Consider the following 72089-nt stretch of genomic DNA (forward strand, 5'->3'; position numbering starts at 1 on the left):
TCGGGCTTTTCTTTTCCGCACTTCTGTTTTTCTTTGATTTGAACTCTTTAAATAGAGGTTTTATGTTAAATAACCTTGAAATTTTCTTTGAAATGAAAATATCGGTTTGTTTTGAAAATGAGTCGGCTTGCCTAGTTCCACGATAGGTGTCATCACGACAGAGGTTTGTTTGGGTCGTGGCAGATTGGTATCAGAGCCTAGGTTACATAGGTCTCACGAGTCATGAGTGGGTTTAGTAGAGTCTTGCGGATCGGTATGGAGACGTCTGTACTTATCTTCAGGAGGCTGCAGAACCTTTAGGAAACTTCACTTTCTTGTATTCTATCGTGCGAAAATGATTCAGCTTGAGACATAACTCTTTGAATTCCTTCCACGCATCTCGTATGCTCACATGAGCACTCGGTATCTGTTGTGCATCGTCGGTTTGTGATTCTATGAACGAGGTTCGAGATGTGTATTATCCGTTTTGGTGATGGGCTAGTCTGGAGGACTTGAGGCCATGGTTAGACCGCAGCTTAGGCTCGGTAGCTTCAGTTGTAACCTATACATTTGGACTCATATGTCCGATAATGTCCCTACGAGTTGAATTGTGGCTCGATGAGCAGTGGAATGGCTTTGTGGTAAGTATGACATAACTGCGGGAAGTGTTAAGACTATGTGAATGTGACAAGAAGTGTTTTCTTGAAATGTAAAGGAAGGCCATTGGGTGCTTGATTTTCGTTTTGATGCGACATACCGTCTCAAGTGTGAATGTTTTGAAGAATCTTTCATGTTGTTACATTTTAGGGCAAATTAAATTCTCATGTCTGTCAATGAGTTTGAACTCAAGAAGAGTAAGTGGTTGTGTAGTAATGGTGGTTGCGAATGGGTATTTTGATGTTGATAGCTCGGGAAAGATAATCTTTGAAGAGACTTAGAGTCGGTAACATTTTATTGGTTCAGGTGGGATAGAAATACATTTCGATTTGATGCAGCAGTTGGGTAGCAAAGTATGAGGGAAGACATGGCGGGAAGTGTTCGCGGTGGTTGAAGTACTAGCAGGTCAAGTAGGAGAAGTAGAGGTTGAGAATTTTCTTAAAGGAGATGGTTTAACCGAAGTAAGAATGGCAGATTAGCATATGAATTCACTAGTAGGGTAGTCGTGCGCCTTGAAAAAGTGTAGAATGGTTTGGAATCGTGTTAATATGTGAATCAGCCTGCATACTCTACATACTCTAAATTGAATATGGCAGAAAGGAGTATGTTTGAAATGAATAGAGGCGTGAAGATCTGATTATTGTGTCAGGTGCAATATGACTTGAGTTCGGAAGGTATTGTTGACGTACAGTTGATGTCAATAGGGAAAGTGCAAATTTATATAAATGGTGGGCGAGCATGAACTCAGGGGAATTTACGAATTTCGTGGTTGTTGCACTCAGTGCAGTGTCATTGGGAGATGTCGGTAAGGAATTCCACATGTGGGTTATCTCCTGTGTGCAGCTAGCGGTGACGTGATGTTGATGAAGCTTTTGTGAGGAATATTACTAGCTACCCGGTAGGAGGTCGCGTGTGTAATTTTGGCTGGAGATTCAGAATGTTCATGAAAGGCTTAATAAAAGACTTCGAGAAGTCTGGCAGATTAACGGTGCAAGACCTTGGTAATTGAGAAGGAGAAATCCTTACGGGTTCTAATTTTATATAATTGAAGCTTAAGGCTAAGTGGGGGAGTCTGCTATGCACGAGTTGATTGCACGGTTATGGGTCGTATTAGTTTCGGTTCGGGGTATACCGGTGAATCAGTTATGACTTGCAGAGGTCGAGATCGAGGATGACTCGGGTAAAGGAATTTCTGGACACAAGTTGTATTACACTCTATGGTTATAGGAGGACCATTAAATAATTGAGTGGTTATTCACAGAGAATGTAGTGTACATGGAGCGGGAATTGGCTCGGTTGCGTAGGAGTGTGGGTTACTCTTTATTCCCTTGGGTGTTGGTGTGCTAATGGGGCACAGGTCGTTTCGGTCTGTTTGGTCGGTTAATTCGAGAATGGTTACAATGGATTCAAGATTTATAAATATGGCTTTAAAACTGGAGTTGCATTGAACGGTGTTGAGACTCGTGGTATCTTATATCATTGTGAATTATGCATTTCAGTATCAAGAAGGTGAAGGAAACAATTTTAGATTTACCTAAAGTCTCTTTGGAGTAAGCATTTTTGGTTGTGAAACCTTTGGATTAAAAAGAAAAAAGAAATTTGGTGGCTTATAAGCCTTAGGGCGGTGTGATTCTATGCTAGAGTTCGCGGGGCAAGTTTTAGTTAACGATAGTAGTGTTCTAATAAGAAAATAAAATAGCAATTTGAAGGCAATTTGGAAAAGACTTGGGGAAATAGGACAGTTTGGAAGTAGGTTGGGGTAGCACAGTAATGGGTATGATCGGTTATTTGTGTACTTATGACATGGCTAGTATCTACAGGTGTTTCGTGGCAATGCTCCCGGATTTGGAAACCTGTGTGGCTTGGTGAAGTTAGAGGAATTCGGTTCAGATAGCTTGATTATGTACAAATGGATTTCAAAGTGTTCATGATGGGTTCTACCATGGTTTAAACCGGATAATTTCTACCGATGTACGGAGCGTGTTGTGTGTTATGATTTTCTCCTAGAAAGAAGCAAGAAAGAGGTTTCTGACTAATAAGGTATGTAATTGCTAGTGACTCAGAGTTGATAATGGAATTCTTATGCTTGTCACATGATGGCATAATAGATGTGGTGTGTTGTGCGGGAATAGGATTTACATGTACCAGGTCACAGTTCAGTTTTGAAGGGAAGGACATAAATTCTTAGCCAGCATGAACGATTTTCGATGACTAGGTAAATGGTATTACTATCTGGTATAGCTTGATGAGAGTGTACATTTCAGAAGGGGTAGTGTGTTTTGATTTATGGGTACTTCGCTGGTATTGCGGCACTCTCCTGGTTGATCGACTGTCAATATTCAAATTTTGCCAGGTGGCACGGAAGAAGCTTCAAAGTATTTCTCGTGGGAGGATTGTGTATGAGAGAGGTATTAGGCATTTGAGCGGTGGAGGTGGAATCAAATAGGGTGATTCATGTGTTCTATGGAATTGAAGATTGGGAGTTCTCATGAGCAGATTGTTTCATGGTGGTGGACTGTGAAGTTGTGGCCGGAGCTAGCCAGATGATAGAAGGTATTTCATATGGACCAGTATTTGGATAGGGTCGCGTACTGTAACAGAGTTATGTGGAAATATGATCCCTGGTGTAAGATTCGTATGTTATGGTTCTGCGGTGTGTGATGGGTTCTTAGCATTGCGTCGGGGTGGTACTCGTCGAGCTTGCGAAACGGTTCTCCTGTTTGAGTCATTGTTACGATTGGGTACATTTGGAATGTTGCTATCTGGTGCACGGATTGCACGGGTTGTGGCTTTAAATTGTATTGATGTGTCATGTCACTAGAGTTGTCGTGTTGGAGGAGACGAGGTCATTGGGCTTAGAATGGATGCTATCAGATTTGATTGTGGTATAATTAGGAGGATAATATCGGAAGTCGGCTTTGAAATTGGCTATAGTTCTTGTAGAAGGAACGAGAGCTCCATGACTTGTTGGTCTAATGAATGGCTATGAATTTGGTATGTTTCTTTCATCATCGGTAGTGTACGAAGGTTTTGAAAACGAGGTTTTGTCTGATATGAGTTTATTACTGGCACTGGATTGATTTGAGTCGATATTGTGATTTGAAATCATTGCTTCGAGCATTCGAGCTATGCGGTATTTGAATTTGAGTATTTGAGTTATGGTTACAGCTTTTGGTACAGATTGTTCAGACTTATATGGTATGTAGATGCAAACTTCTCATCTTATAGGAAATTTCGGATATTGGAAATTTGATTCGAAGGCTTGTGGGCTAGGTTGAATTGAGAAATTTCAGTCCTGCTCTGCTATCGGACCTATATGGAATAGGGTGATGTGGGACCACCCCCGGGTATGTGCATGTGAAAGCTACACATCGATTTGATGGCTTTTGGAACAACTCTGGGAACGTTCGAGGACGAACGTATATTTAAGAGGGGGAGGATGTAACGACCCGACCGGTCATTTTGAGAGTTATAACCCCGTTTTCCCCATTCCTACTTCTTTTTGTGTTATTCAGCTATATTATGTTATATCAGGTTAGTTGGTTCGAGTCCGGAAGGAACTCGGAGTGAAATGAAACACTTAATCTCATAATTGAAAAATTGAGTTAGAAAAGTGGACCGGATATGGACCTATGTGTAAGCGACCTCGGATTTGAAATTTGATGATTCCAATAGCTCCGTATGGTGATTTTGGGCTTAGGAGCGTGTCCGGAATATTATTTGGAAGTCCGTAGAGGAATTAGGCTTGAAATGCCGAAAGTTCTATTTTTGAGAAATTTGACCGAGGGGTTGACTTTTTTATATCGGGGTCAGAATCCGATTCTGAAAATTCAAATACCTCTGTTATATCATTTAGGACTTGTGTGCAAAATTTTAGGTCAATCGGACGTGATTTGATAGGTTCCGGAGTTGTTTGTAGAAATTAGAAATTTCAAAGTTCATTAGGCTTGAATTGGGGTGTAATTCATGGTTTTAGCGTTGTTTGAAGTGATTTGAGGATTCGACTAAATTCGTATGATATTTTAGGACTTTTTGGTATATTTGGTTGAGGTCCCGAGGGCCTCGGGTGTGTTTCGGATGGTTAACGAATCAAAAATTGAACTAGAATAGCTGCTGCAATTTCCTTTTGTTGGAAATTGCTTCTACCCAGAAATCGAGCTCAGGGTCGAGGGCCACGATCGAAGGCATGATCGATCCTAGATTCGAGGGCCACGATCGAAGGCATGATCGAGCTCAGGGTCGAGGGCCATGATCGAAGGCATGATCGAGCCCAGAGTCGAGGGCCACGATCGAAGGCATGACCAAGCCCAAGGTCGAGGGTCACGGTCGAAGGCCGGGTCGAAGATATAATCGAGGGTCAGGATCGAGAACCAGGATCGAGGACCTCAATTGAAGGCCAAGATCGAGGCAGAACCGAGAATGTCTGGGCAGAATTATAAAAACAGGGACTTCGTCCCATTTGCCATTTTTGACAAATTGGAGCTTGAGGAGAGGCGATTTTTGATATATTTTCAAGAAAAACTTGAGGTAAGTCCCTTGTGATCATTTCTACTCCATAATATTGAATTATCATCGAATAATCCGACTAGATTACATGATTTTGAGGTGTAAATCGGAGATTGGAACTTAGAAATTTGAAAATAAGATTTGTAAATTTGAGGGTCGAGTTGAGGTCGAATTTTGGTAAATTTGGTATGGGTAGACTCGTGGCTGAATGGGCTTTCGGATTTTTGTAACTTTTGTCTGGTTCCGAGACGTGGGCCCCACAGGCGGTTTTTGAGCCAATTTCAGATTTTGGTCTAATTTTGTAGTTTTTCTTGTGGAATTCATTTCATTAGCGTGTATTGATGGTATTGTATTGATTGTGAATAGATTCGGAGAATTTGGAGGCCGAGTCCATAGGCAAGATCATTTCGGGATAGAGATTTGACCGGTTTGAGGTAAGTAACGATTGTAAATCTAGTCTTGAGGGTATGAAACCCCGGATTTCGTATCATTCTACTATTTTGAAGTGACGCACATGCTAGGTGACGGGCGTGTAAGCGTGCACTGTTGGGGATTTGTGACTTGGTCCGTCCCGTAGCAACTGTAAAGTTGCATACTTTGTTGAAACCATTTGATACTTATATGTTTTAGAAAGAATTTCTATAAATTTGGGCTGAACGCCATGTTTGGGCCTTGCGCCAATGCTGTTTGGACCCTTAGGGGCTATTTCTTACCATCCTCTCATTGTTTTCGATTGAAAATCTATACTCAGTCATGTTTATACTTGTTTACCGCATAACTCAGTTTTTATGACTCTATTTTGATGCATATAAATGTTTTGGGCCGAATGCCCTGTTTTACTGAAATGCCCGAGTGGCTTGAGATATTTATGACTGAGTGAGGCCGAGGGCCTGATTGGTGAGGATGAGTGTGGATCGGGGCTTTTCGCCTGCAGCATACTTTATGACTGAGTGAGGCCGAGGGCCTGATTTGTGAGGATGAGTGTGGATCGGGGCTGCCCGCCTGCAGCATACTTTATTATTATCACACGTGAGTTGTCCGTGCAGATTATAGCGCTTGGGCTGAAGGAGCCCCTCCGAAGTCTCTACACACCCCCAATGAGCACAGGTACCTACTGAGTGCGAGTGCTGAGTGCTGTGTGACTGGGAGGCAAGAGTGATTGTGAGGTATGACCGAGTGGCAAGAGTGATTGTGAGGTATACCCGAGTGGCAAGAATGATTGTAAGGTATGCCCGATTAGCACGAGTGACTGTGAGGCTTGCCTGAGGGGCTGTATATGAGTGATGTTTTGCCCGAGGGTCTATTTATGATTTCATCATTTTTTCTCACCTTTGCATTGAGCCTTCGTTTGAAAAACTGTTGGAAAAATATCTTTAAATGATTTTTATTGGAACTGGGTTTAAACGAGATGTTTGATTCAAATCCTGATTTTAAAAGCATGTGGTATTTTATTGAGATTTCCTGATATGAACGTTATATGCTTTATTGCTTGTCACTACTGCTCAGTTTTTATTTATTGTTGTTACTTACTGAGTTGGCGTACTCACGTTACTCCCTGCACCTTGTGTGCAAATTCAGGTATAGCTGGACACGGTAGCGGTTACTGAGTGTTCTGGTTGCAGATTTTCTTGGAGATAGCAAGGTAGCTGTTTGGTGATCGCAGCCCCTGCTCTTCTCCCTCTTATCTTTCTCTAGTTGTATTTAGCTATTTTTCGGGCTGAGTTAGCCTTGATATTATTAGACAGATTGTAGTATATGCTCATGACTAGTGACACCCCGATGTCGGGCTTTTCTTTTCCGCACTTTTGTTTTTCTTTGATTTGAACTCTTTAAATGAAAATTTTATGTTAAATAACCTTGAAATTTTCTTTGAAATGAAAATATCGGTTTGTTTTGAAAATGAGTCGGCTTGCCTAGTTCCACGATAGGCGCCATCACGACAGAGGTTTGTTTGGGTCGTGACATAAAAAAAATAATTACACGATTCTTTGATAGTTTATTGCAGCTTGTGAAGCTAACTGATAAATTGGAAATCTCTGAAATTTAAAGAATTATGTTCTCTGCTTGTTAAGGAATTATTGTTATTCCTATAAATGAGGCTAATTGATAAATTGGAAATTTTATTGGAATTGGAGGAATTTAATTAATATATTGAGAATTGTTGCATTTGAGGGAATTTAATTATTTCTGCTAATTAAATAAAATTATTGTTGACTTTGTGAATCATGCTGAGTTAAATAAATTTTGTTTTATTCTATTTAATATTGTTGACCCTTAGTGAGTGTCAAAGTCGACCATCTCGTCTCTACCACTTCGAGATTAGGCTTGATACTTACTGGGTACACGTTGTTTACGTACTCATACTACACTTGCTGCACTTTTTGTGCAGGACTTGAGGCAAGTACTAGTGGGGGACCTATCGTCTTACACCCACGTTATCCAGGGGCATAGTGGTAAGCTGCCTTTCTGAGTCGTTCTGCAGCTACCAGTGTCTGTTCTTATATTTACATTCTGTCTATTTTATTTCAGACAGTATTTGGAGTTTTGTAAAATCTAATAGATGCCCATACGCTTGTGACACCAGGTCTTGGCACACACACTAGTAAAATGTTTGGATTTAAATTTGCTTCTTGGTTGTTTTAATTTACTAATTTCCTGCTAGTAAGAAGAGTTTAATTACTTGGTTAATTTTTAAAAAATTGAATATGGGTTTAATTTATATGTTGCCTTGCCTAGCAGTAGTGTTGGGCGTCATCATGACCTATAGGTGAAATTGGGTCGTGACAGCATGTAGTACAAGTTGTAAATAAGAGATAAGACAAGTAGACATGTGAAATTAGGCTAAACAGACTATACATGCTAAAGTAACTCAGTTAAGGCATAAAAAGGAAACTACTTAGATAAAACCGGAATTTTAACATTTAGCCCGTGTACGCACTCGTCACCTCGCGCACACAGCCCTCACATATTATAATTGTCACAACAATACCAAATCCTAAGTGGGAATTTCTCCCACACAAGGGTAGACAAGTCACTTACCTCAAACCTCGCTCAATCAATCAATAAGAAGGCCTTTCCCTCGATTTTCCAACTCCGATCGGCTCGAATCTAGCAAAAATAATTTTATACTATAAATATAACTATAGGAAAGTACTTTAAATAATGAAATTACGACTTAGCAAAGAATTGAAAAATCGATCCAAAAAGTCAAACCGGGCCCATGTCTCGGAACCCAACCAAAGTCATAAAATCCGAACACACATTCGATATTGAGTCCAACGACACAAGAATTACTCAAATCCGACCTCAAATCGCTTTTCAAATCCCCAATTTTTAGCATAAGAGGTTTTCCCAAATTTTTCCCAAATGTTTAACTAAAAACACTAATTAAATGGTGAAAACAACAATAGATTCATGGGAATTAATCAAAAATGAGTCAAGAATCCTTACCCAAATGCTTCCTCTGAAAATCTCTCAAACTTTCGCCTCAATCCGAGCTCTCTAGGTCCAAAAATGGATAATGAAATCAAACTCTCGAACTTAGGCCTTTTCTGCCCGGTTATTTTGCATCTGCGAACCCATCTGCGGCTCCGCACCTGCGAAATTTTCATCACAGGTGCGGACTTCTCTTAAGTCCACAGAGTTCGCTTTTGCGAGCAAACGACCGCACCTGCGACAAAACGTGTCGCACCTGCGACCCCACTCGCTCCTGCGCATTTCCCCACCGCTGAAGCGAAGCCGCTTCTGTGAAACCTTTTCCGCACCTATGAGTCCTGCCTGGACTGCCCATTTCCGCTTCTGCGCTCCATCGCTCGCACATACGAGTCTGCACCTGCGGCCAATCCTACCGCAGGTACGATGACACCAGAAGCTTGGAGCTTCAGCAATTGCATAAGTCCAAAAATGATCCGCTATCGATCCGAATTGCCCCCCGAGGCCCCCGGGACATCCACTAATTATACCAACAAGTCCTAAAATATGATATAAACTTAGTCGATGCCTCAAATCATATCAAACAACATCAAAAACACGAATTGCGCATCGATTCAAGTCTAATGAACTTTTGAACTTTTAACTTCCACATCTGATACCGAAACCTATCAAATCAAGTTCGATTGACCTCAAATTGTGCACACAAGTCATAATTGACATTATGGACCTACTCCAACTTATGGAATTGGAATCCGACCCTGATATCAAAAAGTCCACTCCCAGTCAACCTTCCAAAATCTTCCAATTTTCTAACTTTTGCCAATTAACTCCGAAATGACCTACAGACCTCCAAATCACCATCTGAACTTGATCCTAAGACACAAATCACCATACGGATCTATTGAAACCGTGAAACTCCATTCCGGAGTCGTCTTCATACAATTCAAACTATGGATGACTCATATGACTTTAACTTTTAATTTAAGGACTATGTGTCCTATTCCTCTCCGAAACTCTCCCGAACCCGACACCAAGCACCCCGGCAAGTCAAGTAAACACAAAATGAGATAGAGGTACCAATAAATAGAGGATCGGGGCTAGCACTCTCAAAATGACCAGCCGAGTCGTTATAGACCGATACCTTTCTAGAGAAACACCGGGGGTGTTTGTCCCGTATCTTTTTGAATTCTTTAATTCGCTTGATTGGATATGCCACTTGTCCGCTTGATAGTAGTCCACGTGTCATGCCTTTTTTTCACCAATACAGATAGTCCTCCCACTTTCTGAATATTCTCAACTAAATATTCCGGAAGTGGTAAGTATTTATGGCGGGAATTCCTTGCCGCCTTTTCTCGAGTAACGTAATGCCTTTTTTAGAACCGATGCAACATACGTCATGTCTACTTAATGCTTAAGAAACGTGTCTCATTATAATTGGTTCTACGGTTTTCAACGCCTTTTTAGGGATTTTTTGCGGCAGCATCAGTCACGAAGTGACGGTTCCTTGATGACAGTTCATAATTGTTGCACCCCATGTTTTTGAACTTGAAAGTACACCATAAATAAATTGATGGAAGCTCGTAAATGAGATGTTACATCCCGCATTTTCGTATGTTAAAGTTTCGTCGTAAGTTAATTGACGTAAAATTCGAGAATGAGGTTATTTTAAAATTATAAGCATTATGCTATTTCAAACACGTGATGAGTAAATTGTGAAGAAAAAAGGGTAAGCAAATAAAAGAAAAGGAATTTCGTCAAAGTTTGATATTTTGGGAGCTCGAGCTAAAATATCCGGTATTTATGGACTAGTGCCATTCAAGGTACTACATGACCATGATAGTAAGGTGTACAAGATATGTTAAAAGTGAGTAATATTTTAAGTAAGTTGAGATAATTCTTAATTATATGGGTAATTGGTTAATTATTGGGTAATGGGATATTACCTAATTAATTAGAAATATATCGGATAAGGATTAAAATGGATTATGTGGCAGCCCCCCTTCAAATTAAGTGACTCATACTTTTAGTTGAAAGGTGGCAAACTAAAAGGTTAAGTACAAAACACTACATCTTCCTACGTGTAAAGACATAAAAATTTGTCATTTGAACTTTAAATATTTAAGTAAGTGATCTTATAATGTTTTCCCATTTGCAAAGATTACAAAACATACGCTAAGAATATATAAAGAGAATCCATAACATTTCAACAAACTCCTACAAGGATTATTATTACATAAGTTAAGAGAAAATCACATAAGCTTGCAAAAACAAGCTTACGGATGAAGATCTAAATTCCAAGAATCTCTTTACTTCACTATAAGACTCCTAATTCACAAAGAAACGTGAATTAGAATTAAGCAAGGTAACGGATTTTGGGCAAAATTTTCATACAAAGTTACACTGCATAATATCAACGGGATTTGCACTTCTAAGAGAGCACGGTACAATCTTTCTCAAGATCATCATACGAATTTTTCCCTACTTCAATCCGTTGTTACATGTTTTTCGCAAAAGAAGTTGGTTAGAAGGATTGTTAAGAGAATCGGCTCAGGTATATTAAGGCTATCACATCTTTCTTTTGGCATGATCAATACAATACAAACAAAACGAGTAAATGCACAATTTCCATAAATGACTCTATTCATAGAAATACTAGAGATGCTTATGTTCTTGATTCCCCATGTGTCATATTATTCTATCATATGTTCATTGGTCTCAAAAATACGTAAGTTGATAAAGTTTATTTCATGATATTACTCAAAGGCATAATGGTCTTATGACACTCCAAAAGATACGTTATGTTGGTACTCGGTTGTGTAAGGTACCGGGAGCTCATCGTGGCCCATTGGTTTGGGTCGGGACAAAAGTGGTATCAGAGCAATTCTATCCTAGGGAGTCTACAAGCCGTGTCTATTAAGGTCTTATTTATGGGTGTGTCATGCACCACACTCATAAGCAGGAGGCTACAAGGCATTTAGGACTGTCACTCTTTCTTCTTACTCTAGATCATGTGGTAGAGTTCAGTTGTAAGAATTTGAACTCCTAAATTCTATTTTATTAGTAATACGACGATACCTACATCCAGAAAGATAATTGGTAAGAGATATAGTTGTGGAAGAGTTGAGTCAGAGGAACTCAATTTTTGCATCATGCTTATGATGGATAAATATGAGGTATTCAGCAGATCATGTGTGTACTAAGATGTGTAAAATTTTTGATAAGGATACCTAAGGCAAGAATGTCTATCCACTCTTATAGTAAAAAGGAATAAGAGAATAGGAAGGTAGACACAATTTTCAGAAAGTAAAAGAAGCAAGACGAAAAAGGGTACGAACTACCCATCTAATGAAGATTATCGTAGAGAAATATAAGCATTTTGAGTTACCTTCAACAATAATAGAGGTAAGCACAATTGGCCACACCCATCTCATTTATGCCTTATGGGGGCTAACAGGTGTAGTTTAAGAAAAGGGCGGGATATCAGGATCCGGCTGGGGTTAGAGTAACCCAAAATGGTGAATGGATTGTTTGTGTTAGTTGACATTTTCGAAGGATATTATAAAGGAGCTAATAGATCTTCTTGTGAGGCACCTAGATGGTGCACTCTAGAATATTACAATTAGATGTGAATATTAGCATGATCAAAAAAATTCAGAAGATAGGCACTGAAAGCCTTGAAGGGATAAATATTACCTTAGTGTGGCTCGCGTCCCTAGTAGAGCGAGAACGTTAAGTAACCTGAAGAGCCACTGGATGGAGCAAAGGGGAGCTAGAATCAAAAGAATGTCTTGTTCGAGTTTTCAAAATAAAGTGATAGACATAAATGTTAGCGAAAAATAAGAAAAGAGTTAATGAAGCATTATGAGTAAGAAATGATACATGGATGACAATGGTAGATTAAAAGATGACAGTATTACAGAGTCTATAGTCAAGTGAAGGAAAAGACGAGAGGTGACAGGCCTTGAGACAACAAAAGTGTATAGGCCATAAAGTCACATCCTCATTTTGAGAAATATGTTTGTGACTCTAACATGATTACCAAAAGAAAATGTTAGACCCCAAAGTAATAAAAATTAGTATGGGCTAATGAACAAGATAAACTAAACGTGAGTTAAGGACTGAGTGATTGGATAATAGTTAGCATCATGAAAATTTCAGATTACGTTCCGGCGATCGTAGAATGGACAACGGAAGAAGATTCATGAGAAATTCAGAGAATGGTTATTCAGGAAGACACTTCCCTAAAGCAAGTAATATGAGAAAAGTTAAGCTTAAGGGACTGTATGTGCCAGTTATACTAAGTGTCACCATCGCGAGTAAGGAATTTCGTTATCCTTGGTATAGAAGGATTACCGTGAGGCGAGTAAGGATCATCGATGATGTGAAAAGATTCAAAAGATGAGAAGGTAAAACATCTATACGTAGATCATCGTAGCACTAAATCTTAGTGCTCCCCTAAAGGGGGGGAATATGGAGTGATGTGGCATTAAGTAAGAATTAAGTGATCCTAGTAACTGTGGAATGGTAAAGGAAAAATGCGATAAAAATGAGAAAGGGATGAGATTGCACTCATTCAAATCCTATAGATATGATATGATTCCAGAACATTATGTAAGCACGACGGCAAGGAGAGAAAGTAAGGGTTCCTACCCGAGATGTTATTGATAGATAAGGAACCAGTGCGAGATGTAAGTTAAGACAAAGGAAATAACCCAAGGAAGATTACGCAGAATATTGATATGAGAATGGGCCAACGAGTAATTAGTAGTTGATTCAGGAAGAGCCTAGTTATGGTTAAACAAGAGGACACAGACAAATCAACAGATTGTGCAAGACAAACATAGTGAACCCCAACATGGGGAATTCAGTCTCGCAGATATAATATCGCGATCCTTGAGATATATTTAGATAGGAGTTGGGGTAATTAAAGGTAAATGAAATAGAATGCTACTGGGAAGACAGTCAAAATATTAGTTCAGAAGCAACCCTACAACCACAAGGGCGTAGAAATAAGTAACTACGGATAATTATAGGCGGGGAAGAACATCAAAAAAATAATTCCGTCAAGTAAACGATGTGATAAGCTTGTAACTTTACAAGAGCAAGAAGGTCTCCCTAAATACTACAACGAAAGACTAGCTGAGGAAATAAGGAAGAATGCTTCAACCTAAGCATAGTGACAAAAAGAGGAAATGGTCTTGTAACAGTAGTCTCACAACAACATTGAATGCACTCCATAAGGAAGTGGCACCTGGCGTGGCTAATGAGCGGGAAATGAAACCAATAATAATATTCGAGACCATATGAATTGCACAAAATTCCGACATGCATGGGAACTAAGATAAGCTAAGTATGCATGCAACAAGGGGCAGAAAGACCAGGAAAAGTAATTGCTTAAGTTTAAAGAAAGTTGAGATGGAACGAAAGGAATTATTCGATCAATGATCCAGAGTTAGTTACGTTATGAACGCACTCAAGATTTCGTAGCATTATCAATGCAGCATATATGTTGACAATCATATAGTTGTAGAAGACTCTGGTATAAGTTAAAAGAAGGAATTGAGTCCAGGTCAAAGACAAGGGATTGAATTGTTTGATGATGGTATCACGGATATTCCATAGAGTCTATGAAATGCTAAAGTAATAACTCATACCATGAGCCGCAGATCGGGAAATAGCTTAAACCTACGTAAAGGCTGATCAAAAGGAAGAGGAAACTAAAGATTTACATCAACGAAGTAAATCAGGAATCTGATTATTGGACCCAGAAAATTATAGACATCATGATTGAGAACATTGCAGGATTACTCTTAGATATCAGAGGTACAAGAGAGAGAGTACAATAGCCATATCCTATAATGGCTCTCCAATAAAGCCTGTTAGAAAAAGTACTAGCCTCATAAGAAGTCAGTATGAAGCTCCCACCGGGTTGTGTATGTACAAGAGTTGCAAGTATTATAATAGATCTTTAAGTTATGGACGTGAATTATACCTATGTGGAAGGGAGGTCATGAAAGAGATAGAAAATACGATGCAAGGTAAAGTATAGTAAAGCGACAAGGTTTTAGGAAGACAGGAGTAAGGATAAGAAAGGGCGAGTGAGAAGGTGATGAGAATGGATAAGTCCTTAGGATTAAGCCCATGAAAACAAGAGAGATGATGGTTTCTCTAAGTTATAGAAAGCTTAGTATAGCATGAATGAACTCAAAGGAGTCTAAGACTAATAACATTTAAAAGAGATGGAATGTTTCCCTGGTCGTAAAATGAGGGTATACTTGTGATAAATGAAGGATGACGTTTGGACCTTCAATTGAGTGATGATTTGAAGGGATTTCATGAATTGTACAGGATTAAAATACCCACGTAAGTGAGTCATATTGGGATGCTATAAAGTACGGTTATTGAAATACAGTATCGCCGCTAAGTGGATCAGGAAAATCACTTCGAATATTCCTCGATGCAAAGTAAGCCCTAGTGGCAATGTTTTTCGTAAGAAGTTTCAAGATATCAGTGGTAGATTGTAGATCAACATTGAGGTAAATCAACAATGGATGGATAGAATTTACAAAGTACAAAATGAGATATGGCAATATTCGTAAGTTCGACAAAGTACAGACCGAAGAACTTCAATACACTTATAGATTCCCAAAGGGACATCTTATCAAGTTCTGTATATGTTCCCAAAGTAAGGCCTAAAGATTGGCTAAAAGCTGAAGGAAAGAGTCGCATAGGAGCACATGCAAGGAAAAGGTCATATAGGCTGCATGGTAGAAGGTAGCAAGAGTTACGAGATTGGAAGCATTTCGACCACAGACCGTGGTGTGAGAAAGAGGCCTAAATAGGGGAATTCTCTAGCCTTTGGATTTATTCAAAGAACAGTTGCCTAAATGGCAAGGAGAATATTAAAGTATTCGGAAGACATAAGTTAAAAATAATAAGTGCATCGGTCAACATTCGAGGACGAATGTTCCAAAGGGGGGAATGATGTTACACCCCATGTTTTCATACGTGAAAGTACGCCATAAATAAATTGATGGAAGCTTGTAAATGAGATGTTACATCCCGCATTTTCGTATGTTAAAGTTTCATCGAAAGTTAATCGACGTATAATTCGGGAATGAGGTTATTTTGAAATTGTAAGCATTATGCTATTTCAAACACGTGATGAGTAAATTGTGAAGGAAAAAGGTTAAGCAAATCGAAGAAAAGGAATTTCGTCAAAGTTTGACATTTTGGGATAAAATATGGCCCGAGCTAAAATACCTGATATTTATGGACTAGTGCCATACAAAGTACTACATGACCATGATAGTAAGGTGTACAAGGTATGTTAAAAGTGAGTAATATTTTAAGTAAGTTAAGATAAGTCTTAATTATGTGGGTAATTGGTTAATTATTGGGTAATGGGATATTATCTAATTAATTAGGAATATATCGGATAAGGATTAAAATGTATTATGTGGCAGCCCCCCTTCAAACACCCCCTCCAAATTAAGTGACTCATACATTTAGTTAAAAGGTGGCAAACTAAAAGGTTAAGTACAAGACACTACATCTTTCTACGTGTAAAGACATAAAAGTTTGGCATTTGGACTTTAAATATTTAAGTAAGTGATCTTATAATGTTTTCCCATTTGCAAATATTACAAAACATACGCTAAGAATATATAAAGAGAATCCATAACATTTCAACCAACTCCTACAAGGATTATTATTACATAAGTTAAGAGAAAATCACATAAGCTTGCAAAAACAAGCTTACGGATGAAGCTCTAAATTCCAAGAATCTCTTTACTTCACTATAAGACTCCTAATTCACAAAGAAACGTGAATTAGAATTAAGCAAGGTAACAGATTTTGGGCAAATTTTTCATACTAAGTTACACTGCGTAATAGCAACGGGATTTGTAATTCTAAGAGAGCACAGTACAATCTTTCTCAAGAACATCATACAGATTTTTTCCTACTTCAATCCGTCGTTACGTGTTTTTCGCAAAAGAAGTTGGTTAGAGAGATTGTTAAGAGAATCGGCTCAGGTATGTTAATGCTATCCCTTCTTTCTTTTGGGATGATCAATACGATACAAACGAAATAAGCAAATGCACAATTTCCATAAATGACTCTATTCATAGAAATACTAGAGATTCTTATGTTCTTGATTCCCCATGTATCATATTATTCTATCATCTGTTCATGGGTCTCAGAAAATACGTAAGTTGATAAGGTTTGTTTCATGATATTAGCCAAAGGCATAATGGTCTTATGACACTCCAAAATATTTTATTGACGTACTTCCCATGCATTGCATTCATTTACATTGACCCATGACCAGATGGCATTATATACGCGTATATATATATATATATATATATATATATTATATGTATATGGGATATAAAAAAAGGTTACGGCGTTATATACGCACCACCACCTGATCAGCTGGTATACGTTGATGAATTGCACACAGTGGCCGAGATGATATGATGGGATGCCCTTAGAGGCTTGATGATGTTATGGACGTATATACCTATGAATGGTATGATATTTATACACATATGCATGACATTATAAATATGAAGTGATTCACAGAGTTATTCAGATATACATGTCGAGTCTTTTACTCCATGTTTCTCTCATGTCTATTGTTTACTAATTTTTATTCCTTAAATACTCGGTATATTATTTGTACTGACGTCCCTTGTGCCTGGGGACGCTGCGTTTCATGCCCGCAGGTCTCGATGGACAGGTCGAGAGTCCTCCAAGTAGGCGATCTGCTCAGCGGAATATTTTGGTGCACTCTATTTGCTCCGAAGTTGCTTGTTTGGTTAGTATGATTTAGATGTGTATTGTTTGGTATGGCGGGGCTCTGTCCCAACCTTTATGACAATTATGTATTCTTAGAGGCTTGTAGACAGATGTCATGTACGTAAAAGATTGTATAGCCATGTCGGCCTATGTTCAGTGTACGAGTGATTATTTTGGTCTTATAGGCCCATATGTCTTAAGTATAAGTTGGTATTACATGTTGTATTCTACCTAGCCTCTCCGGCTCAGTTATCTATGATAGTATGATACGAAAAGATACGTTATGTTGGTACTCGATTGAGTAAGGTACCGGGTGCCCGTCGCGGCCCATTGGTTTGGGTCGTGACAAAAGTAGTATCAGAGCAGTTCTGTCCTAGGGCGTCTACAAGCTGTGTCTAGTAGAGTCTTGTTTATGGGTGTGTCGTGCACCACACTCATAAGCAGGAGGCTACAGGGAATTTAGGACTTTCACTCTTTCTTCTTACTCTAGATCGTGCGGTAGAGCTCAGTTGTAAGAATTCGAACTCCTAAATTCTACTTTATTCATAATACGACGATACCTATATCCAGGAAGATAATTGGTAAGAGATATAGATGTGGAAGAATTAAGTCAGAGGAACTCAATTTTTGCATCATGCTTATGATGTATAAATATGAGGTATTCAGCAAATCCTGTGTGTACTAAGATGTGTAAACTTCTTGATAAGGATCCCTAAGGCAAGAATGTCTATCCACTCTTACGGTAAACAGGAATAAGAGAATAGGAAGGTAGACACAATTTTCAGCAAGTAAAAAAAGCAAGACGAAAAAGGGTACGAGCTACCCATCTAATGAAGATTATCGCAGAGGAATATAAGCCTTTTGAGTTACCTTCAACAATAATAGAGGTATGCACAATTGGCCACACACATCTCATTTATGCCTTATAGGGGCTAACAAGTATAGTTTAAGAAAAGGACGGGATATCAAGATCCGGCTGGGGTTAGAGTAATCCAAAATGGTGAATGGATTGTTTGTGTTAGTTGACATTATCGAAGGATATTACAAAGGTGCTAATAGATCTTCTTGTGAGGCACCTAGATGGTGCACTCTAGAATATTACAATTAGATGTGAATACTAGCATGATCAAAAAAATTCAGAAGATAGGCACTGAAAGCCTGGAAGGGATAAATATTACCTTAGTATGGCTCGCGTCCCTAGTAGAGCGAGAACGTTAAGCAACCCGAAGAGCCACTGGATGGAGCAAAGGGGATTTAGAAGAAAAAGAATGTCTTGTTCGAGTTTTCAGAATAAAGTGATAGACATAAATGTTAGCGGAAAATAAGAAAAGAGTTAATGAAGCAATATGAGTAAGAAATGATACATGGATGACAACGGTAGATCAAAAGATGACAGTATTACAGAGTCTATAGTCAAGTGAAGGAAAAGACGAGAGGTGACAGGCCTTGAGACAACAAAAGAGTATAGGCCATAAAGTCACATCCTCATTTCGAGAAATAAGTTTGTGACTCTAACGTGATTACCAAAAGGAAAAGTTAGACCCCAGAGTAATAGAAATCAGTATGGTCTAGTGAACAAGATAAACTAAACGTGAGTTAAGGACTGAGTGATCGGAAAATAGTTAGCATCATGAGAATTTTAGATTACGTTCCGGCGATAGTAGAATGGACAACAGAAGAAGATTCATGAGAAATTCAGAGAGTGGTTATTCAGGAAGACACTTCCCTAAAGCAAGCAATATGAGCAAAGTTAAGCTTAAGGGACTGTATGTGCCAATTATACTAAGTGTCACCATCGCGAGTAAGGAATTTCGTTATCCTTGGTACAGAAGGATTACCGCGAGGCGAGTAAGGATCATCGATGATGTGAAAAGATTCCAAAGATGAGAAGGTAAAACATCTATACGTAGATCATCATAGCACTGAATCTTAGTGCTCCCCTAAAGGGGGGAATATGGAGTGATGTAGCATTAAGTCAGAATTAAGTGATTCTAGTAACTGTGAAATGGTAAAGGAAGAATGCGATAAAAATGAGAAAGGGATGAGATTGCACTCATTCAAATCCTATAGATATGATATGATTCCAGAACATTATGCAAGCACGACGTCAAGGAGAGGAAGTAAGGGTTCCTACCCGAGATGTTATTGAAAGATAAGGAACCAGTGCGAGACGTAAGTTAAGACAAAAGAAATAACCCAAGGAAGATTACGCAGAATATTGATATGAGAATGGGCCAACGAGTAATTAGTAGTTGATTCAGGAAGAGCCTAGTTATGGCTAAACAAGAGGACACAGACAAATCAACAGATTGTGCAAGACGAACATAGTGAACCCCAACATGGGGAATTCAGTCTCGCAGTTATAACATCGCGATCCTTGAGATATATTTAGATAGGAGTTGGGTTAATTAAAGGTAAATGAAATAGAATGCCACTGGGAAGACAGTCAAAATATTAGTTCAGAAGCAACCCTACAAGCACAAGGGCGTAGAAATAAGTAACTACGGATAATTATAGGCAGGGAAGAACATTAAAAAAATTCCGTCAAGTATACTATGTGATAAGCTTGTAAGTTTACAAGAGCCAGAAGGTCTCCCTAAATACTACAACGAAAGACTAGCTGAGGAAATAAGGAAGAAGGCTTCAACCTAAGCATAGTGACCAAAAGAGGAACTGGTCTTGTAACAACAATCTCACAACAACATTGTATGAACTCCATAAGGAAGTGGCACCTGGCGTGGCTAATGAGCGGGAAATGAAACCAATAATAATATTCGAGACCATATGAATTGCACAAAATTCCGACATGCATGGGAACTAAGATAAGCTAAGTATGCACGCAACAAGGGGGCAGAAAGACCAGGAAAAGTAATTGCTTATGTTTAAAGAAAGTTGTGATGGAACGAAAAGAATTATTCGATCAATGATCCAGAGTTAGTTACGTTATGAACGCACTCAAGATTTCGGAGCATTATCCATGCAGCATGTATGTTGACAATCATATAGTTGTAGAAGACTCTGGTATAAGTTAAAAGAAAGAATTGAGTCCAGGTCATAGACAAGGGATTGAATTGTTAGATGATGGTATCACGGATATTCCATAGTGTCTATGAAAGGCTAAAGTAATAACTCATATCATGAGCCGCAGATCAGGAAATAGCTTAAGCCTACATAAAGGCTGATTAGAAGGAAGAGGAAACTAAAGATTTACATAAACGAAGTAAATCATGAATCTGATTATTGGACCCAGACAATTATAAACATCATGATTGAGAACATTGCAGGATTACTCTTAGATATCAAAGGTACAAGAGAGATAGTACAGTAGCCATATCCTATAATGGCTCTACGATAAAGCCAGTTAGAAAAAGTACTAGCCTCATAAGAAGTCAGTATGAAGCTCCCACCGTGTTGTGTATGCACAAGAATTGCAAGTATTATAATAGATCTTTAAGTTATGGACGTGAATTATACCTATGTGGAAGGGAGGTCATGAAAGAGATAGAAGATATGATGCAAGATTTTAAAGTAGTAAGGTAAAGGTGAATAACGTACAAGATGCTCAAATGTAGAAGGTTGTGAATAGTCCATACTTCAGAAAGAAGGCTAGAAGCGCTGGGATTCAGTATCCAGGAATGATAGTGGCATCGTCAGTGGCATATATCTTCCAGCCTATGGTTTCTAGGTATCGAGAGGCCTAGTTAAGAGAGTAAAGAAGAGTTTGAGACGATGTGATGTCTCGCTTGATGTTCCAAAATAACACAAGGAAATCTATGGTGCAAGCAAATTGAAAAAAGGTTGAGAGTAGTATAACTAGATATGTGTAGGTCGCAAGGTAAAGTATAGTAAAGCGACAAGGTTTTAGGAAGACAGGAGTAAGGATAAGAAAGGGCGAGTGAGAAGGTGATGAGAATGGATAAGTCCTTAGGATTAAGCCCATGAAAACAAGAGAGATGATGGTTTCTCTAAGTTATAGAAAGCTTAGTATAGCATGAATGAACTCAATGGAGTCTAAGACTAATAGCATTTAAAAGAGATGGAATGTTTCCCTGGTCGTAAAATGAGGGTATACTTGTGATAAATGAAGGATGACGTTTGGACCTTCGATTGAGTGATGATTTGAAGGGATTTCATGAATTGTACAGGATTAAAATACCCACGTAAGTGAGTCATATTGGGATGCTATAAAGTCCCATTTGCAAAGATTACAAAACATACGCTAAGAATATATAAAGAGAATCCATAACATTTCAACAAACTCCTACAAGGATTATTATTAAATCAGTTAAGAGAAAATCACATAAGCTTGCAAAAACAAGCTTACGGATGAAGCTCTAAATTCCAAGAATCTCTTTACTTCACTATAAGACTCCTAATTCACAAAGAAACGTGAATTAGAATTAAGCAAGGTAAAGAATTTTGGGCAAAATTTTCATACAAAGTTACACTGTATAATAGCAACGGGATTTGCACTTCTAAGAGAGCACGGTACAATCTTTCTCAAGATCATCATACGGATTTTTCCCTACTTCAATCCGTTGTTACGTGTTTTTCGCCAAAGAAGTTGGTTAGAGGGATTGTTAAGAGAATCGGCTCACGTATGTTAAGGCTATCCCTTCTTTCTTTTGGCATGATCAATACAATACAAACGAAACGAGCAAATGCACAATTTTCATAAATGACTCTATTCATAGAAATACTAGAGATGCTTTTATTCTTGATTCCCCATGTGTCATATTATTCAATCATTTGTTCATGGGTTTCAGAAAATACGTAAGTTGATAAAGTTTGTTTCATGATATTACTCAAAGGCATAATGGTCTTATGACACTCCAAAAGATTTTATTGACGTACTTCTCATGCATTGCATTTATTTACATTGACCCATGACCAGATGGTGTTATATATGCATATATATGTATATTATATGTATATGGGATATAGAAAAAGGTTACGGCGTTATATACGCACCACCACCTGATCAGCTGGTATACGTTGATGAATTACCCACAGTGGCCGAGATGATATGATGGGATGCCCTCAGAGGCTTGATGATGTTATGAACGCATATACCTATGCATGGTATGACATTTATACGCATATGCATGACATTATAAATATGAAGTGATTCACAGAGTTATTCAGATATACATGTCGAGTCTTTTACTCCATGTTTTTCTCATGTCTATTGTTTACTGATTTTTATTCCTTACATACTCGGTACATTATTTGTACTGACATTCCTTATGTCTTGGGATGCTCCATTTTATGCCCGCAGGTCTCGATAGATAGGTCGAGAGTCCTCCAAGTAGGCGATCAGCTCAGCGGAATATGTTGGTGCATTTCATTTGCTCCGGAGTTGCTTGTTTGGTCAGTATGATTTAGATATGTATTGTTTGGTATGGCGGGGCTCTGACCTAACCTTTATGACAATTATGTATTCTTAGAGGCTTGTAGACAGATGTCATGTACGTAAAAGATTGTATGGCCTTGTCGGCCTATGTTCAGTGTACGAGTGGTTATTTTGATCTTATAGGCCCATATGTCTTAAGTATAAGTTGGTATTACGTGTTGTATTCTACCTATCTCGCGGCAGCCTCTCCGGCTCAGTTATCTATGATAGTATGATACGAAAAGATACGTTATATTGGTACTCAGTTTAGTAAAGTACCGGGTGCCCATCGCGGCCCATTGGTTTGGGTCGTGACAATAATGATCAACTCTGGTGATAGTTGTTTTCCCCTATAAATACCTCATCTTGCTCAATTTCAAAAGTCTCTTTCTTATTCCTTGCATTCATCTTCCTAACTTTTCTTGTTTTTCTTCATATTTTTCCTTTATTTCCCCCGTTAAAGATGTCTTCACATTCTCAAAACCATTCTTCATCACCTAACCCACGTAAAGTGATGATCGTTGATGAACTTCCTACTTCCACTGCCCCCACCAGGAGTCTGAGAGGTGGCAGACTCCGTAGTTTAGGTTCACTATCCACTCGTAGTTCTACTCCTCAAAGTAGTACTGTTAAACCTTCTTCTTCTAGGGCTAGAACTCCCTTAGCTCCTAGATATTCTTCTAGAGGAAAGGATCAGAACGAACCCATGCGAGAACCTACTGTTTCTGAGATTGTTCCACAAGAGTTTTCCTTTGTATCAGATCGTGAAGCTATGAAAAAATAGGTTTCTTCCCTAGCATCTCTTAATCCCGCTGATCATTATCCAAGCTTGATTACTCCAGGACTTTTTTTTTTAGTTCGACGTGAATGTCATTGGAATTTTTCAGTATTGATTCCTGGTGCTAATCAAAGAATCACCTCTTATCATGCTGGCTTTTCCTTCGTTTACACCTATCCTTTTACTTTAGGATTTAATCCTCCCATTGACCCCGTGATTATTGAGTTCTACCGCTCACTACAAGAAATTTAATTTTTAACGATCATTTCCTAACGAAGGGACATAAATCCGGTCGTTATAAGTGTATTTATAGCAACCAAATTTTTTTCCAGTCGTTAAAACTAATTTTTAGCTCAATATTAACGAGGGGATAGTATTCGGCCGTTAAAGTATAACATATCCCATCGTTAAATAATTATTAATTAATGAAAAACTGGCGCTAACTTTTTCCTCTTTTTTTCCCAACCCACATCTCCGCCAAATCTCCCACCCCCTAAAAAAGGAAAAAACCCTAAGACGTCGACTTCTCTAAACAGTTCGTATAAACCTAAAAAGCCCAAAGATGTCGACTTCTCTAACAGTTCGATTGTAAACCTTTGTTTTGAACGAATTAGCAGAGAACTGCTTCGACAAATTCAAATAATTAGAGAAACTGCTCTACTCGTAAAATTCAGAGAATTAGCGAACGAAGCTGCTCGCCACCTCCATTGACAACAACTGCTCATCTTCGAGTTTCTTCTCATCAAGGTAAGGTTCAAAATTTTACCCTTTTCTATGTGAATTGAGTAATAATTTCACTAGAAAATGCATCTGAACTAGGAGCAGAGATGAGAGAGGCCAGAGCATAGATTGTGATTTGACTCCCCATCTATTGAGCGATATCTATTTTGAACGAGCAGTTGTTATATCTCTTGTCACGATTAAATCATCTTCTCTAACAGTTTATTCTGAATGTCAATTTTGTACTATCAGTTTCACTGAGTGCCAAGTATAACTATCGAAATATCGGTCCTCCTAAAATTAAAGTTGATAATTTTTAGCTGTTGTATAACTATAGGGTTGTAATCACACTTGTATGTATATGGATGTTGGTGTTCACTTTGGTGAAAGAATGACACAAAATACAAAAATTGTTTCAATCTATATATTGACTGATTCAACGGTGAGGTCTGCTGGTTAATAGCTTATTTCAATCTGATCTATGATTAATTCTACGGTGAGGTCTGCTCATTGAGAAATGCATCAAACGAGTTAGAAAACTCGATATTCTTTGATGTTATGACCTGGTCTTTCACACCTGGAGATCTCCTATTTTTAGGTGATCGATGCGTCACTGCTTGCTGCTGATTAGCAAGTGATCGAGCAACAATTGTCCAGTCCTCTCCAGCTATATTCTTTACTGTTCCATCTCTCATACCTATCTTCTCTGGCCCATCAACATTCCCAGCAATTTTAGATTCACTACTGGGAATTCCAAGTCTTGCACCAGATTCACTTCCAACGTTTACACCAGTAGTATGAGCCACAACTGTTTGAGTACCAGTTGCAGTCGTGACCTGCTTTAGTTCCTTTACCTCAGTTGCACCAGCAGTAGCGTCATCTGCTGCACGAACATGCCTAGCTGAATTTTCTGCATATTCATGAGCCACAACCGGTTGGCCTGTCGTGTTTATCATCTGCCCAGTTCCTTGCTCTTTCTTATGTGCTAACTGTTGCACATTTGTTTTTTTAAGATCATCAGTTGCAACCACATTAGTATGTATGCCTTTTTTTCCAGCTTGCACGTCAATAGAAACCTGGGCTGCTAATTCCTTCTCCACTCGATCAGCTGTAGTATTAGTTTGCAGCACTGATGTTGACCAGACCCCATACTTATTAATTGTCTCACCCTTAGATGTTTGCCCGGATTTGCCTTGAGTGTCCAGCCTCTGCCTAGCTTCATGCCTAGAGCCTTACTGCTTTTTGCATCAGTAGCTTCATCATCCTTAATTTGCCCAGTACCATCAACTGCATTACCTAAATCAGAACCCACAACTTTGTATAATATCGCCCAAGCTGTGGTAGCAGGGACATCACATGAGAGTTTAGATTGATCTTTTCCTGCTGACTTTTCAACTGAACCAACTATTGCAGCAGTAGGTTTAGCAGCCCCAGCCTTAAATCGATCACCAGATGCATTTTATGCAACATTAGCCTCCAAGTTTGAACCTACAATAGCTGGTTCACTTCCAAGTTTTTCAACCACTGCTATTGCAGCATGATTCTTAGCACTGGTTGCTCGATCAACCTCAGCTATTGCACTGTCGACCACCCTATGTTGAATATTTCCAGGTTCATTAATTTGTCCAGAACCTGAACCTTTTGAACCTCCAGCTGCAACTCGATCACCCACAGGATCTTTGGAGACCTTCAAATCCTGATAAACAATTTCTGCAATTGGAACAGTTGCCATTCCATCTGCATTCCTCTTCTCAGTCATACGATCACCACCATTAGCAGTAGACAACACATCAACAACCTTCTTATTTTTATCCAACATCTTCCTTAGATCTTCTTGATACTTCTCAATGTGTTGGCCTTCATACATAGAATTTTCATGTTCGTTTTTGTCATTCTTTTCCTGCAGCAAGCGGCAACTATTTTCCCCATGTCTTTGATATTTACAATACGAACAAAACTGAGGCAAATTATCATACACAACTTCTTGATAAAGTTCCATAATCTGCCCGGTCTTTTTATCGATATAGTGAATCCTTACTCTGTTTGGTTTCTTATCCAATAAATCCAACTCGACTTTAACTCTTGCTGTGCTAGGCCTTGATTTTTCTTGTGTAGCTTTATCAACAACTATTGGTTTACCAACAGCTGAAGCAATTGACAGTAGAGATCGTTTGGCAATTAACATAGGAGGCAGATTAGGTAACAATATCCATACAAACGCCCTAGATGTTTCTTCCATAGGATTAAAATCAAGAGTCCAAGGGAAAACTCTAAACTGGTGGTTCTCACCATTAACGAGCAGATAGTTAATAGCTTTAGAAGTAGCTACAACATAATATTCATACAAATCAAACCTGATGAGGATGTGCCGTCTCGCCAACCATCCAATCAAGCTGTGTCCTTTAGTTCCAAACAGTGTCGGCAAGAATTTTCGAAGTTATTGCATCTCCAGCCTTTCAAATGAGAATTTTAATATTCGGGCATGATGTAAACCTTCTTCAACAGTGAATTGTTCCAGTTCCTCCGTTGTAAACTTAACAGTAGGATCTCCATGAATTATTTCAATAGTTTTAAGGATAGTTTTTGATGGATTTTGAGCAGTTTGGTTTGTGAGCAGTCTTGTTGCGTATGTAATGGCTTGGTAAGGGTTTGAATTAGTCTCTCCCACAGACAAAGGCTGGGGAGAGGCGTTGGCATCCATGGGAACTCCTAAATCGCCATGTCTAGAGAGAGAGAAGAGAGAAGTGAGAGTTTTTTTTAAGCAATCCACTGAGTTTCATCTCTGTTGCCATGTGTGGGTATCTTTTTTTTTTTGTTATTTCAAGGAAAAGAGAAGTGTGTATTCTCTTAAAGTTGCCCTCACTTCTACGAGTATGTTAGATATGTTGCATATAAATCTAGTTTGGAGAAAGAACAAATGTAGATTTGAAGAATTTTAAGCTTGCTGAAACGTTTTATTTGAGAAAAGAACATTTGGCTTGACTGAAATGAATTAACATAAAGCTTTGAACTCTTTGTGTGAAATTGGACATTAAGGAGGAGGAACATGGCTTGGAGAAACTTGGATTTGTATGTTTCTAATATCAATTCAGCTAATTCAGTTAGTGATATTAAACTTTATCCGAAAGATTTGGTCTATTTGGTTTGACATTTCAGTATTAGTGACTCAGTCTTGGTTGTGCAAATAGATTACACTAATATCATATTCATTATTTGTTGCTTTCACTCTATATGTACTTTACTCAGATACTCACTCTGAATCACTTAATTCACTTTGTAGAAAAATGATTTTGTAACTTCACCAAATCTATTTCTACACTCCAATCTGTTAAGTGATTTTGGCATTCCATATATTGTAACTTCACCAAATCTATTACTACATTCCAATCTGTTACATGATTTTGGCATACCAATTATATGGAGTCTGATGTGGAGTAGTATTTTAGTGAGTTATGAATTAAATCTTTTCATGTTTGAAGGTTGTATTATGTACCTGGTGTTATGGACTCTAATTTAAGGATGGGAATAGAGTGACTCATGAGCAAAATTAGTTATTAACTTAAAGTCACACCAGAGAAAAAATGATCTTAATATCATAGCAGACTTGAAGTGCCAGCATGTTGGTCAAACATGACTTGTTTAGGAATTAAGTGGTTCTGATTTGACTATTCCATGTTTGATTTGTTGAATGAATAAATAAAACATGACTAGACATGACCTCTTTTTCTTAGTCATTTTTTTCTGCCCTAAAGTTTTCAGTTTCTCTACCTGAATTTTTAGTTGTTCACTTAAAATTCTTTCACATTCTTTTCCTTGATTGGTTATTTTGTTTCCTGAAATAACACTATTTTCTTAATCAACAACCACACTATAAGAGCATCAATACAAAGTAAATATTCTTTTAGTCTCCCTGATTTGTAGCTTATTTATAAAATCATTACAAAAAATATTCTCAATTTTCAAAAGTACTAAAAATTTAACATATTTATTCATCATTTATTGTAAAAATTAAGGTTGTTACTTGAGCTATAGGCCAGTGAAATGGTGGATGTGAGAAATTATTCAAACGGATTATAAAATAATCTTCGAAAGTAGATTGACTAATAATCCTTAGTAAAGGTGACTAATATGTTTTTATTCGCTTATGTTCATTTCTTGTTCATTGCTATACTAATATTTTTTGGTTGACTATACATGTATATCAATTTTGTGTATGCACCAGATTATGGCACCTGATAAGCAATGGATGAAACTTATTCATGATCGACTTGATAACGCTTACATACTTGGGGTGGAGAACTTTCTGGATTATGCTTTTAAAAGATTGGGAGAAACACGTGAAATACGTTGTCCATGGGTCAAATATTGTAACGCAATTTCAGGAATACGTGAGCTGGTTAGGTCACATTTAATAGTACATGAAATAGTCCAAAATTATACCCCTTGGTATCACCATGGGGAGAGATTAGGTGAGTCATCTTCAGATTATGAATTTGTAGATGATAATATCAATGAAGAGGGTGATGGTGAGGATGAAATACATGAAATTTAAGAGATTTATATCCCACTTTTGAAGGAGACAATATGAACAATGATGGTGATGGGCAGTTTGAGGAGGATTCAATTATTGAAGCAAAAAAGATTCTATAGGATCTTAAAAGATTTTGAGCAACCATTGTACCAAGATTCAAAAGTTTCTAAACTTTCTACTTTGGTAAAGTTGCTTCATATCAAAAGTATTGGTAATTGGAGTAACGCGTCATTTACAATGTTGTTGAAGATCTTGAAGGAAGATTTATTGCAGGATGGATCAAACTTGCCAGATTCATATTACGAAGCAAAGAAGGTAATTCGGCACCTAGGGCTTTCTTACAAGAAGATTGATGCATGTAAGAATGATTGTATGTTATACAGGAAGGATAATAAGTCTCTTGAGTCATGCAAAGTTTGTGGTGCATCTAGATGGAAGGAGGATAAACGTAGTGGGGAAACCAAATTTAAAAGTGGGAAAAATATACCATACAAGATTTTACGTTATTTTTCTCTAAAGCCAAGACTTTAAAGATTATTTATGTCCTCGAAAATATCTTCTCTGATGAGATGGCACCATGACAAAAGAGTTGATAATGGAATAATGAGTCACCCAGCTGATTCAATAGCGTGGAAAACATTTGTTGAACTTCATCAATCTTTTGCATCCGAGCCTTGTAATGTTCGACTTGGACTTGCTAGCGATGGTTTTCAACCATTTGGAAATTCCAAAACTCTGTATAGCATTTGTCCTGTGGTACTTATTCCTTATAATTTACCACCTTGGCTATGCATGAAGAAAGAAAATTTTATTTTGTCAATGATTATTCCTGGTCCTGAGAGTCCTGGAGATGCTATTGATGTTTATCTCCAGCTTTTGATAGAGGAATTAAAGGAATTGTGGGAATCTGAAGTGGAGACCTTTGATGCGTCAACTAAACAAAACTTTGTGTTACATGCATCTTTATTATGGACCATTAATGACTTTTCCGCCTATGCAAATTTGTCTGGATGGAGTACAAAGGGAAAAACTAGCGTGCCCATGTTGCAATAAAGAAACTCACTCAATTAAGTTACAAAATTATAAAAAAAACAGTGTTATATGGGCCATAGACGTCTTTCTTCCTCTTAATCACAAATGGAGGAATGATAAAAGCATCATTTGATGGCACTAAGGAGCGAAGATTACTACCAAAACATTTGTCTGGTGATGATATACTTGATCAAGTGGCTGATTTAGATGGGTTACAACTAATAAAGGATCTAAAAAAGAAGATTAAAATATCACATGAGAGTAGGGTGATAACTGGAATAAGAAGAGTATTTTCTTTGATCTACCATATTGGAAAACTCTTTTATTGCGGCATAACTTAGATGTAATGCACATTGAGAAAAATATATGTAATAATATTTTGGGGACAATATTAAATATCAAAAGAAAAACCAAAGACACCATAAACACTCGGTTGGATTTGCAAGCAATGAACATTAGGAAAGAATTGCATCCAATAAAAATTGGGGATAAATATGACTTACCAACAGCATGTTACACATTATCTCCTGAAAAGAAGCACATGTTTTTCAGTTTCTTGAAGAACTTAAAGGTCCCAGATGGATTTTCATCAAATATTTCTCAGTGTGTCAACCTTAAAGATCGCAAAATTTCAGGTTTAAAAAGTCATGATTGCCATGTTCTTCTACAACATTTACTCCCACTTGCTCTACGGGGCATGCTATGCAAATCTGTGTGTGAACCGTTTATTGAGTTGTCTTTGTTTTTCAACGTGCTTGGATCGAAATATTTAAGTGTGGATGAATTAGAGCAGATAGATGCCCAAATCCCAATAACTGAGTGCAAGCTAGAAAAAATCTTCCCTCCTACATTTTTTGATGTCATGGAGCACTTGCCAATTCATTTAGCTAATGAAGCTAAGATTGTTGGACCTTCTCAATATCGATGGATGTATCCAATGGAGTGATATATATACTTTATGAAACCATTTATTCGTAATAGGGCTTGCGCGGAAGGTTCTATTGCAGAGGGATATTTAGCAACTGAATGTATGACCTTATGTTCAAGGTGTATACATACAATGGAAATAAAGTTTAATCACCTTGAACGAAATTATGATGGTGGTATTATAGAATCTGATGGAGGTTTAACAATATTTTGTCAACCTGGAAGAGCTTTAAGAGGTGGCAAATGACGCAAACTTGATTCAAATGAACTAGAGCAAGCACATATTTATATTTTGTAGAATTGTGATGAATTTCAACCATTTCTCGAGTAAGTAATGACTTGTTTCAATAATTTACTTTTATGTACCTTCTCTATTTTTTTCATTAAAATGGCATGTTATTATGCTTTAATTATTTGTAGAGAGTTTTCACTAACTCCAGTTGATACCTCTCAAGAAAATTCTGATAGATAATTCATTGGTTGATTAAAAGAAAAGGAGAGTACTAGTTAACATTTATATTTTTCAAACATTGTGTCATAGCTATTTATTAACATCGTGTTATATTAAGTGGCTAACCAGAATTTTGCCGGTATATTGTTAATTTAGGAGACAAGTACAAGAAACTCGGTCAATAGGTCTAAGTTGAGTATGCATCATCGTACGGGTAGTAAACCAATTAGGGAGATCATTTATGAATTGGTGAGTAAATCTTATAATTCTATTAAGAAACCTCTTCTTTGTTACAAAGATTTCTTTGACTTGTTTATTTTAATGTGAAGGGAGGTAAATATGGTAATCCACCAGATGTGGCAACTTTTTTTTTGAGACTCGTAAGAAGAACAACACGCTTTTCGAACCTGAAACCAATGAGAAATATGTATGTTTATTGATAAATTTTAATTTATATTATTTATTTATTGTATTGTATTGTATTATTTTAATTAAATTATTTTTTATTTTACAGGATAAAATCAAAGAATTGGTGCAATCTGAATCGTCTCTTGCAAACATTGAGGTTGTAGAAAAGTGCTTTGGACCTCAACGAAAGAGTCATTTAGCTGGATTTGGTGGTGGGATAACCGCTAAGGAGTTGAAAGGTGGTAACTCCTCTAAAACTGCATTGTTGGAAAAGCTGAATGCTACTGTAAAAAAAATATGAATCTCTAAAAGGACGTTTGGAAGGGCGAGAGAGTAAATATGATGAGCTAGGGAGTAAATATGCACAACTTACAAAGATAGTCTTTGATCAGTCTTCATCACCATCTTCAAGTGATCAATAGATTGAATCATAAAACAGGTTAGTACATTGAAAATCCTATTTTACTCTATAAAGCGTACCTTTATAGTAACCTAATTTTAGTCCTTTTGGTTTCTTCCGCATGCCCTAAGTTAAATTATCGATTTGTGCTTTGTATTTTCCTGTTTCTTCTGGTATCTTTTTAATTTGTGATGTATCACCATTAGACGCTGTTAGAAGGATATTTATTTAGATTGTTCTATGTGAAAAAGAAGAGCCAGTGATTAGTAATTTTTCTTTCTTCAGTGAATAGCTTCACATATGAACTCTGTGGTACCAAACATTTAGCCAGTTGCTCTTAAATTTAACACTCTAATCTTCACCAAAATCATATATTCCTAAAAAATACAGTGTATTGATTTCTCAAATCAATTGTCAATAAGATGAGTTGTTCCATCAAAGAATATAACATCTGACTGAAATTACATATTTTGCATTTGGCTTTAAAAAAGAATTGCTCGATCTTTGGATTGAAGGACTTACTGGAGAAAAGAGAAGTCTCTTTAATTCTGGATTTGTCTAACAACACCTACTGCCTTTCGAAAATAATTCTCTGGTTTGAATGGCGTGATTATTCATCTGATAGGGAAATCATGTCTTTTAGCCTAGAGGATATAAGACTCTCTGAAAATTTCTACTTTGTATCACTGCCTGTAGGTTTTGGTTGCCCAGTTCTTGACATTGTGTTACCATCCTCCTGCTGCATACTCATCACTTCATTAGAGCATTTATATTGCCGCACCGCGTTCATAAACAATTTAAATCACTTAGGAACAAACCTTCTGCTATTTCAAAATGCTCTCTTTACGGCATAACCATTTATCTTCCTAGAAACTCTCTTAGCTCATTTTCAACGCACACGGAGATGTATAAAATAAGCATATAGCAGAAGAGACTAGAAATTTTTTTCTTAATCAATCTGTACGGAGTATGGCAAGCCTACCCATGTCATCTGCCAAACTTAGCAAAGATTGCTTCAAATGGGACTTGAAACCTTAAGGCATCTTTGAGAGAACAGAATGAGCTAGATGTTGCTCCATATCGTCAATACACCTATCATCACAGGTAATCAACATCACAAACTTGGTATGCATTGGACACATAGAATAAGGAAAAAACAGATCTACCTTTCAGCAAAATTCTGCTCTTGTTTAGATAGACGATTACGTAAGTCAGTAGTTTTTTGTTTGTGAAATGCATAATTTTCAATCTGCAGTCAAACGTTAATTACAAAATGAATGAAGATGGGATAAGCTACATCGACACAATGAGAAACTATGCTCGGTCTCTCTGAAAATGTTGCCAGGTACGTGTCGGATCTACCTAAAGCAGTGCATTTTTGGAGGATCCGCCATGGGTGCGGCAATATTTTGAAGAGTTCGCGCAACATAGCTGAGAGATGAGATCCTATCACACACAAACAGAAAAAATATTGCTTTAACAACACTTTCAGTAACTTAAAGAACTATTCGAAACTACAAGTGGTTGGTAGACTGAGGTATCTCTCCAGCATCACGACTATAGATCTTTCCAGAATATGAACTTCACCTTTATCAAAGGCACAATAAGATACTATAATTCACGGCTACCTTTTAGAGACGGGTTCTCAAATATGATCTCAATAGAAACAGAGTTCTATCTGGTATAAGTTAGTCTGGTGCTTGGCTAGAATTTAATTGAACTTATCACTTCTTTGGCTAGTCAACTTACTTCTCGTGAACATGGCTATCTATCTGTGCATTTGATAATTTAAGGTGTTATCTGTTCATTTTTCTTTTAACGTGTTCATTTTCTTCTTTAGTTGTTTATTCTTTGTTACTAAACTGGCATAAATTTCTTATTTTAACAGATCAAAAATTTGAAGTCTGAAGAACCTATCCTTGAAGAAAGTGTAGAGCAAGTTGAAGTACAAGAGGTTTTTGGTTCGTCAACGATGGTTTAAAGACGTTGTCTTATGTACATATATATGCTTCAATTTTACTTTTTTTCTTTTGAGGAATTATTAAAAATGATGATTAACTCATCTCACTTTATGCTTCCAGTTATCTCCTGGCTGGGTTTGCGTTATTTTTACTTTTCATTGTTTTAGTAAGATGGAGTTTCTTACAATTTGGATTGTTTTCTGGTAAATATGATACTTTAGTTCTTTGTATTAATAAGATATCAAGTATTTGGTTTATTTTCCAATGTTGTTGAGCGTGTATGAAAGCATATAAATAATTATTACTATTCAGGTAATTTAAATTTTCATTATATTTATTACATTTTCATATTAGCAAAAAAAATATGGTCATTAAAACTCTTTAACGACAGGTTTCTCAAACAGATAAATGATTATTAACGAAGAGAATTTTGATTGTTAAAAGTAATTATACAATTAACAAAGGAAATATCGGTCTCTAAAAGTACTCTAATTGACTTAATACATTGTTGTCATTAAAGACTTTTAACGACCGGATAACAAATTAGCGAGGGAAAAATCATGTCGCTAAAAAGCATGTTTAACGACCGAAAATTATGTCGTCGCTAAATATCCTTTAACGACCGGATTGTAAGATGGTCATTAACTTTTAACGTCGGGACTTTTAACGATCGGTGACGACCGGATTTTCTCCCGTCATTATCAACTTATAACGATCGGAATTGGACTTTTAACGACCTGATTTCCCCTCGCTAAAGCCTTATTTTCTTGTAGTGGCTACTTCAATGTTTGCCTTGGTCAAATAGGTCCCATCGTGTGGAGAGTAGTTGCTTGCCTTCGCTACTTGTCGGGGTCAGTTTCCGCCCCTTTCACCTTCCATTACTTGCTCCACTTATATTCTCCAAAACTATTTCGTGAAGGTGTCTTTTCCCTCGTGGCTAGAAGTAAAAGGGTTTTAGTCAGTCCCGAGGATGACCATGGTCGTGGATGGTATACTCGATTTATTGTCGCCCCCACTCATGGGTTAGTGGGTGATGAAAATATGTCTTTCCCTAAAAAGTGGAACTTTCCACATAAGTTTTTTTTTCCTCTTATTCCTTTAGTTTTCTTGACGTTTTGGTTTTCTTCTCATGAGTGTATGTTCACTTTTCAGCAACCATGGAAGTTTTCAAAGAAATTCCTAACTTCTGTGCTTGGGTAGAAAAGATGTTGACCATTGTTCCCATAGATAAGAGATCTTGGAAATTTCTTTCACAAAAATTTGGATGGAAAGTGAAGACTCTGTAAATTTTTATTCCTATAGTTCCCTCTCTCTTTGTTTGTTCCTTTCTTTTAATGCATATACCTTTTCCCTCTTTTTTTAGGGTTTGTCATTCATGGCATCAGCCCCGCTTTTGTTCCTTCTGCGAGGTTCTCCGTAAGCTCTACACAAGAACATATTCTAAGTGTGTCTTCCTATACTGGTAACCTTGATACCCTCCCCCCCCCTCCCCACACACACAAGTCCTGTTGATAGGTTCTTTGCCCATGGTTTTGAGGGTGAAGAAGAGTTTGGTCATGTCTCATAAGAGCCGCCACTTGCCTCTCTTTCAACGACATCAGTTGCTCTTGTTGTTAATCCCCCTGCTTCTTTGCCTACAATCACCCCAGTATCTGCCCCCGTTGCTACTTCTCATGAAGAAGCTGAGCCTTCTAGCGGTAGACGGGGGTATGAAGAAAGTTTTAATTGAAGTCTATGATGGTGGGAATCTTTTGAAGAAGTCTGGACAAGCTTCAGTATGGTTAAAACCATTGCTTGGTCTCGTGAAAAGAAAACAGCTTCAGTCTCACAGTTCTTTGACCCTGATGAATGGCATCATTCATTCCTCCCTCAAAGTATATCTTTACTCTCCTTACTTTTCTCTCCTTCATTTGATGTTCGTAACTCCCCTTCTTTTGTCTTTTTATAGATCAATTTGACAGGTACGGAGCATATGAGAAGGATTTCTTGGACAGATCAATGGGTAATTGAGTTGCGCACTGAGTCTGATAATTGAAAAGAGCAATTCAAAGGCCTTCAGCTGGAGAAAGATGTTCTTGCTGATGAGAAGGAAGCTTTAGAACAAAAATTGAGGGTAATCACCACCGAACTAGCGGTTTTAAAAATTTCCTCCAATCAAGTTGAAAAAGACAAGGATAGATTGGAATCCTCCTTCGCTGAACAGCACTCCAAGGCAACTAAAGAAATAAGGAGCTTGAAAGAGCTCCCTAACCAGAAAGAGGCATACGCGGGTGATCTTGATCAAATGCTCATCTAGACTCAAGAAGACCTCTTTGCCTCAACAGACAAGATTCAGTTCCTTGAGAGTTTTCTTACTCCTTTGAAGGCATCTTATGAAGCCTCAGAAGCAGAAAAAGAAGAGTTGAAAACTAAAATTGAGCAGTGGGAGAAGGATTACGAGGTCTTTGAAGACAAATTAACACTTGATGTTAGTTGGGTTTTATTGAACACTCGCTTTAAGACTCTGATAGAAGCTATCCATGAGGGTTTTGACCTTAACGCTGAAATTGCAAAGGCTAAAGAGGCGATTGACAGACTCAACAGCTTCAAAGCTTCTCAACACCCGAGGATGAAGGTTCCAAAGGTGATGATGATGGACTTACTCTTGGTGAAGCTGATGTTCAACCCTCATCTTTTCAAGTTAATCCTTCTTCTCCCGTGGATGATGCTCCCTAGTTTTTTCCCTTTGTTTTTGTGGAAGTTGTTTGATTTTGTTTTGGTTTTTGTTGAAACTCTCCTTTTGTTTTTTGGATAGTTTTTGGAAGGTTTTGCGCCCCCGTTTTTGGGGTGATGATATAAATATCTCTTTGCTGCATATTATGCTTTCTGCTCTTTGAGTTTTTGAGCTTATACTTACATTAAAAATATTTTAGTAGACCGCGTCTTCAATATGCACGATTTTTTTTTATAAAAGAGGGCCCTTTTATATTAACAACACTAATGAAGATGACGTCTCATCTTCATATTGGTGCAAAGATATGAAATATGAAGTAATTTGAAGAAGTTTTATTTCTTGAACTTTCAAATAAATAAATTTTTACAATATTTTCATAACTGCTTTCTTTGTAGCAGGTTTACAAATACGGGTATATTTTCCCTTGATTACATTTATGGCCTTAACCTAGAAGCTCGTGGGAGCTTGAACGCCTTTGAAATTTTAACATTTTCTTCAAGGGTTTTAATTCTGGCTGAACTATGCTCTTGTGGTATACATCTTCTTTCTTTGTGCATCCTTTTGTATGCATAATCGTCCCTGTGTTAGAGCATTGAAGCATAAAATCTCGAACACTGGATCATCTCCTTATTTCCGATCATTTTCATGAAAAAGGAAATACATACGGGACTCGGAGGTAATCTTTTAGATGATGACTGCCTAACCCTTTTGCCTTCAGAAATGTTGTAACCCAGACTAGAAATAACTAAGTATTCCGCGTGTCTTTTGGATTTAATATCATCATTTGGTATGGGCCAGCTTTTTTCCCATCATCTAAAATGGTTAGTAAAATTTAAACGAATAAAATAAAACTTGACTTACATGATACCTGACCGTGGGTATTAACCTTCTTTTAGAAATAATACTTCTTCAAATGGACTGCATTCAAATGTGATGGCAACACCTTGCCATCCATGGTTTCCAATTCGTATACTTTTTTTACAGCAATGCCTCTAACCCTATATGAGCCTTCCCAATTTGTACTCAACTTTCCTTCATTCGCCGCTTTTGTTGATCGGAACACTTTTTTGAGGACAAAGTCCCCAATTTTGAAGTACCTCAGGTTTGCCTTTCTGTTACAGTATCGTTCAATCATCTGCTTTGGAGCAGCCATCCGAATTAGTGTTGCTTCTCTCCTTTCTTCTGTCAAATCCAAATTTGCTCGAAGCTCTTCTTGATTTATTGCCTCATTAGTATGTGTGTGTCTCGTTCTCGGTTCGCCTATCTCTACTGGAATTAGAGCTTCCTGTAACGACCCAACTTATCATTTTGTGAATTGGCATCCCGTTCAACGGTTTAAGGCACCGAGCAGCTTCGTAATATGTATTATAACGTACGTGTGCGGTCGAATTTGGTTTTCGGAAGATTCAGAAATTAAAATGAAAGAACAATTCTTACTTTTGAAGCTTAATGAAAAGAGTTGACCGGATTTTTAACTTTTGAGCAAACGACTCCGAAATAGAATTTTGATGATTTCAATAGCTTCGTATGGTAATTTCGGACTTAGGCATATGTCCGAAAATGGATTTGGAAGCCCGTAGGTCAATTCGACGCATTTTGGCGAAAGTTGGAAAATGAAAGATTTTTAGAAAGTTTAACCATGAGTTGACTTTATTGATATCGGGGTCGAAATTCGATTCTGAAAATTGGAACAAGTCCATTATGTCATATATATATATGACTCGTTTGCAAAATTTGAAGTCATTCCGGATTGATTTGATACGTTTCGGCGCAAATTATAGAAGTTGAAAGATTTGAAAACTCATAATTCGATTCGTGGCGCGATTCGTAATTTCGACATTGTTTGACGTGGTTTAAAGCCTCGACTAAGTTCGTATTTTATTTTGGGACTTGTTAGTATACTTGGTTGGGGTCTCATAAGGCTCGGATTAGTTTTGGATGGGTTTTGTAATGTGTTTGGTGTTTTGTCATTGTTTTGAGCATAAGCATGTAATGATCTAAAAGTCCATTTTTAGTTCTAAAGATCGAATTCGATTTCGAGACTTTCGGGAGTTTGATAATGAATTATAGGAATGATCTAGAATATTTGGTCTAATTTCATCAAGTCACAATTGGGTTATTAGCTTGAAACATGAATTAATTATTTAACGAGCGAAGTTGGTATCGCATTGAGCAAATGAGCTCTGAATTGAGTTTTGATTGAACGACTAGGTTCATATTATTATTTGGGTAAGTTTCATATATCTGAAAGTGATTATATTTCATAAATCTATGGTTATATTTATCATTTAATTCGAATTTAAATGGAAGAAATTGAGATTTTGGCAAAATCTTTCCAAAAACAAAAATTTAAAATTTGAAGGTCGAGTTGTTATTGGAATTGGATAAAATTGGTATGGCTGAACTCGTATAAAAATGGGTATTCGGATTTCGTAAAAATTCTGTCGGGTTCCGAGAGGCGAACCTCGCGACTTTTGGTTGACTTTTTAATGTGAAATTTTAAGTCGACGTTATATTATCCGGAATTGATTCCGATGAATTTTAATGAAGTTATACAATTAATTTGGCTAGATTTGAGCCGTCTGAGGTCATTTCACGCAAGAAGGCTATTTTGAAATATCGGCCTAACTTCAAAAAGGTAAGTATCTTACCTAACCTTGAGTGGGGGAAATACCCCTTATGCATTGAGTCGTATATGCCATTTGTGAAACGTAAAAAGCTGTGTACGCGAGGTGACGAGTACGTACTCGGGCTTATATGTGCAAATTTTATTGGTTTAAAGTCTTAGGCATTTTTATGTATTAAATTGAAAAATTGTTGGCACTTATTAAATCCTCTATTTGCCATACCTCAAATCCTTATTTGTCGAATTTGTTTTTATATGATAATTTGGTGTGATTGCCACTTTGATTTTTATGTGAATCCCGTGTGTTTTTTGAGTTAACATTTCCTGGAAATAATTAATTAAATAAGTTTAAAAGGAGGCATTAATATATTTATCTATAATTTGGATTAAAGAAAGTGTTGTCCTATGCTGAGCTATTTTTCCATCCTTGTTATTGGTTTTGAGGTTTTGTATACTTTGTGTAGAGCCTTGAGTTATTTGCTGTGAAATTAATTGATTCCGTTATACTTTTGGAAATGTTGTGGCCTGCGGGTAATTTATAATTACGAGTTGATTATGTGGTGTTGTTGTGATAATCTTCTGTGTAAATTATTGTGTGATTTGGGTTACGGTTGTACGGCGTATAAGGGTGGCATTCCATTGTTAATATTATGTAGGTATAAGGATGGCTTTTTATTGCTGTTATGTGTGTTGGGATATTGTCTGGGCGGAGCGATAAGGGAGGCTATTAAACGGAGAGATAAGGGAGGCTATTATAGGAGTGATAAGGGTGGCTATAGGAGCGATAAGAGTGGCTATTGATATTGTCAGGGCGTAGGGATAAAAGAGTCTGTTATAGGAGCGATAAGGGTGGCTATTGATATATGTTATTGGCACGTGAACTGTCCGTGCAGATGTGATATGAAATGTGGGCACGAGATGCCAGGGAAATATAATAATTTTTATTATTAGCACGTAAGTTGTCCGTGCGGTTATGATAGAAATATGGGCACGAGGTGCCGTGGATATATGAAATGGGCTGAGACCCGTGTTATGAAAATATGAAAGTGGGATGAAACCCGTGTAGTTTGATTTTGAAATGAGGTGTTACAGAGTGACTTTTATTTGAAAGAATTATATTCGAAAGATATTTATTTGAAATAATTATATTCGAAAGATATTTATTTGAAATAAGTATATTCGAAAGATATTTATTTGAAAGAATTATATGTGAAAGATTTATATTTGAAGGACTTGATTAATTGGTTGTACTTATGTTCCTTATTCGTTTGAGCAATAATTATGGTGTTCTTGTTGCTATCATTGCTAGTTGTTTTCTAGTACTATTGTATACTGCTATATTGCACAGGTTATTTAACTAGTGAGTGTCTTAACTGTACCTTGTCACTATCCACCGAGGTTAGTCTTGATACTTACTGGGTACCGACTGTGGTGTACTCATACTACACTTCTGCATATTTTTGTACAGAGCCAGGTATTAGAGATATCGGATTCGGACAGAGATTAGAGTGTGATCGCAAGGATTCAAGATAGGGCTGCTTGATTGTCGCAGTCCCTTGGAGTCTTTTAATTTTATTATACTGTCAACTCTTATTCGAACAGTATTGTATATTCGATCCTTGATATCATTGCATGTATTCAGTTAGAGTTCGTGACTCAGTATTACCAGTCTGGGGAGGTTATTATAATTATTTCCGTTGTTGGTTTCGATTATCTATAAACAAATGGCTTGAATTGTTATTAAAATCGGCTTACCTAGTCTTAGAAACTATGTGCCATCACGATGTCTGTGGTAGAATTTTGGGTCGTGACAAGTTGGTATTAGAGCTCTAGGTTCATAGGTTCTACGAGTCACGAACATGTCTACTATACTTGCGGATCGGTACGGAGACGTCTGTACTTATCTTGGAGAGGCTACTAAACTGTTAGGAAATTTCCACTTCTTTTATTCTTGTCGTGCGGAATTTGTTGATTTTGGAGTTTGAGCCTTTGTATCTCTATTCTCTCACAGATGGTGAGGAAACGTGCTACCGAGTTAGCTGATCAGACACCCGTGCATACTACTAGGGCCGCGAGAGGTCGGGGATGAGGTAGAGGCCGAGGAAGGGCACGTGCCGCAACTAGAACACTTATCAGATCAGCAGTCGAGGAGCCGCCAGTAGCTCCGGTTGGGGGACAGGCACCAGAGACACATGTTGTTACCTCCGGACGTTAGGAGACTTTAGCACATCTCCTCAACATGTTTGGTACAATAATTCAGGTGGGATTGATCTTCGTTTCACCAAATATTTCACAGATTGGGAAGGAGTTCAGACTAATATCGCCCGTACTTTAGAGCAACAAGTTCACATTGGTCAGGTTTCGAGTATAGTACTGGTATAACATGTTATTCCGGTTTAGCCTGAGGTCAGGCCAGAGGCATCGGAAGAAGAACAAAAGAGACTTAAGAGATTTAAGAGGTATAGTCCACCTACCTTCAGTGGCACAACTACTGAGGATGCCCAGGGATTTCTAGAAAAGTGTCACCATATTCTCCGCACCATGGGTATTGTGTAAGTGAGCAGAATTGCCTTACTACATTTCAGCTGTCAGGAGCAGTGTATCAATGGTGGCAAGTTTATGAAGAGGGTAGACCAGCCGATGCAACACCACCAACTTGGACTCAATTTTCAGATATATTTTTGAAAGAGTTTGTTCCCCAGACTCTCCGGGATGCGTGGCGCACAAAGTTTGAATGATTGCATCAGGGCACCATGACGGTGTTAGAATATGCCATCAAGTTCAGTGAGTTAGCCTGCCATGCACCTGTTTTGGTTCCTACAATCAGGGAGCGAGTCTGTAGATTCATTGAGGGGCTCGATTATGATCTTAAAATATGCATGGCTCGAGAATTGTAGTATGATACTCCATTTTAGCAAGTAGTACAAATTGCCAGAATGTTAGAATGTGTTAGGAATGAGGAAATAGAGTCTAAGGAGGCCAAGAGGTCTCGAAGTTCTGGAGGATTCGGTGGATGCTACTCTGCATCTAGCACTCATCATGTCGGAGGCTCGGGCAATCGGTCAGCCCAGTCCGCAATTCAGAGTAATCATAATGCTCCAGTTAATACTTTTAGTGCACTACCGGCACAGGGTTCTTACAGTGGTTATTCTAGTTATCCGGCACAGACTCAGTATGAGAAGCCGCGCCCACAGAGAGGTTGTTATGAGTGTGGTAATACTAGGAACACCATGAGAGATTGTACCAGACTTGGGAGAGGTTGATTTCATCAGAACACTCAGGCTACAGGCTCTATTCCAGTTACTACCCCACATGCACAGCCAGTTAGGGATGGAGGACATGCGGGTAGAGGGCACCCTAGAGGGGGAGGCCCAGTCCGTTGATATAATTGTTATGGTATGGTTGAGTCCGCTACACCAGATGGTGTCGTTACAGGTATGATTTAATTCGAAATAGAGGAGCACTATTCTTATTTTGATTCAATCTCGATTATCAAGGTGAGATCTCTTATCATGCTCCTTATACGGTGAGTATGAATTTGTACTCCACTCACGTGTTTATCCATGTTGGGAGATTTGATGGTGTTAGCCCGTGTCTATCATTTGTTTTATTTTGTACGCTATTGAGGGCTATGAGTCCAAAAGTGACTTTCTATTACTCACTACAGTGGCTTTTGATATAAATTCGGAATAGTTTGATTAAAACAAATGTGAATTTAATGCCCTACCGGTATGGGGGTTCATTATGTGTTGTGAAAATTATTTATTGGAATTTATTAAAAGAATAAAAAGAAATGAAAAGTTTCAGTTGGCACAATATGCATAATATTTGTGATTCAGAGTTGGGGATGGGATCCTCATTTTTTCATGTGATTTTGATATGTTTGAACTGGGCCATGTGTCGCGGTGGATGTTATATCAGGATGAGATCCTTGTGGTTAAATTCATGTGTTTTAAATTCTCCCTTTGTGAAATTATATTTGTACTATGGTAGTAATGGAGAGTCATGTCTGTTAGGCTTATTTGATAATTCTTGTATATGTTTTCTGTGTATATTTAGCTATATTCATGTTGTAATTATTGAGTTTTAGCCTATGAGGTGAGTGCCCAGGTGGCGTTAAATGTGACTCGTTAATTCGGGTAAATAATTATGAGGTCTACATGCCTCGCGTTTTGCTGTCAGTGTTGTGAAAATTTGAAATGAGGTTTTAGTTAATATGAGGTTAATTGACGATGATGGAATTAATTATGAATAACTATTATGACTAGAGATGTGGTTATGGGCATACGTATGATGTGTGTGTAGGCACGAGTTGCTACAGCCAGTTGGGGCTAATACAGTGTGTTGATATGAAAATCGTACCTTTTGAAAATGATTAGAGTGTAAGAACTTGGTTCTAAGGTTATAAGTATGGATAAAAGAAATAATCTCAAATGAGATGGTGTTGTCAGGCTTATGTTAATTGCGGTGACGTAGAACCATCCGCGAGTATGGGTGTAAGAATACACTCAGTGATTTAATGTCCTCGGAATATTCCTGGCACGTTCGAGGACGAACGTATGTTTTAAGATTGGGGAAATGTAACGACCCGACTTGTCATTTTGTGAATTGGCATCCCGTTCAACGCCGTTCAACGGTTTAAGGCACCGAGCAGCTTCGTAATATGTATTATAACATACGTGTGCGGTCGAGTTTGGTTTTCGGAAGATTCAGAATTAAAATGAAAGAACAATTCTTACTTTTGAAACTTAAATGAAAAGAGTTGACCGAAGTTTTTACTTTTAAGCAAACGACTCCGGAATGGAATTTTGATGATTCCAATAGCTTTGTATGGTAATTTCGGACTTAGGCGTATGTCTGAAATTGGATTTCGAAGTCTGTAGGTCAATTCGACGTATTTTGGCAAAAGTTGGAAAATGAAAGATTTTTAAAAAGTTTGACCGGGAGTTGACTTTACTGATATCGGGGTTGAAATTCGATTTCGGAAATTGAAACAGGTCCATTATGTCACTTATGACTCATGTGCAAAATTTGAAGTCATTCTGGATTGATTCGATACATTTCGGCCCAAATTATAGAAGTTGGAAGGTTTGAAAACTCATAATTCGATTCGAGGCGCAATTCATAATTTCAATATTGTTTGATGTGGTTTGAAGCCTCGACTAAGTTTGTATTGTATGTTGGGACTTGTTAGTATACTTCGTTGGGGTCTCATGGTGCTCGGATGAGTTTTGGATGGGTTTTTAACGTGTTTGGTGTTTTGTCATTGTTTTGAGCATAAGCATGTAATGATCCAAAGGTCCATTTTTAGTTCTAGAGATCGAAATTCGATTTCGAGACTTCCGGGAGTTTGATAATGAATTATAGGAATGTTTGGTCTAATTTCATCAAGTCGCGATTGGGTTTTTAGCGCGAAATATGAGTTAATTATTTAACAAGCAAAGTTGGTATCGCATTGAGCAAAGGAGCTCTGAATTGAGTTTTGATTGAACAACTAAGTTCGTATTATTATTTGTGACTCACAGGAACGAGAATCTTCGAATTCCGAGTTCGTATGATGAAGTTAGAACCTTTTTAGTGAAAAATAAATTGCTGGTTTAAACAGTTCTGATGCACACCTTTAGCGACTAGATTTGGCACTTGTAGCGATGGGAATTGGACTTTTACCAGATTAGTGTTTTTATTGGGCAGAAACTTAAGGACCAAAAATGGTCATTTTCTTCATTTCGTTTTGAATTTTTGGAGCACGGTTCTTGGGCGATTTTGAGGATTTCTTCAAGACTTCAACTTGGGTAAGTGTCCTATATCCGAAAGTGATTATATTTCATAAATTCATGGTTATATTCAGCATTGCATTCCGATTTAAATGGAAGAAATTGGGATTTTTGCAAAATCTTTTCAAAAACGAAAATTTAAGATTGGAAGGTCGAGTTGTTATCGAAATTTGACAAAATTAGTATGGTTGAACTCGTATCAAAATGGGCATTCGGATTTCGTAAATATTCTGTCGGGTTCCGAGAGGCGGGCCGTGCGCTAACTTTCGATTGACTTTTTAATTTGAAATTTTAAGTCGACGTTATATTATCCGAAATTATTTTCAATGAATTTTAATGAAGTTATACAATTAATTTGTTTAGATTTGAACCGTCCGGAGGTCATTTCACGCAAGAAGGCTATTTTGGAATATCGGCCTAACTTAAAAAAAGTAAGTATCTTGCCTAACCTTGAGTGGGGGAAATACCCCTTAGGCATTGAGTCGTATGTGCCATTTGTAAAACGTAAAAAGCTGTGTACGCGAGGTGATGAGTACGTACTCGGGCTTATATGTGCAAATTTTATTGGTTTAAAGTCTTAGGAATTTTTATGTATTAAATTGGAAAATTATTGGCACTTATTAAATTCTCTATTTGCCATACCTCAAACCCTTACTTGTCGATTTTGTTTTTATATGATAATTTGGTGTGATTGTCGCTTTGATTTTTATGTGAATCCCGTGTGTTTGTTGAGTTGACATTTCCTAAAAATAATTAATTAAATAAGTTTAAAAAGAGGCATTAATATATTTATCTATAATTTGGATTAAAGAAGGCGATGTCCTGTGCTGAGCTATTTTTTCATCCTTGTTATTGTTTTTGAGGTTTAATATACGTTGTGCGGATCCTTAGGCTATTTGCTGTGAAATTAATTGATTTCGTTATACTTTTGGAAAGGTTGTGGCCTACGGGTAATTTGTAATTACGAGTTAATTATGTGGTGTTGTTGTGATAATCTTCTATGTAAATTGTTGTGTGATTTGGGTTATTGTTGTATGACGTATAAGGGTGGCATTCCATTGTTAATATTATGCAGGTATAAGGGTGACATTTCTTTGTTGTTATGTGTGTTAGGATATTGTCTGGGCAGAATGATAAGGGAGGCTATTAAACAGAGCGATAAGGGTGGCTATTAAACAGAGCGATAAGGGAGGCTATTATAGGAGCGATAAGGGTGGCTATAGGAGCGATAAGGGTGGCTATTGATATTGTCAGGGCATAGGAATAAGGGAGGCTATTATAAGAGTGATAAGGGTGGCTATAGGAGAGATCAGGGTGGCTATTGTCAAAGATATTATGTGATGATGTGAGGTTATTATGTTGTTGATTTTCATCTGGTGTTGTGATTTTTCTTATGTTTATTTTTATATCTTGTGCAACTTGTCTTGTTGTTTCGGTAAATTTGATAATAGTCTTACCTATGTTGAAATTGTGAGCCTGTGGCTATTGCCGGACGGATTATGTTATTGGCACATGAACTGTCCGTACAGATGTGATATTTATGTGGGCACGGGGTGCCAGAAAAATATAATGATTATGTTATTGGCATGTGAACTGTCCGAGCAGATGTGATATGAAATGTAGGCACGAGGTGTCGGGTAAATATAATAATTTTTATTATTGGCACGTAAGTTATCCATGCGGTTATGATAGGAATATGGGCACGAGGTACCGTGGAAATATGAAAGTGGACTGAGACTCGTGTTATGAAAATATGAAAGCGGGCTGAGACCCGTATTTTATAATTTTGAAATGAGGTGTCACAGAGTGACTTTTATTTGAAAGAATTATATTCGAAAGATATTTATTTGAAAGAAGTATATTCGAAAGATATTTATTTGAAAGAATTATATGTGAAAGATTTATATTTGAAGGACTTGATTAATTGGTTGTACTTGTGTTCCTTATTCGTTTGAGAAATAATTATGGTGTTCTTGTTGCTATCATTGCTAGTTGTTTTCTAGTACTATTGTATATTGCTATATTGCACAGGTTATTTGACTAGTGATTGTTTTGACTGTACCTCGTTACTGCTCCACCGAGATTAGTCTTGATACTTACTAGGTACCGACTGTGGTGTACTCATACTACACTTCTGTATATTTTTGTGCAGAGCCAGGTATTGGAGATATCGGATTCGGGCATAGATTAGAGTTTGATCGCAAAGATTCAAGGTAGGATTGCTTGGTCGTCGCAGTCCCTTGGAGTCTTTCCATTTTATTATACTCTCAACTCTTATTCGAAAAGTATTGTATATTCAATCGCTGAGATCATTGTATGTATTCAGTTAGAGTTCGTGACTCAATATTACCAGTCTTGGGAGGTTGTTATAATTATTTCTGTTGTTGGTTTCGATTATCTATAAATAAAAAATGGCTTGAATTATTATTAAAATCGGCTTACCTAGTCTTAGAGACTAAGTGCCATCACGATGCATGTGGTGGAATTTTGGGTCGTGATACTTCCGTTCCATACACAAGCAAAAATGGGGTTTCTCCCGTGCTAGTCTTTGCCATTGTTCGGTAAGCCCATAACACACCTGGTAGTACTTCTGGCCATTTTGCCTTTTGACTCTTCCAATCGCTTTTTTATGTTGTTAATGATAACCTTATTTGTCGACTCAGCTTGCACGTTAGCCACTGGGTGGTATGGTGCAGAAGTGATCCGTTAAATCTGCCCATTATCACAAATGATCTTCTTTGGGACTCCAAATCGACATATTATATTTCTTCAAATAAAATTCACAACTTTCTTTTCTCGCACCCGTTTAAAGGCATTTGCTTCTACTCATTTTGAGAAATAATCTGTTAGAATTAACAAAAATCATACCTTTCCCTAAGCTTTAGGCAATGGTCCCACAATATCCATTCCCCATTTCATGAAGGGTCATGGTGATATGACTGAATGTAACAATTCTGTCAGTCGATGCATATTATTAGCGTAACGCTGGCATTTATCGCACCTTTCTATAAAGTTTTCTACTTCCTCTTCCATTTTTGGCCAATAATATCCCACTATTATTAGTGTCTTTACCAACAATCTCTCCCCCGACATGATTGCCATAATGCCCCTCGTGTATTTCTCTCATCACATATTCTGTTTGTGATGGTCCAAAGCATCGTGCTTAAGGTCCACCAAATATTTTGTGATATAAGTTCTCACGAATTAAGCAATACTGAGCAGCCTTCAACCGTAACAATCAGGATTTCTTTTTATCCTTAGGAAAAATACCATATTGAAAAAAATTCACAAACTCGTTTCTCCAATCCCAAATTAAATTATTGAAATTTACCTCACTCTTGATTTGGTCGAGGGCTGAATGAAATAAATGTACCACAACTACATTTTCTGCATTTGTTACATCGGCGACAGACGCGAGATTTGCCAATGCGTCTGCTTCTGCATTTTCCTTCCTGGGTATTTGTACAACTTTTCATATCTGGAACTGCCTAAGTAATTCTCGTACCTTTTCAAGGTATTACTGCATTCGTGTATCTCTTTCCATATAAGTGCCCTGTATTTGATTGACTACTAGTTGGGAATCACTTTTGATCACGATTTGTTCAATACCAAGCTCTTGTGCGAGTTCCAAGCCTGCAATCACAGCTTCATATTATGCTTCATTGTTAGTAATTGGGTAAAATTTTATCGCTTGTCTTATTACTTCTCCCGATGATGGAATTAAAACAATCCCCAAACTTGCTCCTTTAACATTTGAAGAACCGTGAGTAAACAATGTCCAAGTCCCCGGATTAGCTATGGTAAATATTCATAGTTCTTTTTTTGCTTCATGAACTAAACTTGAGCTAAAATCTGCTACACAATCTGCCAACACCTGAGATTTTATAGCAGTTCTAGGTTAATATATAATATCATATTCACTGAGTTCTATAGCCTATGTAGCTAACCTTCCTGATAACTCTTATTTATGCAATATATTCCTTAGTGGAAAAGCAGTTACGACAAAAATAGGATAACAATGAAAGTAAGGTTGTAACTTCCTTGATGCCATAATTAAAGCTAAAGCAAATTTTTCTAGGTGAGAATAATGTGTCTCAGTATCTAGTAAATAGTTACTAACATAATAAATCGGAGATTGTTTACCTTTATCTTCACGTACCAATACCGCGCTTACCGCTACTTCTGATACTGTCAGGTAGACGAGAAATCTCTCTTCATCTTTTGGTTTTACTAACAGAGGCGGATTTGATAGATACGCTTTTAAGTCCTTCTGAGCTTGTTCACACTCGTCAGTCCATTCAAACTGATTTTTCTTTTTCAATACTGAAAAGAACTTAAAGCATTTTTTCGATGACTTGGATATAAATCTTTCCAAAGCCGTCATTCTACATGTTAACCTCTGTATTTATTTCTTGCTCGTGAGTACATCTAGTATTTCTTCAATAGCTTTGATATGTGCGGAATTTATTTCAATACCTCTGTTAGAAACAAGAAAGCCTAAAAACTTACCTGAAGTTACGCCAAAAGCGCACTTTTCCGGATTCAACTTCATGTTATACTTGCGGAGAATTTCAAAGGTCTCAGCCAAATGTTGAAAATGTTCCCCAGCCTGTCTTGACTTGACCAACATATCGTCTATGTAAACCTCCATAGTTTTTCTCGGGTGTTCTTGAAATATTTTTGTCACCAATCTTTGATATGTGGCTCCAGCATTTTTCAAACTAAATAGCATATCTTTATAACAATAAGTCCCCATGTCTGTGATAAATGAGATTTTTTTCTCATCTAAAGGGTCCATTTTATCTGATTATAACCCAAAAATAGATTTCTCGGTCAAAGTCAATATCAAGAAAAAATCGGGTTACTGATAACCAAAATTATTTCACTTTTTTGGTAATCTGAAGAATAAAAAGAGTAATGAAACTAATAGACAAGGGAAGAAAACTCAAGAGAGATTGATAAACTTTCCTAGAATTGCGGTTAGAATCTTTCGATTAAAGCAAAAGAATAATTGCATATATTTGATTAAAATTCAGATACCATTATAAATGAGGATCTGACCCTTATACAGGAGTACATAATTATAACGATTTTCCTACTTAATTCTGGCTTGTTAATGGCATTAATTGCCTTGATTACCCATTATTATATATGATTGTAACAGCAGAATTACTGACTGAGGATTTCCCGTAATCAAGTTCGATGTCGATTTTCCTTCCTTATTTATAACAGATTCGTGTACCTTCCCTCTTTATGATCTTTATCCATTTCGTTCATATTTCTTCTTTTTCAGCTATCAGGACCGGTACCTTTTCTAGAGAAATACCGGGGGGTTTTCTCCCTCGCCTTTTTGAATTCTTTAATCCGCTTGATTGGATGTGCCACTTGTCACCTTGATAGTAGTCCACGTGTCATGCCTTGTTTTCACCAATACATCGTGACACTAACAAAAAGCCGACACATATATTTCCTTATTAATTAATTGCAACAGTAAAAAAAATTGGATTTATTATGTAAGGAAAAAAAAGAATAAGTTTAAGATTACTTTTCAAGTAGGAGTACAAAATAAGACTTGTGATTGTTTCTGCTATTCCAAAATAGTAGTAATAGTTTTTAATATATTTTTCTTTTTTCTTTTATTGAGTAACTCGGTTCCGACTACTGTACAATATTATAAATGATTAGCTCTATTTGGATAGTACGCAGTCTTGTATGTTGATGCATTAGCATTAATTTTTTTTATTTTTTTTAATTTAGTTATATGTTTACGATAATTTTTCAAAATATATTTTTAGGCATTTCTCAGTCATGAATATGATTATTTTTTATTTTACTTTTATATTTTAATCTGTGCTTACTATATTTTACTATGTTATCTTAAATAGATAATCGGTAATTTGTACAATAGGTCTGCATAAAAAACATGAGAAAAACCTTTATTCATACAACCTGCTAAAGTATATTATTTACTTGATGATCCTTTCCAACTTCCTTAAAAATAAAAAAATTCGTCAATTAATAAACTTCATTTAATCACTATTCCTTTTCTTTTTCTTGCGATTTTGGGTTAATATTTTGTTGTTCGCTTATAAGCGATCTGCTCTTATAATTGAAGAGGAAAGAGCCAATGCGGACCAAGAACAGATGTACAAATTACCTAGGTATGAAACTTTTCAAAAGCTTTTCCACCCTAGAACCCCTTCGGTCTCTTGAACTCTCTAAAAAGGTCTAAAATTTAGAGATAAAGGCAAGTATCTCCCGTATTAATTCATCTAATTTGTTAGGGATTCACTTGATTTTGGAATATTTCTTTAGTACCTGCAAAATACTTTTGGCTATATCAACAACAAACCAAGTATAATCTCTCAAGTGAGGTCTGATAAGGGTAGTTTATACACAGCCTTACCCCTACCTTGTGTAAGCAGGGGCGGACCTACGTTGTGGGTTGAGGGATCACGGGACCCCGTTAGTCTCGGCAAAAATACTGTATATATATGTTATATATATCTGTCCATATATATGTGACCCAATAAATATTTGAGTTGTGTCCCCAAACAAAGAAAGGCCGATAGAGAATTGGTTGTGTTGGGCAATTAAATTTGCTCCTTGGCTGGATGACGAGGGTTCGAAACCCTACTTCAGCCTTTTCTTCTTTTTGTTTTAGTTCTTGGAATATAACAATTTTTATACTTAATAGTTAATACTCTGCAAATTGCTTTATTTTTAACTTTTATCTTCTTTTTGAATTTAGCTATAGCTTAGTACTAATATACATAATAGTCAACTTAATTAGTTTTATTCTTTTTCAAATCTCTGCCTTAAAATTAAAAGCCTCAAATTGCAACATATCGCTCCACAAATAGAAAAGTTAGAATTCTTCTACAACTGCCTTCTTCAACAATCACTTTGATTCTGACTCGGCAATGGCAACTGAGAGTTTGAAACCCTTGTTCAGTTATTTGACTATTAACATACCCATAATCTTGATTTCTTTACTAAATTTTGATAATTTAAAGTTTGGACACCCTTTTGATCATTGGCCTCTTTTTCATTTATTAAAATACTAATCATACTTAATCAAGCACCTTCCCTTCCCATAGCATCCATTTTGCGAAGAAATCTCTCTTTGTTCAGTGCTTTCTTTTTCTTTAGAACTTCTTTTTGTTTATATTTGAATGGTAAGTCATCATAATATTAAGTTTTCAAAGAGTTGCACGCCGAATTTTATCGCTAGTGATTAGCATACTGTGGTGCACCCGTCTTGCTCTAATCCTGGGTCCGCCTCTATGTGTAAGTAGAGAGGTTGTTTTTGATAGAACCCCGACTCAGACCAACATAGTCACATCATTAAAGCAGCATAGATAAAAAAAAAAGTACTTTTGACATAAGATAAAATAACACTCAATCACCACAAAGGTTATATTGTAATAGTAAGTATCTATTCATCCTTACTCAAGTTTAAGGTTTGAGCTTTGGGAAATTCGTTTTGGTCGAAGCACTTTGCCCCTTAAAGTGGAACTTCCTGGATCAAATCAAGAATAAGTTTGGCCCAAAAATAAATATAAAACGACAAGTGCAAAAAAAAAAAAAGCACTTAACATCATACATTATGTAAACTGATTTTTATGCCTTTTAAAAGTTAAATATTTTTTTTTTTTCAAGAAAATATTTTTTTGTTGGATAGATCGTAATATTAAAAATTTAGCCACTACAAATTTAAACCAAAAACCATAACTCACTAATAATATGATAAAATAGTTTACAAGTAAAAGTAGTTCAAATACAACATAATAATGAACAACCGTGTTGACTATTTTACGTAAAAGACATAAGAATATGTATATGTAGGTACACCGATGACAATCGATATTTAGACACATGCACAAGCATATATACTTATGGATGAGATACACGATTGAAGTTTAATTAATCAAAATTAGAGTTGAATCTAGATATTGGATTATGCCTAATGATTTTTTTTATTTTTGTGTTCTTCATTATTAATGTATCTTAATTTAAAAAAAAATATAACTTCTATGTACCTAAATCATTAACATTTAACTAAATAAAAGTAAACTATCCAATCACAAGCATAATATTAGGTATTGTTGCATTTTAAAGTGATTTTACAACTTTAATCGCATAATTGTGTTATTTTAGCATGTTTGTTACTTTTGAAACGTATTTGGTAATATTTAACATAAGATATTTGTGCATCGCATGAACGTGGAGACTAGTAATATTAAAATTATAATATACAATGCATAATTTATTGTCATACTAGTGGCTATAAATTGGTAAGAAAGTGATCATTATTCCTCGGTGCAACTCATATAACCACTAATACCACGATCTATTACTAATTCCTCGCTAAAGCTTAGATTTTATAATCACCAACTCATGTTCTACAATTTTATTGTCCTACTACCTTGTTACATAATTTATGAAAGAGATTATACACCTATAAATAATGATATTTTTTCCTTGTATTTGGGTATGAAAAAATATTGTAGTGTGCATAAAAAAAAAGTAAAGTTGGTTCGGTAAAACGAGAGTTGAGAGAAGAAGAAAATTTAAGTATCCAACTTACTCATTACAAAAAAGATTTTACTTTATGAACAAAGGTATTCTTTTATGGCGGAGCTTTGGACTCAACAACTTATCCAGGGTTTGTTCGAGTCATACGATATTATCGGACTAATATATCTTGGAAGAGACAAGTCAAGAATGTTACTGTTGGATCGGTAAATATTTTAGCGCAATGAGCTTGAATCTCCTTTAAAAAGAGCGAGATATCTGTGAGGCCTAACGAATATTTATTTATTTTTCTTCATATTTTTTTCTCAATTGTAATTTCTTGTGTTTTCACCAACATTTAATATGATCGAAAATATTCTTTTAATAATTTTTCTTATAAATAACATTTGTGTGTTGAGATTTTCTGAGAGAAGGTCTTTTTTCCTTGCAGCAAGTGCTGAATAAAACAACTTACAATTATTTCAATTCTTATTCCGTAATAACCATCCCTCACCTTCTAGGCTTATGCTATTAGCGAATGTCGTTAATCATCCATTATGATTAACGACATCAAGTTTTGAGAGAGTATTTAAAGGTACAGAAAACATTTAAGTGTTCCATATCCAACATATCCAAAAAACATATAGTACTGTTTTAGCTGACAAATACTTAAAGCAAAAAAATGAACTATTAGCTACATCTGCACCATTAGACAACATATAGAATGACATGTCATAAGCTTAAAAATAGATTAAAATGCATCCACCAGGAGTCGAAACCCGGGTCTATTGCTTGGAAGGCAATTATCCTAAACTTTGGACTAGAAACATTGATTGGTTGGAAGAAGAATTGACCCGCTATAATAAGTAATGAATGACGCGATGACAAAGTTGTTGCTCCCTCCGTTTTAATTTATGTGAACTTATTTGATTGGGTACGGAGTTTAAGAAAAGAGAGAAGACTTTTGAACTTGTGGTGTAAAATGAGTCACATATATTTTGTGTGGTATAAATCATTGCATAAAGGTAAATTATTTCCAAATAAGGAAAGGGGTCATTCTTTTTAGCACGGACTAAAAAGGAAATAGATTCACATAAATTGTAACGGAGGGAGTATTTTTTTCCCTCAACTATGCTACTGATAAGTTTGAACGCTCAACCTCAATTGCAGAAGGCAGGGACTAACCAAGTGAGTTAGCCCTTAGCCTCTGACACTAGAGTTTAATGATGAGATGTGAGGAACTTGATTGTGGCCAGGTTCCTTTTTTGATTATTTGAGTCAATTCCTTTTCTTGTTCTTGTTTTTTTTTTTTGGTAAAGAAGATAAGAGCTTCTTGTCGGGCTCCAACATGGAGGTCAACTGGTCAACTCCCACATGGAGATCCCAGTCTTCAAGTTTACATCAAAACTAGATTCATTCTAAATTGAATTTAGTTGCAGAGATGGAATTAGGAATGTTTCCTATGGAGTATATTATTTTTGGAAAAATCAAATAACTAAGTTGATCTGCTAAACATGTAAAGCACATCAAACTAAACTTAGTATTCCCTACGGTTAGGTTAATTCATAAATTCGTTTCGTCAGCTAATTTAGTAACCTCTTGTATAAATGTCCTATATTAGTTTAAAATCAATATCTATCTCTTGTATAACATATAGTATTAGGTCAATATTAGAATGATACAAGGTAATTCAATCTTTTATGTATTTGAAAATGGCACTCAAGTTACAGTTGGAGTCGACAATTTTTTCATCCCAAATGCTTCTCCTGTAGCATTTCCATTAATTCTAAAAAACGTTAAAGTACTTCTCAACCCTTGTGTGCCAGAACATTATCATTTCTAAGTTCTAAGCAAAAGTTATGTTGAAGCCTAAAATAAAGTTGTAGCAAAGGCTTTTGTCTTCTGGTATAAGCCAGAACATCAATCTATTATTGGTTAACTACATCCTTCTACTTCAACCACTACTAAAATAGACAAGTTTTAAAAAGAAAATAATACAATTCAGAAGGTGGAGCAGGTTATAATAGGCAAGTTTAGTTATTTTGAAGAATAAAGTAATGATGCCAACAAACTTTGCTTCAGAAGAAGGTAAGTTGTGAGCTGGCTAGTCTTTTTAAAAAGGAATAGACAAGTTTGAGAGACAGCCTATCCACATGCAGCCTCGAGCATAATACAACTAAATATCTTTCCTTAGCCTCCTACTTAAGCATACTTAGTTCCTCCATTACACAAAAGTATCTGTTCCAAGAAGCTCAACCTCTGTTAATTCCCTATAGAGGTAACTCCCAAGCCCTTTCTCTTTCTTCCTTCTTCATAAAACATTTTAGTGAAACTTAGAATGAGGATTTAGGATTTAAATTTGATGTATTCAAGATCTAAGTTTCTTAAAACCGAACTCATTGTACTTTTGAGATTAAGAGTTCAAAATTTTATTCTTATTGAAATTTTAGTAGTTTTTAGACATATATATCTATATTTCGTGCTAAAAATACTGAATTCAGTTAGCAACTCCGTCTGTGTTTAGTGAAATTTGTATTTGAGTTATACTCACATTTTTCTTTCTTTTTTATTGAAGGACATTTTCTTGATTGGTGGAAACACATTTGAGGCTTAGTAAAGGGAAACCAAGATTTGATAGGATTGATGGCAACTGAGGCACCAAGTTGGGCAGATCAATGGGGGTCAGGAGGATTTGGTGCCATGGATGAAGAGGAAAGTCACAAAAGCAACAAAGAGAATGATAGCAACAAGAAAGGCAGTTCATCAGCAGGACTTGGCAAAGCAAAAGCAGCGGCAGTGGCTGGTGCTCAAAAGGTGAAGAATGGCACTTCAATGGGCATCAAATGGGTTAAAAGCAAATGTCAAAAGAAAAACTCCTCTTCTACTTGATGATATCAGATTCTCTTATATAGATTTCTGTAAGAACATTCAAAATCCAGATCTATTGTTTAGATTAGAAATGTTTTAACCAATTGTTCTCCTATTCGTCAAGGAAAGAGTTTACTTTTTGGCAAGATATTAGTTGATTGTTACGCAACATCTATCTATATTCTTATGACAAATAATAAGTGACTTTTAATTCTTGACCACTGTAGGGTTCATCCTATTCAGCAATAAAATTTGGTTGGCAATTCTTTCTTGGAGCCAAAGTTTGGAAATAAGAGGAGGAGATTAATGCATCTGCATCTCCTGTAGCATTCTTGGAGGCTACTTATTTTGCTCCTAGGAGGAGCTCTCTCACTTCTTCAAACATACCAACAAAGAGAGAGAAAGAGTGAGACATCACAGACAGAGTATAAAAAAATAGTATGTGAGAAAAATAGAGAGTGTGAGCGATATTATAGTGAGAAAGGAATTTCAAAAGAGGGTTATTTCTTTTTAGTGTTGTAGTGGTCTTTGGAGTATTTTACTTGGATCTACAAAGTATAAAAAATCTTACATAAATGTCCCAAATAAGTTTCAACTTACCAACCTCTATCCATTAATTATAGACTTACCAAAACTAGTCAAACACATATAAAAATTGAAAACCCAAATAAATAAGGTTCTTTCTCAGCACAAATCACACACAAAGATCTCTTTCCATAATTTTAAGTGTGATCAGCAATATTTGATGCAAGACAGAAAGAAAAATTCATGGATGAAATATAAATAAATAAATATATATATATATATATATATATATATATATATATATATATATATATATATATATATATATAAGATTCCAAAAATCAAAGCAAAAAAGGACCTTTTTTAATGGGTATGGTTGAAATTCATTGAAAACATATAGATGAGTTAATATACAAATTTTGAGAAAGATTGAAGGTGATTTGGACTGATTTGGTATCAAAATTCGTAGTTAAAAGCGAGTTCAAAAATTTCTTCTGCGATACATAAATCGAACTTGTATCACGCATGTATCACACACACAGGTATACATGGATATACATGTGATAGACATTTAATACAAATATGATACATATGTGATACATAAATGATACACAGTGTGATACACATATCATTTTTTCATGTTTCATCTTCTATTTCGAATTTTCAATTCAAACCACCTCAAAACTCTGATAAATCATCCGAAATTTGAGACTCAAACTCCTTACAATGTACCCAATCTATTCTAATAACACTCACTCAAAAGAAAGTAAAATTTTGACCTTTTGTTTTGCTACAAATAGTTAATTGGCTAATATTAGTAACATTTGGCTAATATTAGTAATATCTAATGAATTGGCCAATTTTTATAATAAGCTACTTATAAATAGACATAACTGGTAGTTTCCTAAATTTCTTTCTATAGTGATATCAGTTGCTCCTCTCGGGGTTGTGATTTTTTCCATTATTCAGAAGGATTTTTCACGTAAACATCTTGGTATCGTTGTCACTCTTTTATTATTGTTGATTACGGTATCTCAGTGCTACATTATTATTCTGTATTTATTACCGTGAATAGTATTTCTATGGGAAATTTATTCCCAACAACTGGTATCACAGCATAGGTTCTGCTCGTTTATAGAAATACTATTCACGATCGGTAATACTATACTCGGTGAAAACAAAATGTCTGCAGTAAAGTACGAGGTAGCAAAATTCAACGAAGATAGCGGTTTCTCAACATGGCAAAGAAGGATGAGGGATCTGCTCATTCAATAATGATTACACAAGGTACTAGATGCTGATGCCAAAAAGCCTCATACCATAAAAGTTGAGGATTGGGCTGATTTGGATGAAAAGGCTGCTAGTGCAATTAGGTTACATTTATCAGATGATGTGGTAAATAACATCATTGATGAAGACACCGCATGTTGGACAAGGTTTGAAATCCTATACATGTCCAAAACGTTGACAAATAATTTGTACTTGAAGAAGCAAGTACACGCCATACACATGGGTAAGGGTACGAATTTTGTGTCACATTTAAATGTATTTAACAGACTAATCACACAGCTCGCCAACCTCGGAGTAAAGATTGAGGAAGAAGACAAAACCATCTTGCTCTTGAACTCGTTGCCATCTTCGTACGATAATTTGGCAACAACTATCATGCACGGTAAGACCACCATTAAGTTGAAAGACGTTACATCGGCTCTTCTACTCAATGAGAAGATGAGAAAGAAGCCTAAAAATCAAGGACATGTTGTCATCACAGAAGGTAGAGGCAGGAGTTACCAAAGATGTTCGAGCAACTATAGTAAATCCGGAGGTCATGAGAAGTCCAAGAACCGATCCAAATCAAAAGTCAAAAATTGCTACAATTGTGATCAACCAGGTCACTTCAAAAGAGACTGCCAAATTTAAGTAAGGGCAAAGGTGAAAGCAGTGGCCAGAAAAATGATGACAACACAACCACCACGGTGCAAAACAATGATAATGTTATTCTCTTCATGAATGAGGAAGAGGAATGCATGCACTTGGCATGTCCAAAGTCAGAATAGGTGGTTGACACAATAGCATCTTACCATGCCACATCGACAAGAGAACTTTTTTGCAGATATGTAGCAGGTGATTTCGGCACTGTAATAATGGATAACACAAGTTACTCAAAGATTGCGGCGATTGGTGACATTTATATCAAGACAAATGTCAGATGCACATTGGTTCTAACGGACGTGCGGCATGTACCTGATTTGTGTATGAACTTGATCTCGAGAATTGCTTTGGACCGAGATAGGTAAGAGAACTATTTTGTAAATCAAAAGTGGAGACTCACCAAGGGATCATTGGTGATTTCAAAGGGAGTTTCTCATGGCACGTTGTACATGACAAATGCAGAATTATGCCAAGGTGAATTGAACGCGGCACAATATGAGATTTATGTAGATTTGCGGCACAAAAAAATGGGTCATATGAACGAGAAGGGATTGCAGATTCTTGGCAGGAAATCATTCATCTCTTTTGCCAAAGGTACAATGGTAAAACCTTGTGACTACTATTTATTTATTAAGCAACATAGAGTCTTATTTTAGACATCGTCTAAAAAAAATTGAATATGCTTGATTTAGTATATTCTGATATTTGTGGTCCAATGAAAATTGAATCAATAGGCGGTAACAAATATTTTATTACTTTTATTGATGATACTTCACGTAAATTATGGGTTTATATCTTGAAAACTAAATATCAGGTGTTTCAAGTTTTCCAGAAGTTTCATACCTTGGTGGAAAGGGAGACAGGTCGAAAGCTAAAGCGTCTCCAAACTGACAATGGAGGTGAGTACACTTCAAGGGAATTTAAAGAGTATTGTTCGAGCCATTGGATAAGACATTAAAAGACAGTTTCTGGAACCCCACAACACAATGGTGTAGCTAAGAGGATGAATTGCACCATTGTTGAGAAGGTGAGAAGCATGCTCGGCATAACGAAACTGCGAAGTCCTTCTGGGGTAAAGCAGTTCAGACAGCCTGTTACCTGATAAATAGGAGTCCTTCAGTTCTATTGGAGTTTGACACCCCAGAGAGAGTTTGGACCGACAAGGAGGTATCCTACTCGCATTTGAAGGTGTTCGGTTATAGAGCTTTTGCACATATACCAAAGCAGTAGAAAACCAAGTTGGATGATATATTTGTTCCCTACATATTCATCGGATATGTAAATGAAGAGTTCAAATACAGATTGTGGGATCCTCTAAAGAAGAAGGTCATCAGAAGCAGAGAGGTAGTCTTTCGAGAAAGTGAATTTGGAACTGCAGATGACCAGTTAGAAAAGTCCAAGAATGGTATAATCTCTAACTTTGTTACCATTCCTTCTATTTCTAACTATCCCACAAGTGCAGAAAGTATGACCGACGAGGTTGTCGAGCAGGGGGAGCAACCTGATAAGGTTATTGAGCAGGGGGAGCAACTTGATGATGATGTCAAACAAGTGGAGTACCCCACTCAGGGAGAAGAACAACCTCAACCTCTAAGGAGATCAGAAAGGCCAAGGGTAGAGTATCGTAGGTAACCCTTCCACATAATATGTCCTCATCAGTGATGAGGGGGAGCCAGAAAGTCTTAAGGAGGTGTTGTCCCATCCAGAAAAGAACCAGTGGATGAAAGCCATGCAAGAAGAGATTAAATCTCTACAAAAAAATGGCACGCACAAGTTGGTTGAACTTCCCAAGGGTAAAAGACCACTCAAATGCAAGTGGGTCTTTAAACTCAAAAAAGATGGAAATGGCAAGCTGGTCAGATACAAAGCTCGATTGGTGGTTAAAGGCTTCGAACAGAAGAAAGGTATTGATTTTGATGAAACTTTCTCACTTGTTGTCAAAATAACTTATATTCAAACAATTTTAAGCTCAGCAGCTATCCTAGATCTTGAAGTGGAGCAGTTGGACGTGAAAACTGCATTTCTTCACAGAGATTTGGAAGAAGAGATTTGCATGGAGCAGCTAGTAGGATTTGAAGTAGCTGGAAAGAAACACATGGTGTGTAAATTGAATAAGAGTCTTTATGGGTTGAAGTAGGTACCAAGGCAATGATACATGAAGTTTGACTCATTCATAAAAAATCAAACATATATAAAGACCTATTCCGATCCATGTGTATACTTTAAAAGATTTTTTGATAATAATTTTATTATATTATTGTTGTATGTGGATGCCATGTTGATTGTAGGATAAGACAAGGAGCTGATTGCAAAATTGAAGAGAGATCTGTCCAAGTCATTTGATATGAAGGACTTGGACCCAGCACAACAAATTCTAGGGATGAAGATAGTTTGAGAGCGAACAAGCAGAAAGTTGTGGCTATTTCAGGAGAAGTACATTGAACATGTACTGGAACGCTTCAACAAGAAAAGTGCTAAACCAGTCAGCACACCTCTTGCTGGTCATCTAAAATTGAGCAAGAATATATGTCCTATAACAATTGAGGAGAAAGAGAACATGGCTAGATTTCCTTGTTCTTCAGTAGTCGGAAGCTTGATATACGCAATGGTATGCAATAGACCAGATATTTCTCATGTCGTTGGTGTTGTTAGCAGGTTCCTTGAAAATCCTGGAAAAGAATACTAGAAGTAGTCAAGTGGATACTCAGGTACCTCAAAGGTACCTCTGAAGACTGTTTGTGTTTTGGAGTATCTAATCCAATCTTGAAGGGTTACATGGATGCTGGTATGGAAGGTGATATTGATAAACGTAAATCTACCACTGAATACTTGTTCACATTTTCAGGAGGAGCTATATCATGGCAGTCGAAGTTGCAGAAGTGTATCGCACTCTCTACAACTGAAGCAGATTATATTGTCGCTACTGAAGCTGGCAAGGAGATAGAATGGCTGAAACTTATCCTTCGAGAGCTTGGATTGCATCAAAAGGAGTATGTAGTCTATTATGACAGTCAAAGTGCAATAGACCTGAGCAAAAATACCATGTATCATGCAAGGACGAAGTATATCGACGTGAGATATTACTGGATTCGAGAAAAGATAGAGGATGGATCTATGCAGGTCAAGAAGATCGATACAAGTGAGAATCCTTCAGATATGCTGATCAAGGTGGTACCAAGAGACAAGTTTGAGCTATGCAAAGAACTTTTTGGCATGCACTCAAACTAGCAACCCCAATGTTACCTCCTTCAGGTGATAATACTAGAGGGGAAAATTTGTAGGGTCCATCCTATTCAACAATAGGCACGTGCCTATGAAATAAAACTTGGCTAACAACTCTTTCTTGGAGCCAAACCTGTAGCATTCTTGGAGGCTACGTATTTTGCTCCTATAAAAGGAGGATCTCTCTCACTTCTTCAAACACACCAACAAAGAGAGAAAGAAAGAGTGAGGCATCACAAACTGGGTATATGAAAATAGTCTGTGAGAAAAATAGAGAGTGTGAGCGATATTATAGTGAGATGGAATATCAAAAGAGGGTTATTTCTTTTAAGTGTTGTAGTGGTCTTTGGTGTATTTTACTCGGATCTACAAAGTATAAAATTCCTTGCTATAGTGATGTCAGTTGCTCCTCTCAGGGTCGTGGGTTTTTTCCTTATTCATAAGGGTTTTCCACGTAAGAACCTTAGTGTCGTTGTCACTCTTTTATTATTATTGATTATCATATCTCAGTGCTACGTTATTATTTCACTTTTATTACTGTGAATATTATTTCTGTGGGGGTTTATTCCCAACAATCACTCCCAGAAATTCAAGGAAAAACCGCTAATCAATGCAAAAGAAGAGGTGCAAAGTATACATTGCAACAAGTTATGTACAACATATTAGTATATATATATATATATATATCAAAAACCAGGGTCAACACTTTGTTAAACCATCCACGACAAGATCACTCGAATATAAGTATTTACAATTGAGATATTTATTTCCCAACTCAAGCATATCAAGTGTGTTTCAGTGCTATTCGTCATGAAAAGGATTCCATTTTCATCCTTGTTATCCTAGTAATATGCAAACATCATTGCAGCTGTAATGAAAGAAGGTATGGATAGAGGTATTACTTAGGAAAGCGGATGAGTTGAGCTTAATTAAAGGGAGAAGTGAGAATTCATATAGGTGACGTCAACTAATTTGGGAGTAAGGCACAATTGTTGTTGTTGTTATTTTGTATGAGAGCGGGAAGTTCTACAAAATCTCTACTTGCCTGTTGGAGGCAAAATGTTCTCAATAAAGAAAAATATGGTCTCCTTAGAACTGTGTTTGATCCTCTTTCGAACTAATAGAAACTAAGAGTTCACCAAACTATATAGAGAACTAGGTTCTCTATTAGTTTTCACAGAACACACACACACACAACAGTAAGTAAATAACACAATAGAGTTTTACATGAAAAACTCCCATCTCACGGGATTAAAAACCACGACCTACACTCGTAGGATTTCAACTTCACTACTGAGAAAACTTTAGATTACAAACTATTGTAACCTAGGAATTAACCTCTTAATCCCTTACTAACTTGTAATAACTCTATTGCAAGTCCCTTTGTAATAACTCTATTACAAAGCTTACAACTCGACTAACTCTAGCCAAGATACAAACACAAGGTTTATGATTTTACAAAAGGTTTCCTACACAATGCTTCTAACTAAGCTAAGTAGGAATTACAAGTAAATCACTTTAACAAAGGTGCAATACAACTAAGGATATATAATAACTCAATGCAGGAAACTAGTCCTTCGTTATATTGTTCATTTTCTTGATGCCTTAAATGTCACTTGCAAGTTGGAAACAAACTTGAGAGAAAGTTTGATGAATTCTAGAATGTGCAGGTGTGATGTTTTGCCTTTGCTTCATGTTAATATTACATAAGTGACATCACTTGAATGATGTAATCATGTTTAGTACAAAGGCATTCCCCATAAAGTGATTGGTGCAATGTTTGCACTGTTGCGTATGCAGAGAAACAGTTGCTGCGACTTTATAACTGTGGGGTTTGACCGGTACAGTCAGCAAGGGAACTGATGTCCATTTGTTCCCTCTGTTGTTTCTTTGACTCTGAGTGTTGGAACATGTCCCAGACTTGAGACTTGTTGATCTTGAGCACTTTGAGGATGTAAAGCAGGTTCCCCATCTGGTTCTTAACATTAAGTTTATTAGATCATCAAAATATAACATGACACATAACTTATCAATTTTTCCCTTTTTGATGATGACAAACTTATAATTAAAATTCCCCCTGAGAACCAGAGTACCATAAATAGTACCAAAAACAATTTCCTAATCCCCCTGAACATGTTTCCCCCTTTGTTCCCCCTCAATTACTTTTCTCCCTTTTGGCATCATAAAAAGATTAGTAACAAGTAATAAGAAAAAAGAAGTCAAGCAAGCTTAACTCATGCCACATGTATGCACACAAACATGACTTAAACCAGAGCAGAAGAGCAAAGTATGCATAGCAAAAGAATGGGATATTCATTAACTTTGGAAATAAATAGGAAGCAGTGCCATTTGTTACATAATCATCCACAAAATAAAACAACAAAAAAATACCAGCCACTAAACATATACAAACAAAGGAGACCAAAATAGAGGACAGACAACTTGAACTTGACACTGGGAAGGAAACGATTTTAAGGAGCACTGGAAGGGGGAGGCAGAGATGAAGTGGCAAGAGTTCTAAGGAGGATGTCCATTCGAGCATTTGCGGACCTTTTCTCATTGAGTAACCTCTCCTTCAGATCCTCAACCTGTTTTCTGAGATCAGCATTCTCCTTGGTCAGACGGGCAACCTCTACGCCTTGTGTGCTGCTGGAACTAGGTGTCTCCTGGGCCTGACTAAGCTGTCCCTCAAGAATAACATTTCGTGCCTTCAACTTCCTTATCTCTTCATTGGTAATATTCTGAGCTTTAATCAGTTGAGATATAGTCGAATTGCTGCCAACCCCTCATTTCTTATCGATGCACTCACACTCTTCTAAGGTGGTCTTGGAGAAGGTCTGCTTGCGAGTACCCACTGTAGCCTTTCCCAAAGGGACTTTGAAGAACTCAAATACTTTGGTGAGTAAAAACTCGTAGGGCAGCCCATGATTACCATCCTTGAAATATGTCACTTTCTTCATGTGCTCAATCATGATACCCGACAGATTGATAGTGGAGTATGCATCGAGTGCTTCCATGAGGAAAATGTCTTCTCGTGACATAATGGAACGACTTTCTGCACAAGGGAGCAAAACCTTGTTCACCATCTCGAATAACAATTGGTACACTGGAAGGAGGGCCTTCTTGTGTACCCATTCCTCCTGTTGTACTGCATCATCCTTCAAAATGGTATTTCTGAAGTTTGAAGAACAAGTCCCCTCAATGGAGGATATTCCGTCAGTAGGCACTCCCAAGATGGTTCCCAACACAGGCTCATCCGTCACAAAGTCAACACCATTCACCTTCATGCAGATGTTGTCATCCTCGACTGTGAAAATGTCAGCATAGAAACTGCACACCTCTGCCTCATACATCTTAAGACTCTCATTTGTGAACAAATGTGTCCATTGTTGAAATTCACATATATCAACCAGTTGGCACATTCCTGTCATGTCAAGAATATTAGGGGCAAATGTTCTGCCCCACAACACCTTCTGGTTTCTCAGATTTTCCCTTCCTTCATTCTTGGCCACACCCACCTTGGCCTTCTTGGAGGAACCAGGTTCCTCATTGGCACTAGCCTTCTGTTTCACTGATTTTCTCACACTTTTCTCTTTCTCTGTAGATTTCTCAGACACTTTCTCTCCAGACTCCTCAGCCACTTTCTCGCCAAACTCTCCCACTTCAACATTACTAACCTCCATCACTCTCACAGATGACTCTTTCCCAGACTTTGGAACAGTAGGTTTCTTAGAGGACTTACGAATTAAGGGACTGGGTTCCTCACTCACCTCGTCATCAACGTCAACAACAAGTGCACTACCTCTTCATGTACTAACTTTCCATCCTTCACCAACTTTCTTCTCTTCTTTTCTTTCTTATTTTTCTTCAGAGCTGACTCAAGAGCCTCCTTCTTTTACAGCCTAGTAGTAGGTCTTTTAGGAGTGGGCGTTTTGGGAGTTGCCCTTCTACTCCTAGAACTAATAAAGCTTGCAATAGCCATATTGTCATAGTCTTCTTCACTATCCTCACGCTCTTTCTCAGACAGAGATCTCATCTCAGGAGAGACAATGGCAATGGATCGACATAGAAATTAAGAGAGGGAGCAGGATCAGTACTGACTTGGGGTTCTTTTGAAGAACAAGGGGTTTCATCCCAAGTAGGATCAGAGGGCTCCTCTTGGGCGGAGGGATCATGTCCCTCATGTGGTTCCCCAGTAGTACTTTTAGGTGCTAGATTTTCGACAGGCACCAGTTCCCTACTCTCTTCCTGTAGACTATCACCTTCCCCCTAAGACCCATTGGTTTCATAAACACCTTCATAACCACAAACTAAACATCCCTCAGCAGCTATTGACAATATATTCTCTATGGCCTCTTGTTCTTTTAACCCCAAAGTAAACTCAGAAGGCATAAGAAGAATATTACTTGTAGAATCGACAACATTCAAATTGAGGCCTAGAAATCTCTTCCAACTGCAGACTTCCTAATTTTCTTCTCCCTCTATTGTTTCTCCCTCAGCCATTTTTTCGGTGAGGCAGAAGGAGAGGTCGTAGCCACAAACCTCTTGGGATACGAAGTTTTATGACTTCGATGAGAACCAAAACTTGATTGGGTTGGAGAAGAGGCAGTGGGTGGTTGGGAATCTTGCTTAGGGTTTGGACTGGGTGGCATATGGTACTTAGACTCTGTCACCGGTGCTTCAAGGGATGAAGACACAGTGGGGACGATACTGGGGATATTTGAGGCTTCGAGATTCTCAGACATGGTGGAGTGTAGTGAGAGTTTATGGAAGAAGAGAGTGTTTGGTTGTTGAGAGAAAGGGAAATTTGGGTTTTGATGTGAATATATGAGAGTGACAGCATTTGAGTTTATTTAAAGGGGGGGCAAGGGACCGGTTAGGAACGGGTATTGATTTTCTAGGTAGATGGGTCGTTTCGTAACGGTAGGACGCTTGGGTTCTAAAAAGGGGAAAAGGAGAAACTAACATTTTAATAATGTGGAACCTTTTTTAGCCATTTAAAAAGTTGTGCATGAGAGTACAAAGGAACTACTAACCTGTGTCAAAGGAACCAGGTTCCCTGACAACGTAAATATGAGCCTCATCCTTTTACCAAAGTGCAATACCATTAGCTCTTTGTTTGCTCTGTAATCGCCATGCGTGTCTACCTGTAACGGTATAGAAATGAGTTAGACCTTGCCAGAAAATACTTTTTAGCTATTTTACCTGTTCATTTCTTTCATAGCCAATCATCGAGGGACCAGGTTCTCAGCTTGATTTTATCAACCCAAGTGCCAAATGATTCTTTTCAAAGTACTCTCTGCTCAGTACTTTGGTGAAGATGTCTGCAATTTGTTCTTTTTGGCTGTAAAACTTCATGCAGATAAGCCCTTTTTTAACATTGTCTATGAAAAAATGATGTCGCACATCAATATGCTTTGTCCTCTTGTGCTGAACTGGGTTCTTTGCCATGTTGAGAGCATTGGTGTTATCACACAGTAATGGCACACAATCAGAAAATATGCCAAAATCTTCTAACTGCTGCTTGATCCACAACAATTGAGCACAACAAGAGGGAGTTTCCACATACTCAGCTTCTACAGTTGAAAGAGCCATTGAGTTTTGTTTTCTTGTACACCATGAAATTAGACACGATCCCAGAAAGTGTGCCAGGCCAGAAGTGCGTTTCCTATCCACCAGATAACCAGCGTAATCAGTGTCAGCATACCCGATCAAGTCAAAATTGTCTCCTGAGGGATAGTAGAGAATCAGGTCATGCGTTCCTTTTAGATACCTCAGGATCCTCTTGGCAGCCTTGAGATGAGATTCCTTTGGATTTGATTGAAACCTGGCATATAGTCCCACACTGAAAATCATATCTGGCCTGCTTGCTGTAAGATACAAGAGTGACCCAATGATGCCTCTGTACATGGTCTCGTTCACAGGGGAACCATGTTCATCCATGTCTAGACGAGTGGCAGTGGCAATAGGAGTATCAATGATTTTTGAGCTTTCCATTTTAAATCTCTTCAGAAGCTCTTTGATGTACTTCTGCTGACTTATCATTGTGCCCTTAGGAGTTTTCTTGACTTGCAGGCCCAAGAAGAAATTCAATTCCCCCATCATGCTCATTTCAAACTCACTTCCCATGAGCTTTGCAAATTCCTCACATAACGAATTATTTATTGCACCAAAGATGATATCGTTAACATAAACTTGCACAATGAGCAGGTTCCTCCCCTATTTCTTCAGAAATAAGGTATTGTCAATTTTTCTCTTGTAAAGCCATTTTCTAGGAGAAATTTGGACAACCTTTCATACCATGAATGAGGAGCCTTCTTCAGCCCATATAAGGTATTGTCGCATTTAAAAACATGCTCAGGATGCTCATGACATTCGAAGCCAGGTGGTTGCTTGACGAAAACTTCTTCTTTTAGAAAGCCATTCAGAAATGCACTTTGACATCCATTTGGAACAATTTGAATTCCATATGAGATGCAAAGGCAATGAGGATTTTGATGGCCTCCATTCGAGCAACTGAAGCAAAAGTTTCATCATAGTCAATCCCTTCTTCTTGATTGTAGCCTTGAACTACTAGTCTTGCCTTGTTCCTTGTTGTGTTTCCAAACTCATCAAGTTTCTTTCTAAATACCCACCTGGTTCCTATAACGGTTCTGTCAGCAGGTCGAGCAACCAAGTGCCATACGTTGTTCCTCTCAAATTGATGGAGTTCATCTTGCATAGCACTAATCTAGTCAGCATCTTTCAATGCTTCCTTGATATATTTTGGGCTCAACTTGAGAGAGAAAGGCTGAGAAAGCAAGTGAGTTTCTTGACTTTGATCTAGTTTGAATCCCTAAGTCAAGAAGAGTGATCACATTTTTAATAGGGTGTGAACTTTTGTGCTTCCAGTTAGACACCTTAATCTCATTGTGAGAGGGTCCAGGTACTTTTGAATGTGCCCCATGGTTGACATGAGTCCCGTTTCTCAACTTAACATCTGAGGTTCATTGCACAGCATCAACAACTCTGTTCTCAGCTTCAGTTGTTGTGATTGAGGGACTAGGTTCCTCTACATCAGCTGGAGATACAGCCGCATCATCATCATTTGATTCCTTGACGTAACTCATCATGTCAGCCTTTCTATTTGCCATGTCAATGACTTCACCAGGAACTGTTGACTGCTCTTCGTCTTGATCAATCTTATAATATGAATCCTTTTCACATAAGTGGTTTGATTCATCAAAGAACACATGTATGCTTTACTCAACATATTGAGTTCTTTTTTTGTAGACTTTGTAGGCTTTGCTTTGTGATGAATAGCCCAGAAAGATTCCTTTATCACTTTTGGCGTCAAAATTTCCAAGTGCTTCCTTACCATTGTTGAGGACAAAACATTTGCAGCCAAATGTTCTCAAATGTGTTAGCTTGGGTTTCCTCCCATTCAGCAGTTCATACGGAGTCTTGTTCAGGAGGGACCTGGTCATGCATATGTTCACCAAATAGCATGCAATGTTAGCTACTTCTGCCCAGAAATTTTTAGCAATGCCACTGTCAATCAGCATTGTCCTTGCCATGTCTTCAAGAGTCCTAATTTTTCTCTCCACAACACCATTTTGTTGAGGTGTTCTTGGAGCTGAAAAATTATGACTTATGCCATTTTCAGCACATAATTCATCGAATTTTGCATTATCGAACTTTGTGCCGTGATCAGATCTTATACACACAACATTGTGGCTTAACTTCACTTGGATCTTCTTCACTAAGGCAACAAATACTGAAAAAGTTTCATCCTTGGTTCTGAGGAACAAGGTCCAGGTTAATCTAGAATAGTCATCCATTATAACAAAAATGTACTTCTTTCCTCCTCTACTTGGCACCCTCATAGGTCCACACACATCCATATGGAGGAGATCAAGTGGCCTTGAGGTGCTAACTTCCTCATATTTTAATTGGATTATTATTTATTAGACTGAAAATAAAAAATGATAAAACGTGAAAGAAGAAAATACTACCGGGTCATTATGATTTTTGTGTGAGTTAGTGAAAGTTTTTATGATTTTTGTGTGAGAAAAAAAAGTTAGATGACTTTGGTGAAAAAAGTCATAGTTATATGACCATTTGTAAAATGTACCTTGAATTTCTTTATGACATAATTTCTTCCTTTGTGGATCTAACTAAATATTATCAATGTTAATCATTCTTAATAACTTTTTTTTAAAATTTTTAATTTATAACTCAAATAAATTATTAGTGATATTTATTTTATTTTTTAATTAAATAAATATTGACATAGATACCAAGTAGTGAGTGTAGTTGGTAAAACATGCCGAACACTTTTTCTCTTAAAATGAGCGCAATGACTTAAGGTTGTTTATCGAAATAAGAGTACTGTTTGAATTTATCGTTGTTGTGACATAAAAAGGACGAATGACAAAAATGAAATGGAGAGAGAGTTAAGGGTTTTGTTTTAGAAAGCATATTTCGAGGATTATAAAAGATATTAAAAATAAAATAATAAAACATTAATCAAATTATAAATTGACTTTTGGTGTAAAGTACTTTTGATGTTGCCAAAGTTAAAAAAATACTTAATATAAATTTATCCAAACAAAAGAAAAAACAAGAGTATATGATTTCCTATGACTAATTATAATCAAAGAGTCATACAACTAAAAAGAAAAAAATTATGGCGGAGCGATAAAACCTTTCGAGGCTTTTGGAGGGGATTTTTCAAAGTAAGTATTGAGGACTAATAATAATTTTCTCCCGCGCCACTAATTTCCCGCTCCTTCAACCTCCTTATTTCAAACCCCATCTCCCCACTCATTCTATTCTCCCAAATTCCACTAGGGTTTCTACTGACTGCCAAAATCCCCACAACTTCTCTGTGCCCAAAAATGAAACCCATTATCAGGAAAACATCTTCTTCAGCACCATCATTTTACACGTACCTCAAACCAGGTGCACTTGCCCAAATCAGGTACTCTAAAATCACTGCTAAATCAAGGCTCCACGATTCTCAAGCCCAACTTGCACTGTACCAACAAATTCCCCGTGCCGTAATAGATCTGTCAACAATTGATGGCATTCCCTGCTTCAATTTGAGGATCCGAAACAGCCGCCCCCGATGCCTTCATAGACAGAAGCTCAGTGCTGTTGCACCAATTTTCATCCCCATGACTCTGCCAGAGGGGGATCTAGTTGTTTAATTGAACTTACTGTTTTTCGACTTGAATCATGTACACATATGATAAATAAAAAAAGTTGAAAAGAATATATGGACTATGTTCACTTTATGGAATGGAGATATATGTATTAATTAGTGCGAAGAATTGTAGGAAAATTTTATGAATAAAGTCATATATTTAGCTTTTGTTTTTATGTTTATAATATATGTGCATGCGCCTGAATCTATTTTAGTTCTTGAGAGGAGCGATTGTGTTATTTAATGCTGAGTTTACTGCATTTTAAGTTTGATGCTAGTTTAAGTGTTAAATGACTGTTGATGGAAGTAATCCTCTTAAGGAAATTCTGTTTCTTGGTAATTATTGCTTTAGAGAATATAAGGCAGTAAAAATGCACAAATATCTTGTGACTCTTGACATCAGGTAGTTGCTTTTATTGCATCTTAGTGCTTAATTTGCATTTAGTCACTGTCATTATGGCGAATGGTATAGCTATAAAATTATGATCATGCAGTTTGTGACATAATTTTTGGATTTTTATGTCTCCTTATTGTTACTGTCATGATTCTGCGTCCTGGGTTCAGGATGATATATATATATATTGATAAATAACAGTCTTGAAATACAACATAAGTATATAGACCAAAATGTTTACTCTGTATAAAATTCCTTAAAAGATTTGCTGCATTCTATGAAGTAAGTTATGGCTCATACAGCATCATTTTCCTGTCAATTCAACAATTTCACTATCAAACATGTATTGTTA

The 72089-nt window shown here is 37.0% G+C and overlaps 3 long non-coding RNA genes across 10 annotated transcripts; 2 read left to right on the forward strand and 1 right to left on the reverse strand.

Annotated features, from left to right (window-relative positions):
* Positions 1 to 23998: 23998 nt before the first annotated feature.
* Positions 23999 to 34244, forward strand: LOC104093278 (uncharacterized). 8 transcript variants are annotated; one of them, XR_011414309.1, is made up of 5 exons: positions 23999 to 24296; positions 28492 to 31086; positions 31367 to 31637; positions 31725 to 32057; positions 33907 to 34244. It is a non-coding gene; the product is annotated as an uncharacterized lncRNA (long non-coding RNA). The 8 variants fall into 8 exon arrangements; XR_011414312.1 differs by having other exon boundaries at positions 24005 to 24296; positions 30814 to 31086; XR_001968657.3 differs by lacking the exon at positions 28492 to 31086 and having other exon boundaries at positions 24012 to 24296; positions 31367 to 31459; positions 31540 to 31637.
* LOC138906719 (uncharacterized) lies at positions 33011 to 33697 on the reverse strand. The gene is made up of 3 exons (XR_011414314.1): positions 33647 to 33697; positions 33185 to 33267; positions 33011 to 33110 (listed from the first exon to the last, which is right to left on the reverse strand). It is a non-coding gene; the product is annotated as an uncharacterized lncRNA (long non-coding RNA).
* Positions 34245 to 55626: 21382 nt separating the features above from the next.
* Positions 55627 to 56613, forward strand: LOC138906720 (uncharacterized). The gene is made up of 2 exons (XR_011414315.1): positions 55627 to 55887; positions 56185 to 56613. It is a non-coding gene; the product is annotated as an uncharacterized lncRNA (long non-coding RNA).
* The last annotated feature ends 15476 nt before the right edge of the window (positions 56614 to 72089 follow it).

The sequence above is a fragment of the Nicotiana tomentosiformis genome, chromosome 2 (genome assembly GCF_000390325.3).
Source record: "Nicotiana tomentosiformis chromosome 2, ASM39032v3, whole genome shotgun sequence".
In the NCBI taxonomy this organism is placed as follows: domain Eukaryota; kingdom Viridiplantae; phylum Streptophyta; class Magnoliopsida; order Solanales; family Solanaceae; genus Nicotiana; species Nicotiana tomentosiformis.